The sequence below is a fragment of the Pantherophis guttatus genome, chromosome 7 (assembly GCF_059756535.1).
Source record: "Pantherophis guttatus breed Tessera chromosome 7, ASM5975653v1, whole genome shotgun sequence".
In the NCBI taxonomy this organism is placed as follows: domain Eukaryota; kingdom Metazoa; phylum Chordata; class Lepidosauria; order Squamata; family Colubridae; genus Pantherophis; species Pantherophis guttatus.
Window position 1 is genome coordinate 40,957,143 of NC_142069.1, and position 72,089 is coordinate 41,029,231.

Here is a 72,089-nt window from a genome sequence, read left to right on the forward strand (position 1 = left end):
TGGCCAAACACTCCGGCGTGTCTGCTACTAGGTGGGTCTAAGGGGAGCGAGGAAAAGAAAGGAGCGTGGGTCGCCCTTAGGCCAAAGGGAGAGCCCCTTACGCTGTCTCTTCCTTTGGGGGGCGGGGGGGGGGGGTTGCCGCCTGCGCTGCAGGCTGCCTGCGTCAAAGGAGGTGCGGCTCTCCTTGCCCTGCCTTCCCCCCTCTTACCTCCCCCCTCTCCCCCGACTTTAAACGCCCATCCTCGGAAGCGCCGCGCACATGTCTCCTTTCGCCTCGCACATTAACGCGCGCGCACGCACACACACACACACCAGCGCGCCTGCCGGTGCAGCCACACTCGGATTCCTCGTTGCGCCGACCTGCGCCACATTGCAGGAGGTGCTGGAGGACGCGAGGGAGAGCCGCCCGAGGCACGCTGGGTGCCCCTCACTTCCGAGAGCAGGTAAGCCCCGGGAGGGGGGGATCTCAAAAAACAAAAACAAAACCCAAACAAAAAACGTTCCGACATGGGTGCGGCGTGAAAGGGAAAGTGAGCAAGGCGACGAGAAGCTGCCATCCACGCTCGCCCAATTAGGGACTAGAGATCTAGCCGAGGAAGCCTTCAGGGTTAATTCCAAGCCCTACAAATGGATGGGCATGTAGGTAAATCTCAGATTTCCTCAGCTTTCGAAGGAGCGTTCTCGACAACCTTCTGCGTAATTTGGGAAGGGAACCGTCGGGAGATCGGGGGATGGCAACCCAAACCAAGAGTGCCCGCAGGAGGGGAAGAAAGCGGAATGAATCGATAATTATAGGACGTTCCCATCAATGCTGAGCGTTGTCTACACCCACCCCCTCCTCCCCCACCCCCACCCCCACCTTCCCATCTTTGGAAGAGGATCATCGGGGTAAACTTTCTCGCGGTTGAAATCGAAATGTGTTAAAATGACATTGCAGAAAGAAAAGGAAGAGAATCAACGATCCCGGCTGCTTACGGAAAGCAAGCAGATGCCACCAAAATCCCCAGCAGGAAACACCCTATTGGTCAGACAGAAGAGGAATTCGGGACGGTCTGGAGAGGCTAACGGGGGGAACCGATACGGGAGGAGAAAGGCAATTGGGGGGTGGGGTGGGGGAGAAGGGAAAATCGGGAATTCTTAGGCGAGTACCCATTTAAGGCCGAAGTGGCCCATTCTGCACACAACCTTATCCTTAGCGCGAGAGAGCTGTCCCGGGAATCGGTGCTCCTTCAGCTTCCCGCTCTCTTTAAGAGGCTTCTCTACCTTGGAGGAAATCTTCAGGTTCGGGCGGTTTGATTCGCGGCCGATCAGAATATTGGGAAGAAAAGGCGGCATTTCATGCAGTTATGCATAGTGGATGTTGCATCAGGAGAGAGCATGGCTTTTCGATTCCGGCGTGCTGGTTTAACTGCCTCCCCCCCCCCGCCCCCGCATTCGCAACGTTTATTGTGTCTGTTGTGTCCCCTCGCTTTGTCACCGGGTGCTTCTCCCCATTATCAGAGGTGCGACCTGAGAATCCGCCGCAGGGTCGTTTGTGCAGCGTATTAGTCCGAAACTGATACTTTAAAAAGGATCCTGATCGATCAGGAGAACGCGAGAAACACCGCCTAGGATGCTTTTCAGTGAACTCGGAGCGGGAAACTGTGTGTGTGTGGAGGGGGGGGGGACGGGGACACGAGTCTGGCTCGCACAGTGTCCACAAAAGGTACCGAGGAAAAAAACAACAACCCACTTCAGGATGGTGGTTGACAACGGAGGGAAGGTAGGATGTTGATGCTGTGCTGCTCATCATATGGAGCTGTCCAATGACAATTCGCAATAGGGGGTGGATCCAAGGTTCAGCTTCCCTGTGCATCCCTAATTCCACCCTGCCTGGAATAGGAATGGAGACGCTGGTGCGATCCTGGTACATAGTGACATCAGCATGTTTGGGTAGGTATGTTAATGAGCAGTTCTCATTGTCTGCTGCACTTGCTCCCTTCCCAGTTACCAAATGAGAGGCCATTCGTTAGACATCATTGTGACATTGTGACATGTCTTCTAGGCTTATCTAACTTATTTGCAAATATTATTTCCTTAAGGAAGATCTGAGGTTAATTGATCACTTGTTGTGTATTGTAGAGGCAGCAACAGTCAAATATATGAATTACATAAAATAATGGTATATTTACATATTCTACATGTATCATACTGCATTTGATGCACTTCCGTATCTGTTCTTATCTGTATATACATTTAACACAACTCACTGAAATCAAACTCTACTGTTCCCATCTTCTTGCGCTGATTATCCACACCACAAATTTTGACTGACTTGTAGAACAATAAATCTTGGTGAACACAATTCTTCTTACTTTGAAATATATACTGGAGTTACACATTTAACTGACTAATAAACTGAGGACATGGAAAAGAATTTGGGTTCTTTATTAGCAGTTTTTAGACAACTCATGACCTGTTAAATGTTCTTTTAGATATATTTCCTTTCCTAAATGGAGAAACAGAATGACTATGGGCAAATTACAATTGTTTTGGTTTTAAAATTACAGAAGAGCATTTTATTAAAGAAGATGCATAGCAAGAAAAATATAGATGTCCTTTGTTTGACAAAGGACATTTTTGATGACAACATTTGTGGCTGATCTGTCATTCTTTAAGAATACTCTAATATTTTCAACTATTTTTCCTTGGCTTAAAATAACATACCAGAGACCATGCTGGAATACTGTTTTTTTCCAGATAAGTCAGCACATTTATCATTGTTTGCTCTTGTGCTTTATGTATAGTGAGAGCAAAACATGATTATATTGCGAACTGTGCCCACTGAAGCAGGATAGTTTCACCTTCTAATAAATTGAGTGCAATTCTTGGAATCACGACAATGTCACTTTTGAGCGCTCTAATGTATATCTTTACTACAGTGTCATTCTTGTGGAGTTCTTCCATGATCATCTGCATTCTATTTTAAAGCTTTAGAAAACCCATCATTAAAGTAATGGGAGCTTCTATCTTCAATTCTAATTTACCTGGTGCCAATCCAGAGAATTCAACTGTAACAAGGAGTTCTGTTGAAAAATGAGTGACATAAATTCCTTCATTGACAGCATTGAAGGAAAAATATTCTTTTATCATTCCTGAGAAGAACGTAATGTATGTCGATTTGATTTTTATAGAATATAATAGGAATAGAATAGAATAGAATTTTTTATTGGCCAAGTGTGATTGGACACACAAGGAATTTGTCTTGGTGAATATGCTCTCAGTGTACATAAAAGAAAAGATATGTTCATCAAGAATCATAAGGTACAACACTTAATGATAGTCATAGGGTACAAATAAGCAATCAGGAAACTATCAATATCAATAAATTGTAAGGATAGAAGCAACAAAATTACAGTCATCCAGTCATAAGTGGAAGGAGATGGGTGATGGGAACGATGAGAAGATTAATAGTAGTGCAGACTTAGTAAATAGTTTGACAGTGTTGAGGGAATTATTTTATTTAGCAGAGTGATGGCGTTCGGGAAAAAACTTCTTGTGTCTAGTTGTTCTGGTGTGCAGTGTTCTACAGCATTGTTTTGAGGAAGGCGTTGAAACAGTTTATGTCCAGGATATAAGGGGTATGTAATCATCATTTTATTGAGGCGAACCAAAATAGAATTCTTTAAGAACAGTTCTGCAGGATTGCTAAACATTGGGTAGATGAAACCTATGCATTCTGCAATAGTTTTTGCTGGAAGAACCTTATCTTCAGGTACTTCTATTTCAGCATTTTAATTTTGTCTTCTTCAGCATCCAGGAAGAACTCAGAATATCTTACTTCACCCTCACTCAGTCACATATTTTTCTTCAATTAAAATTTGACAAAGCTTCTTCATAAGTATCCCTTTTTGGTGCATAAATTCTCCACATCAGTATCATTTCCTCTTTTCACAACTGGTAGAAGCTGATGGAAATCGCCACAACAATTTCCCCAAAGGCCTCATTCTTACCACACTCCTCATCAGAGAGCTCTTATTCCAGACAATAAGCCTTGCATGCCGAAGTAAATTTCCACTATTGGAGGATATTTTTAAAGTTACAGAGAACATTTTCATTTACTTTGAGCAGTATCTTGAATCATGAATGTGCTGACCTACCACCAGGCATCAGTGCTGCTGCAATACTGGGTGATGTTATAGCAACAGCAAGTTCTCCATCTCCCTTAACTTTAAAAAGTAAAAGTTTCCCTGTCAGTCATGTCTGACTCTAGAGCACGTCATCAACACAATTTCCATGGTCATGTGACCAGAATCGCTATGTGTCAAAGGTGCATGGAACACTGTTACCTTTCCATGGAAGTAGTACCCATTAATCTACTTCTATTTGCATACTTTGAAACTGCTAGGTGGGCAGGAGCTGGGGCCAATAATGGAAACTTTACTTCCCCCATTGTGGGAAGCTCGGGTCTCAAATCCAGGCTGTCAGCACTCCAGCTGATAAGTTCAACATCTTTAATGGCTGATCCATCGTGCCCTTTACCCCCTAACTTTAGCAACTTCTTTGTCATCAAAGAATGTCATTTGGAAGTGGCAGTATTGTCTGATGTTCTTCCTGAACTTGTTTGCAATACATCATTGCTACAGTATATAAATCGAGTTCATTAAATAAAAATTGTAGATTGCCTATTCTGACCTTTCCCTTCCTACAATAGGAATTGGTGGTTTTTCCAGGGAATAGGAATATACAACAGTGAGGACAGACTTTAGCCATACTTCAGCAGAAATATTGCATCATGCAAGTTGTGCATTTTGCCTTGCTCTTTCTCTATTGAAGCCTTGTTGTTGAAGATGACTATTGTTGTGTTGAGGAACTCTTCCAGTGATTAGTGGTTGCCAAATATTCTCAAGTTGATCTTTTCTTCCCTTCTCCAGCTTTTCTTATCTCCTTATTCTGTACCTTTCCTTGTGATTCTGGACATGTACAGCCTTTCATCCTCAATTTCTTCAATCTTCTCCTCCTTGCTGCATTCCAATAATGTTTGGTGTCATATCTTGATCATGATACCCCACTTCTCTTTCCATGTGGCATAATTATGCAGACAATATTTTAATGTAATTATACTTCACTACAATATTGTACATTACCATTCTCACCTCAGGACAGTTTAGAATTCCTGCCATCTTCTCTGCTGAATTGTAGGAAGAGACATCCCAAAGGTGCTTTTTTTCAAAAGGCAACTGAACTTTGTTTTGCTTGAAAAAAGAAAGAAAGAAAGTCCAGGTACCTTTAAACAAAAGCAGCTTTGGGACAATCATGTCCTGGATGTCTGAGAATCTCCATAGACATATAGAAAGAGACAGTTTAAAAATAAGATCATATGATCTCCTGAGGGCTAGAGCAGGATTGTGATTTCTAGTGGCCAAAGAAGGGGATGATCTACACACAGTTTCAGAGTAGGAAGCAATTGAAAAATGAAACTGAATGAGCAATGAGTTAAGGCAGGGGTCCTCAAACTTTTTAAACAGGGGGCCAATTCATGGTCCCTCAGACTGTTCGGGGGCTGGACCAGCTGGGTGGGCGTGGCTAGGTGGTCATGTGACTGGGTGTGCATGGCCAATTTAGCAGTCCAAACAATACACACAAATTAAATTTTAATTTGTTATGCTCTTGTTAGTGAAGGGATGTGGCTGCGTTGGGATGTGTATGAGGGACGTGTGTGTGTGTGTGTGCGCCACTCTCTCTGGAGGCCGGGGAGTCAAAAAACTGGCCCATTTTTTGCCTCCAGAGGCCTCTGCATGTCCCGTTTTTGACTTCCCTGGCCTCCAGAAGGTGGGTGGGGGCCAGCAGGTAGGCAGAGTGATGTGGTGGGGCAGCCTTGTGGTCCTGCGGGCCAGATTAATGGCTTCGTCGGGCTGCATCCAGCCTGCGGGCCGTAGTTTGAGGACCCCTGATTTAAGGTATATAGTAACTAATGTATTTGACCAGAGAGATCCAGTTTCTACTTCATCTATAGTACAGCAGCTCACTTGGTGACTTTCAGCCCATTCTACTTCACAGAGTTGCTGTGAAGAAATATAGCAGGATGGAGGATTATTTATATGCCTTGAGTTCCTGAAGAGAGATAGGTTATAAAATATAAATATATGCACGTTTGTTTGCCAGCGAAGGGGTATATAAAGCAATAAAAATATCCCACTTTTCTTCAAGCACTTTACATTTGTTGCTTCTTTAAAGGTCACATGATGTGTCAATTCCTTTCTGCCGGGTGGGGGATAGAGTGAGGAATTGTGAATCTGGCTGGGAAATTGTCATGGGATATTTAAAATGAGGATCATGTGACCACAGCAGCTCCATAGCATAGGAGCAGCCGATAGCATTGAATCAGCCACAATTTCCCTAAATTTTGTTCCCTCGGGAGTCATAGATTCTGAATTTTGGATGCATTCTGTAGATTAATCCATTTGAGATACTTTGGTTCAAAAATGGTTGCCCTATGATACAAAGTTTGGCCCCAGTAAAGTTCACAACAATGAAAGTTTTAGTTGTAGATAGTTTTTGCTTTTTCATTTTTAAGGTGTTGAGTTTGCAGATAGGTAATGGTGAATTGGTAGTACTTTCAGACATGGTTTTGCATTGCTAAACCCTTAATTTTCCTGAGTGCATTGAGATTGGTGCATTGAGATTTTCCTGAGTGCATTTACATTGATATGTAAATAAAAACTGATGGGAAAAAAAGACAATTTAATTCATTCTCTGATGTATTTTATTTAGAACTTGAGTGATCAAACTGATGATAGAGCATTGAGATATTTCATCAGATTTTATGCTATGACTGTGCAGTAAGTTTTTAGCCTCCAGCCCTCATTACCTTTTAATACAAAACTTGAAACAGAAACTATCTTGAAAAAAAACTAACTAACTTGGAATGAAGGAAGTATGATGCAAAAATAATATTCAATTGCATCAGCAGATCATCAATTTACCTATTTACTGATACATGAAGAAATCTATTCACTGAAATAGATTATTATTTCCATTAAAAAGTAATAGATATAGTAATTATTGACAACTCAAAAAATACAGTAATTGATAGTGCTTTAAAATTTTTGAAATAATGTAATAACAAAAATTTTGTTACTATATGCCATATCCCTTTGTGCCTGAATAGTTGATTTTGAACAGTTCGAAGTATATTTTCAATTGATATTATCTTCATAGGCAAAACTTAGTGAGCAGAACTACAGAAGCACATACACATCACATACACACAATGTAATATATATGCATGTATATGTGTGTGTATACATAAACCTTTCTTGTTAGATTTTATTTTCAGATTTCCTACTCCAAGATTACTATTACTACTCCCTGATGAAAGAGTTTTGTGCATGTCAAAATAGCTTTTTTAATGGTGCTTAAAGGTAACATTCAGTGCACGATGTATACAATAGTAATTTTGTAAAATGGCAGTCACAGAGGGTATGGTCAATTGCAAAATACTCCTTTATTAGAAATTAAATTGCTGAATTTCTGATATCCTGCCATGCCTAGCCTCTCAAAATACTCCAACCAAACCTGCTAATCTTTTTTCTGGTAAGAGAGCCTGCAATTATAGAAACCCTCCTTTTATGTGTATTTTTAAAATTGTTAATGGTAGTAGAATATAGTCAAAAGCTCATCCAAAAAATGAATGCAGGTAAGAATGAAAACCTAGCAGGACCCAGGCCAGGCTTGTGTTTATGCCGTTGGCATCCTTACTAATTCTCAGATACCATTTTTTTTTTTGCATAAGAAATATTAGTTAATTCATTTTTTTCCTCACTTCTTCACTCCTATAAATTGAGGTTGCACAGAAACTATTATCACTTGTTATCAGCTTTCAAGAGCCTGTCTCAAAGGAATCTTTGTGGAATGCAGGCATCAAAGTAAACATACTTTATATTCAACGTAAGTTATAAGTGTGACAATTTTCTTTTCCTAGAGGCAGAATATTGTCATATTCTGTAAAGTGGTGTTTATTTTTTGGCTTCAAGAGACCCTAAATTGAATTCTTTTAGATATTTTGAATAACCACTTCTATCATTAGCTGTTAGCCATATTGGTAAAGAATGGTGGGAATCATAAATCAAAGGTGTATAGTTAGGTAAATACTGATATACACAATAGCTTACAGAACATTTCAAATGCGTACTTTTTAAAACTTGAAATTATCCATCTTGAGTCTGCAAGTTTTAAAATCAAAACAGCTATTTTGAATTTAAACCACTTAAAAAAAAAGATTGGAGAAAATCTCATTTTTCAGAAAATCTCTGTTTTGTATACCCTTAATTGTTTGTCAAAGGCATGATTTACTAAGTTTTTTTCTTCTAAAGTATATCACATTAATTTTTTTGTATAGTATGCAAGATTCAGAAAAATGCTTGGAACTATGGAGCTCACACTTAATTAGAGTTTCATCTTTGGCTAATATGACCCTCTGATTAAATACTAAAGTTTTAATCTTTTTCTGTTTCTGCTCAGTAATTACTGCAATACTTTCATATTTGTGAGACTGCCCATCTACTCTCCCAACAATTGCAGTAGCTACTCAGAAATCTCTCATGAAATAAACTTGATCGATCAATTAATTATGTGCCATCACATTGTTTTCATCTCCTATAACCACATAGATAGACTTTTTCCATGATCTGACCTGTACTTGATTTTCCATCTCTGACCTGTACTTTCAAATCTTCCAATGGGTGTGCTCATTGCCATTATTATCCACGTTGCTGCTGGCATAGAATATACTATTTCGGGTTTGTTTTATGTAGTAAGCTTTGTACTCACCTACTTCTTCTTATTGATTATCCTTTAAAGGAAAAGTATATTAAATTTTGAGTATTTTTTAAAAAAATTCCCCTCCACTTCATCTGCAACATTTTATTACCACTGAGCATCCACCATTAAATTGGCAGTGGAGATGACTTTTTCATTTTCTTTAAACATTTAAAATAAATCTCAGTGAGAAATAATGAGAACAAATTCAGTTCTGACTCTTATCTAAATAGATATTTTATTTTATTTTATTTTATTAGCCACTTGGCGTAACTAAATTGATATAGGATGAGGTGTGGGACCCTCTTCAGAATAGACAGAAATCTTTTCAGTTTCTTACAATAGGTATCTCAGCTTGTAGAGTAGGAAACAAACTCAATAGGTAATAACTTCAATGTTCCTTTCAATTAGTAGATCTCCTTGCTCATATTTCCTTAAAGTTTTGATTTAAAATAATTATTATTCATCTTCTTAGCCAATTTCTCTGTAGGCTCTAACATCCCACTTATTTCCCAAGATCAAGCAACAGATTTGTCTTTTTTTTGGCAGTCTGCTTGCCAGGTGCAAGTTAGCAAAAGCACCTTCATTGATGTTTTTATCTGTATCCAACAGGGATTACTGGCTGAAAGGAAGATGTTGATATTTATTAATTGCATGAATAACATTAACGTTACAAGACAGAAAAATATGCAGAGTGAACTTATACATTAAAGTTCAAGAAGCAAAATGACATACTGTAGAGTCTTTATATTTTAAATAACATCCTGAAATCCAAAATCAAAAGGACATAAGATCATGAAATGCATCTATGTACAATTTAAGCTCTGTTTCTCCATAGCATTTTTAAAGCAGTAATTTATTAGGCATGAAGGTATACCAACATAATCGGACCTTCCTGTTTGAATATGTATTGGTCTCAACAGTCTATTTCCATTTAACCCCATCCAAACGAATATCAGCAAGAATATAATCATTTGTTGTGATTGAGTGGAACATATTTGAGAAAAAGCAGCCAAATCAAAGACACTAAACAGGGGCCAATTGCCTTGCTGAGTTGGACATTCAAAACTGCCTATTGAAACAATCTAGCTTTGTTTCATGTGTTTTTGGATATCATGATTTAGTTCATGTTTAGATCACCAAAAAAAACGATATTTAAATGTTTTGAGATTGAAATGCTCTGTGCATTTAACAACTGATGTAATAAAACAGTATTTTACAAGCTCAGAATAATTGCAAAATCCCTAAATTGGGCATTCTGGAAATAATAACTTTTTGGAGCTGTTGTCAGGGGTCACCTACCAAGCTGAATTGGCAGTTACTAAAGAGGAACTGAAGAATACAGAAAAATAGATTTCCAGGTAGTCCTCACTTACCAATAGCAATTGGGACTGGGAACTCTGTCACTGCAGACTGAGCAATGCAGTTGTAAGATACAATGTCAAGTGACAGTGCCAACTTACAATGGCAGTTTGAATACTCCCAGTTGCCATTGTTAGTGAACCCACATGGTTGCAGCACCCCATTGTGACATGGTTGCCATCTTTGACCTCTTTCCAGCTTGTCCATTAACTGCTTGTTGGAAACCAGTAGTGAAGGTCACAAATGGTGATAATGTGACCGCATGACGCTGCGACATCATAATTGCAAGCTGGTTGCCGGGCACCTGAGTTGTGATCACATGACCATGGGAGTGCTTCAGCGGGTGCCTCTATTACAACCCATCATACCTTATTCAGTACTGTCATAACTTGCTGTATGAGTAGATGTTAAGTGAGGACTACCTGCATTGTAGAAAAGCTAAAGAATGCCTTTTGAAACAATTCCAGGTACTGCAGTGGAACAAATGCAGGATTGATTTATGATGAAATCAAGATTAAATTCTCATGCTTCTTTACCTACCCACACAATATCATGGGCTATAAGCCCATCTTGTTTGGGAGGGAGAACAATTCCCACTCATCTCTGGTTTGGTAATAGCCGCAGCACCTGCAGGATCTTATTGTTTTCATCACAGTGATGAAAGTCACATCAGACCACAAGCTTTTCCCCCTTGGGGCATGTTGATTGCATCACTTTGACTTCCCCCTTGCCCACACTATGGATGCCATTAATTAACAGACTGATCTAGTATCAGGCTGTTGCTTGGGGCGAACCTAAAAGTGGCTTATACAGGAATACCCAGAATTATACTCACATAACCTTTTTACTAGTATGCAAACACTTCTGTATTTTGAAAATGCAAACCATTTATAAAACAATTAAGTTACTGCAACATTTATTTGGCTAGAAAACTGGCAATTATTTAAATTCAATAGTGAAATGTTATATATGCATACTTATCTTTAAATTGTTCTTTTTAATACTCATGCATACAGGCTTTCATCTAGAAGTGTTTAGGATTATAGATTTACTGCAAATTGTACAGATCCTAAAGATTTAATTTTTACAACATTGCCTTTAATTGTTAGCAGATCCAAGAAGTGCTGTTTTTATCTAGATCAGTTGACATATTTAGTAAAGGTTCAATTCAAGCTGCATACAGCTTGGATCTTCATCTGTTAGTAGCAGGTTGAGGGACAATTTGTTTCTGGAATATAGGAGAATAAGATCTGTGTGTAACAGATTTTCATAACAGGTTTTAACTAATATTTAAAGTGGAACATCTATTACATTTAAAAAGTATGTAATTGTTGTTTTTACAGAAGAATCTACCTATGGAATCATAATCAAGAACTTTGCTAGAGCTGATACTTGCAGTTTCTAGAATAATTCAAAATATTTGAAAGACACTCATACCACCAAGTGTTAAAGCTTCAGGCTAGAAACTGGGAGATTGTGAGTTGTAGTCTTGCTTTAGGCATAAAGCCAGCTGGATGACGTTGGATCAGTCATTCTCTCTCAACCCTGGGAAATAGGCAATGGAAAAACATTTCTGAAAACCTCTTCCATGAAAATTGCAGGGACTTGTCCAGGCAAATGCCAGGAGTTAAAAAAACAAACAAACCCTGACTTGAAAGCACCAACAAATATAAACAAAGAGAGGAATAGCCTGATCTCAACCAGGAGACTGTTCAACAACATCAGCACAGCAGAACCTCCCCCCCAAATATGGGATCAATAATAGTTTATTCCTGTTTAACCTTTTGATTGGACCAATACTAATTGGAATAAATGATCAATGCAGATTGAGTATAGGTAATCCTCACTTAGCGACTATAATTGGGACCAGCAAATCCATGACTAAATGCCGCAGTCACTAAGCAGAAAATTGTGTGACCCTGATAGACTTATGTTGTCACTTCCCCATTTGGTCATTAAGTGAGAAATCATGTGGCCTCAACTTGCAATCTTATGTATGTGTGTGTGTGTGTGTATTCTTTTTAAAGAATGCTTATAAGTTGCAAACCAAAATATATATTTCCCTGAGCTTAACTCCAGCAAGTAAAGTTGGAAGACCAAGCCTCATTACACAGGTAAATCATAGAAGTCATTACACAGGTAAGTTCAGAGGGGAAGAGAACATTCACCAAAGAGGGCTCTTGCACTTTTTCATCCCATACTATGAGCAGTGTGTTGATGAATAAAAAATACATTGCCCCGAGTCTCCAATCCAAATGTGAAGAAACACTATTTTTTTGTGAGTGAACATTGATTGTATTTTCCAACAGCTCACCCCCTCAAACAGAGATACCAGGAAAACCTCCATGATGAGAAATTATACTGTTTTTGAATGGATAAATTTTCACTGAGTAGAACATGCTGAATAAAAGAATATTTATATACTAGCACCCTGACTTTAAGTTTTACTCTTTAACTATACAGTCTGAAATCTCCGAATTGCAGCTGCCACCTCATTCTATGTCTTATTTTTCCCCAGACAACCATACAAGAGTAGCACAATCTGATCGAGTATCAGTAGAAAGCCATTTATTCCTCTCTGGTCCTTCCATTTTAGACTGTACCTTTTTCCTAGAATACATGATTGCAGTTCAACATAGCTGTACAAAAAAATAAAATAAAATGATAAGGACAGTCATAACTTATACTCTTACCAAGCAAATGGCCATAGATTGCATTGACTTTCTGGAACCCCAAATTTGTGATTTTTTTGCAACATTAAAATAGAAATAAGAACAGGAGATGTTCACAGTCACTTAGTTTCCACCCTGAGTCTCCAACCCTATACCCCCTTCGCCAGTTTGTATTTTCTGTTATATAATAACAGTCTTTCTCTCTTTATCTCTCTTACATGCAGCTATTTATGCTAACAGCAAGCCATTACAAGCAGGAAGCAATTACAAACATTTTGATCCGGTTGCATAAAAGACTCACTGTGGACCGTTTCTTCAAGAAGTTTAGACTTTGCGAAATTCTATCCGGACTGAAGCTGGACAGCTTGTCTAAACCAAATCTCCTCTGGAATTTCCATTTCTTTATTGCAAATGCCTAAGAACAGCAAAGTAGTAAAAAGAGAGATAGATGATGATGTCATCGAATCAGTCAAGGATCTCTTATCCAATGAAGATTCTGTTGAGGATGCTTTTAAAAAAAGTGAATTGTCAGTTAATGATCCTGAGGACAAAGATGTAGATGTAGAAGAGGGATCTGATGTAGAAGATGAGCGACCAGCCTGGAACAGCAAACTTCAATATATTCTGGCCCAAGTTGGATTTTCTGTAGGCTTGGGAAATGTGTGGCGTTTTCCATACCTGTGTCAAAAAAACGGTGGAGGTAAGTCTGTCTGTTGTGCTCATGGACGTAGCTGATGTGCAATTCAATATTATTGGTCTCTGTTAGTTTCTCATCTCACTCCTGCACTGAGGTATTCAAACTGCTAATAAGCAATCCTTTTAAACATCTGAAAAGCAGCTGCTGATAGAGAATGAGATTGATAATTCTGAAGACAGAGCAAGCAAATTGTCTATGAAGATTCTCAGTCATCCTGGTCATGGTTGTCCCAAAGCTGCTTTTTCCAGGAGGCAACTGGACTTTCTTGTTTTTTCTTTGAAGTTTTTTCTTTTGCACTTCAGTTTGATATGCAGACAACACAGACTCATCCCCAACAGCTTGTCTCTGTCTTCAACAGGGAAGGGACACAGGGCAGAAAATATTCTGCAGCCAACAAGGCTCTAGACCCATTTGCACTACTCAGGTGACCCTGAGGACACAGACAAACCTCCAAGTGGCCTCAGCGACTCTCTAAAAGAATGCAAATGACCAGTTCTCTGCAAGGAATATAAATCCTTCCATTCCCCACCATTCAGTCAGAGCTGAAGAAGCTTCTTAGATGAGAAGCGAAACGTCTTCAAAGAAAAAAACCAGAAAGTCCAGTTGCCTCCTGAAAAAAAGCATCTTCGGGATGAGCAAGCAAATTGTCTTCCTCTGCTAAAGACCTAAGGAAAATCTCTCCTCTATAGTTGATACTATATGGTGAGAAAATGCCCCACTGGTGCCAATAGGAGTTTTCTTATCAATGCAAAGAATAATTTTAAAAGAGCAATTTTCAGCAGAAACTCAGCAGTGGAAAATGTTTATTTATTTATTTATTTAATTTGTATACCGCCCTTCTCCCAGAAGGGACTCAGGGCGGTGAACAGCCAAAATTAAAAAACATACAAATGCAAAAGTTAAGATAATTAAAAGAATTAAATCATTGGCTACCCAAATTTAAAACCCCAAATCCATAAAATTTAAAATCCCAATTAAAAAACCATTTAGGCTAGGCCGGCTTGATGAAATAAAAACGTCTTCAGGGCTTTACGGAAGGTCCGGAGGTCCGGGGTCAATCGTATTCCAGGAGGCAGCTCATTCCACAGGGCGGGTGCCCCCACAGAGAAGGCTCGCCCCCTGGGGGCTGCCAGCCGACATTGCCTGACCGACGGCACCCCGAGGAGGCCCTCTCTGTGAGAGCGTATTGGCCGGTGGGAGGTTATCGGTAGCAGCAGGCGGTCTCGCAAATACCCTGGCCCTAAGCCATGGAGCGCTTTAAAGATGAGAACCAACACCTTAAAGCGCACCCGGAAGACCACCGGGAGCCAATGCAGCTCGTGCAGGAGAGGTGTTACGTGGGAGCGCCACGTCGCTCCCATAATCACCTGCGCGGCCGCATTCTGCACCAGCTGGAGCCTCCGGGTGCTCCTCAGGGGGAGCCCCATGTAGAGAGCGTTACAGTAGTCCAGGCGTGATGTAACCAAGGCATGAGTGACTGTGCACAAGGAGTCCCGATCCAGAAAGGGGCGCAACTGGCGTATCAGGCGAACCTGATAAAAAGCCCACCTGGCCACGGCCGTCATATGCTTTTCTAAGGACAGCCGTGTGTCCAGGAGGACGCCCAAGTTGAGAGCCCCCTCTGTGGGGGTCAGTGACTCGCCCCCAATAGTGCGAGCTGGCTATACCGGGACGCCGGCATCCACAGCCACTCGGTCTTGGAAGGGTTGAGCCGAAGCCTGTTCCTCCCCATCCAGACCCGCACGGCCTCCAGACACTGGGACATCACTTCGAGGGCATCATTGGGGTGGTCTGGGGTTGAACTCTCTTATGTGCTCTCCAGCTGAACTACTGATAATAAGTGGTCCATCCAATATCAGTAGCTTGCATTTTTATTTTTAAAAGTTTGCATGTTAAATAGTTGTATGAAAAGCATTACCTGGTTTGATCCCTGAATGTTTATATTTTTCACAATTACATTTTTAAAAAATCACTAAAGTTGATTGTAATTCAGAGACTTTCATAGTTTATACTGTGAAAATAAAAGATTACATATTACATTTGTTGAAGGTCCCTCACATGAAAATTACAAGAGCCCATTACAAGAATTGTGTGTATGTGTGTGCATGTGCGTGCGTCTGTAGAGATGTTATATAGCCATCCTGTCCTTTAATATGTTTTAAGGGGGAGATAGAAGTCATATAAAACATTATAGATGGGGCCATGATGTAACATCCATCTTTTTAAAAAAATAATGATTCTGTTTACTCAAAAGTTAACTTCACTGTATTTATGTAGAATTGTAGTATTAATCCTTTTGATAGAAAAACTACTTGCTGACATAGATATATTCATAATTAACTTCATGAATTGTTTATACTAGTATGGATCAGTAGTGTGTTCCACTTACCTTCGCTATCGGTTCAGAACTGTGAGCACACGCACACGCTCGCTTCGCTCATGTGCAGCTCTTCTGCACATGTGCAGAACCTTCTGCGCAAGCGCAGAGCGTCTGTGATGGGTGGGCGGAGCCTGCTGCCGCTGCCACTACCTGGTTCACCCGAACCAGGGTGAACTGGTAGAAACCCACCACTTTATGGATTAAAAAAAAGAGCTATTTGTGATTACTCCAGTCCTATATCAGTCTCAAGAATAAGAGAAAAAGAGAAAATTGGAATTTATAAGATTTTTAAGAGTTCCAGTTATAAGGTTTTTTAAACATTTTAATTTAATTTTTTAAAAAAATACTATGTATTCTCCCCTCCCCCAAATCAATGTCTGAATCTTTTTAATTGGGATTTATTTCACCATTTTTTGAGAATAAACATCCACATTGCAAATTACAGGCAATTTTTCCTACAGTTGCAAAAGAGACGATCAATAGCTTCCTGCTGCTCTTCACAGTTACTAGATTTCATGTAATTAATGAATTGTTTGACACTGAAGCTAGCAGAGATATTTACTGATAGGTTGTTTGGTGTGCAATGTAATTATCTCGTAATCACTGCATGTAAACTATATAGGAAGAATTATGTACTAATTGTATATCTTATTCATGATATGTTTATTGGATAGTTGAACTTAAAAAGTTTTGGTCGTTCTCATTTATGGTTGCATCAATCAACCTAAAGCCAAGTTGGGGGCAACAACATTTTTTCCATACGCTACAAACCATTGGTGAAGGAATGGCATGTTATACCTATTACTGTCAAAAACTACATATTCATTTATATATCTATGTAAACATTTTTATCTCTAAAAAAATTCAAAGCAACAAATTACAGATGAATATTAAAGCAGTATATTCAAATAAAATAAGTCATACATTGGTTTCGTTTAAGACACAGTATTTGCAACTGATGGAATCGGGTAGCTTTCCTACTCTAAATACTGCAAAAGAAGGGAGAAAAATCTCTTCCCTTCCGGCTCATCTCTTGTACTTTTGAAGAAGAAAAATGTTACAAAAATGAATATCAGGTGGTTAAGCAGATGAGAGTTATTATTTTTGTTTAAGATCTTAAAGATAAGCACAACATAGCAAAATTAGGCTCTTTTTGGAAACAATTAAATATGTTCATCTGTGCTTTAATGTCATAATATCACTTGGACTTTGTTCTAAAGATTGTTCCGTATATGAATATTATTCATCCTCTGTTTGGCAGGTGCCTACCTTGTGCCCTATTTAATCTTGCTGCTGATCATAGGAATACCACTTTTTTTCCTGGAGCTTTCAGTGGGTCAAAGAATCCGCCGTGGGAGCATTGGAGTATGGAATTACATCAGTCCTAAGCTTGGTGGAATTGGATTTGCAAGTTGCATAGTAAGTGATTTCCGAATATGGGCTTCCCAACTCTTAATACGGAATGGAAGGTTCAGGTTTTTTTGCTGTTTTAAGATTTCAACTTGTAGCATCAGTTCTAACTTTGTTATTCAAAGAAATGATGAGATCCATTCTTTGGGTGCGTCCAAGCAGAAGTTAGATTATTGCTATCTGTATGGAACAGTTTAACTTGGATTCCTACACAGATCAGGGAGTTGGACTGAATAGCCTAATGTAGCCTAATGTAGCCTGAATAGCCTAATGTAGCTCCTTTACATGTCTATGATTTTATAAAAGTTAAGATAAAAATCAGGACATATTGAAATGTAAAACTTAACTTCTTTCTATCAAGTAAGAGAAAATCGTTATTCTTCCATATCTTCTCCAAAGCTTTAGCAGTGCAGAGATGGTGATGCCTTATGCAGAGTACTATCTTCTCCATATTGCTGAACAATCTGAAAGAACCAGCATGTCTACATTAAACAAACAAACAAACAGTCTACAATCCTTCTTTTCCTAATAAACAGGGTGGGAGTCATTCACTTTTAACTACATTTAAGTTGTTCTGCTGTCAAATGATGAGTCTTGTGTTCAAAAATCACAAGATGAACTAATCCTGAACTAGCCCTATAATTTATTATTTATTTATTAAATTTATATGCTGCCTATCTCACTGTCTCAAGTGATAAAGATGCTGTACAAGTTTTGTCACCTGGTGGCACATTTTAGCTGTTTCTCACTGGAGAAGAAACAGCAGTGTTTCCCGTTTGCTGTTTCTTATGTGAGTCCTCAAGAAGCCGCAGAAGTGACAGGTTAACAAAATGATATTCTCAGAATGCAAAGGATCAAAATTATCAGGGTCTGATAGGCTCTGAGATACATATACGTGTGTGCATTTTACATATATATAAATATATATTACATAACATGCACAAGCATATATACAAATGTGCACACTGCAGACAAAAGTTGCTTTAAAACAAATAATAGAAAATAAGTTCACAAAAAATTGTCATTTTATTGAAAGGTTTTGGTGAAGTGATCTGAGAAATTTCTGGAATCAAAAAATATACATACATGAGGCATGACTGCCAACCCTTGGGAGAAGAAATCTGTTTGTCCTTGATCTGTACTGGACCTGTTGCTTCATCAATTCAGGAGATAATTGAACCAGACTAAATGGGCCACAAAGCAGGGTGAAATTTTATGTTCTGAGTCACAGAACATAGCTGAAGAGATGAATCGATCTGGGAACAATACAATGAGATTTCAGTATTTGCAGCTCTGTCAGAACAGGATGTGCAGTACTGGAAGAAAAAAAACCTAATAGACTTTCGGGGAACTCAAAAATGATTCAGAGTTTGGGCTAGGCATAAACACTGCAATTCTTGACTATTCTTCAAATCAACTCATAATTTTTCAAGGCTTTTGTGCCCCTAATTGAAGCACTGCATTAACTTAAAAATAGATTCCCTAAAAACAACAGAAACCTGGAAAACAAATTGGGCTAGGTTGATGAATAACAGAAGGATTAAGGGTGCCATAGTTAGACTGCAAAAAAAATCCAGGTACTGTAAATGTTAGAAAGCAGCCAAGAGTTAGTTTTCAGTTGCTTTTTGAAAAAGCATCTTTGGGACAGCTATGACCTGGCTGGTTGAGAATCTCCACCTATTTCCAGAAGGCTTCCATGCAGGAGTCAGATCTAGGTTCTAGGAAAACTGATTTTGCGATGCCCTTAACCCCCACTCCCCTCACCTGAAAAAAAGGGCATCACTGGCAGTTCTTCCTATGAAGTTTATATTGGATAGAATATTCTAATTGGACCTGAAGGGCACTTAAATTAAAACAAAAGCAGCACTTTGAATTGACCCAGAAACCAGCTAGTGTTTGTCTGTGAGCTGCAATGCAGGTCATATGCTCATGGTGAGGAGTACCATCCATCCAACAGGCTGCTGCATTCTGAATCAAAGATAGTTCACATAAAGTGCATTGCAATAATCCAAGTGTTTGCTAGGTTTATATGCCCCTACATTCATGTCTGACTCAGAACAACTTATAGACCTTCAAAACACTCCTGTATTTCAATTAACATTAAAACCTAACCAGAGGGCTGAGAATTTTGAGGGTCGTGTGCAGAATCTTAGCTATTCCTAGTACTGCACTCTTCTAGAGAAAGCTCTGATGTCGTTCCTGGGATCTATTGGAGCCACTCTCCCAGCTTAATGAGTCTATTGATAAGGACATGGGTCACTGTTGTGACATCTTTCTGTTCCAGATAGGACTGTAACTACTGCACTATCCAGAGCCGAGGAAGTGCCCAACAGCCAGAGCTTCCACTTACTTATTAAGCAGTAACCCTGCATCCAAGAGAACTCCTAACCGTAGAATTGCTCTTTGAGAGATACTGCTTCTCTGTCAAGAGAAAACCCCAGGGACGACAGGGAACAAATATCAGTTCTGTTTTACATGGGTTGCCATTTAATCTGTTTCTTCCACTCCAAATCAACAGTCTTAAGGAATCTCCCTTTAATGGTATATCTGGAATCTCTGGGTTGGCAATGCACAGTTGAATTTCACCCACATATTGATGATACTTCATCCTCTAACTGACTGTAGCTTTCTCAGTGGCTTTGTAAAGATACTAAAAAACAGTGGAGACTGGACCAAAAGAGTGGCCACTGAATTGATCTCTTCTGCCTTGCCACTGACTGAAATTGCTCATTAAGGAACCATTGAAAAGCAATGACTCCAATCCCCAGTCAGTTCAGGCAGTCTAGAGAGATGCCATATGCAATGGTATCCAAGGCTGATAAATCTAAAACAGGAGTAGGAGGGGTGCCAATTAAGTCCCAAAAAGATAAACCAAACAGGGCTGTCCTTTTCCTTTGTCCAGTCCTAAACAATGACTGAAAGAGATCTAGATAATCTTCTTCTAAGACATGTGGCACATCACAATAAGAGGAGTTTGGAGACTTCGCAGTAATTGCCAAAACCAGCCAATCCAGAAAGGGTCTCTTCAGTAGGAGGAACAGCACAGATATGTTAGCTTTTTATAGGGCACTGCATGTCAGAACAACTAGACACAAGGACAGTTTTTTCCCCCATGCCATCACTGTGCTAAACAATTAATTCCCACAACACTGTCAAACTATCTAAACAGGCAGTATTACCATCATTATATGGTACCAGATAATGGACCCAGATTGTTGGGGGCTATATGCCGACTCTATAAACCACTTAGAGAGGGCTGTAAAGCACTATGAAGTGATATATAAGTCTAAGTGCTATTGCTATTGCTATTATTCTCACCTTCCCTATTACCTATCTCCTTATCTTCTTATGACTATAACTTTGTTGCTTATCACTATTGCTGTACGGACATTGAGAGCTTATGCACCTGAAACAAATTCCTTGTGTGTTTAATCATACTTGGCCAATAAATAATTCTATTCTATTAATAAAAGTGCTGTGCACCAGAGCCGAGGTGGCACAGTGGTTAGAGTGCAGTACTTCAGGCTACTTCAGTTGACTGCTAGCTGCAGTTCGGCAGTTCAAATCTCACCGACTCAAGGTTGACTCAGCCTTCCATCTTTCTGAGGTGGGTAAAATGAGGACCCAGATTGTTGGGGGAAATATGCTGACTCTGTAAACCGCTTAGAGAGGGCTGTAAAAGCACTATGAAATGGTATATAAGTCTAAGTGCTATTGCTTCTGAAACATTTCTGAAACATGCACAGAACTAATGTGCATTTATGAAAACTGTTTTTTAAATTTTTGCTTCTTTCACAGGTATGCTTTTTTGTGGCCCTGTATTACAATGTCATCATTGGATGGAGTTTATTTTACTTTTCTCAGTCCTTTCAGCATCCATTACCATGGGACCAGTGTCCCTTAGTGAAAAATTCTTCACATACCTGTAAGTATTAAATGTAGTAATGTGTTGTCTTTTTTCTCTCTTTTAAATAATGTACTTTTTACTGAAGCCTTGTAAGTGTTGTTTTTTTTAAATAAAGAACAAAATGAAAAATAAATAGGCCTAGGTAATTTGGTTCACAATATTTTGATCGGGTAGCATTGCTAAATAAATTTGATTTCTCCCATCACCATTATTAGTTTTATAATAAAACTATTCTTATTAAACCCTGTATCCCATCATTAAGTATCGGAAGAATGACTAAGAGCTGGAGAGGCCAGTTAGATGAGCCATGTCTCTTTGTAATGATCTGGCAGATTAGAGAAGGCACTGCAGCATGTTGTAGAACTTCAATAGCTTCGTCATCCATCACATATTGAAATATAGTATGTTGAATTAATGTGCTGAATAGGATCAGAGAGACCCAACTTGAAGTCAACTCCCATTTGGTGACTTTGGACCACTCTTTCCCGGTTAAAGGAGAAGTCCTTGCAGATTTTACTCTGCTAGTTTGTTGCTGACTATAAAGGACAGTGTTCATTCGCATTTCTAGGCCATTGACCCAGGAGCCTGTCTGAAAACATTTCCACTGTCATGTGACCCACATAATGTCACGGAATGCTGTTACCTTCCCATCAAAGTGATACCTATTTATCTACTTGCGTTTGCATGTTTTCGAACTGCTAGGTTGGTGGCAGCTGGGGAAAGGACGGGATTTCACCCTGTCATGTTGCCCTCAGGTCTCCAGCCTACAAGCTGAGCATCTTAACAAGATGAGCCACTGTGCTGCCCTTTCCTGGTTAGCATATTAGCAAATCATGGCATATTGAGTGGCTGCTATTCACCAAAATGGACAATGTTAATGGGGAAATCATCAGGTTCCATTTTGAATATTAATCAAAGGAGTGCTATTATGGATTTGGCATTTAGAATAAATTACTCTGAAAACAAGATTTTCTTCCCATTCTTTTTACAATAGTCTTTCCCAATCTGTTGCCCTTGAGTATATTGTCCTATCAGTGAATGCAATACACTGGAGGAAATCTAGTTGGTGAAGATTAATCTATTACCTCAAAATTTATCATACATTCCAATTTTTTTATTATGCACATAGTGCAAAAAAAGAGAAGGGAATCTTCTAAAGAGCTCCACCAAAATGTGTGATCAATTTTAAAGTTGAGATCGAAATCATTGCAAACCCCAAATATTCTGACTGGAAACAAATGAAGTAAGTAACTTTTAAATGTAAAATTAAATTTAAATGTGAAGTGTTCTCTGGTTCATTTAATGGAAGAGCGTTAGAATTAATTGGCTTTAACAAACATGTTCTCATGTTAATGTCACTTCCCTTGACAGTGGAAAATGCATGTTCTGAAACCATTTTTTGCTGCATGCCAAATATTTTCTATTGCTTATAGACACAGTTTGTAAATAACTTTCAGGCTGAATTTCACACTAAGAACTCTACATTCATTCTATTTCCATAAAGTTTAGACAGTAAAAAGCCCAAGAGAATAAAGGAAATGCCTGTAAACAATCAGACTATATTCTGTGCTGGATAAATCAGCAAAATTTAAGTAATCATTGATGGCCATAACCTTTTTGGAATATCCAGTAAAATACAGGCTATCTTTTAATTTTATTTATCACGTTGATCAAGTAATAGAAAGAAATCTTAATTGCCTGATAGAAACATATACATAATTTTGAAATGTTCCAGCAGTTTACCTTCTAAAGTAACTTTTTAAAATTGCTTCTTGGTATTTGAATCACACAAATACTCCTAAATATTATTCTAGAATGAATGACTTTCCTTAAACTCCATATTTGAGATAAAATATGGTTTAGGGGAAAAAAGATTCAACTATTTGGCTTATATTCAGTCTTTTTCTAAAAGGGAATTTCCTGCCAGAATTATTTTTTTAAAGGGAGAAAAAGAAAATGCAGAAAAAGACAAGTAGATCTCACAGAATTTAGAGACTTTTATTTACCACTAAGAATTTACAGTAAAGAATTCATGAAAAGTGTGGCATAAGTTGACTTATTTTAAAATAGTATACTTCCCCTCTTGTATATCCATTCACATTCCTTTGAAGCTGGATATTTCTGAAGGAAAAACAAAAGAGATTTAGTTTAATACATCTTATTCCATACTTCTAGTTTGTTATGTATCTGGCCAAATATAATGAGATCACCTTATCCTGTTGTACCTATCTTGATTTCATTGTTCCTATTCTAATCAGGGGACAAAAAATTAAGTCCCCTCAACTGCTTGAGGTTCCACACACAGCAGGGGTGGGTTCTACTTACCTTTACTACCGGTTTGCAACGGGATCGCATTGCTTCTGCACATGCATGTGCAGATCGCTAATGACGACATCCGGGGCAGTGGGCAGGGCCTTCCGCTAGTTTTACTACCGGTTCTTGCAAACCGGTCCGAACCTGGGGCAACCCACCACTGACACACAGATAATGAAATTATAGTACAAAGCCTGTCTTGAACTCATTTAAAAATAGGACTGTGTATAGATTAACCTTCAAAAGCCAAAGTACTGCATGGCTTGCAATACGATGGATAGCTTTTAAGGTATTAGAATATTTTAAAACAATATTTTTAAGCAGTGGGCTTTGTAACTGTCATGCAATTTAGGAAACACTCCACCACCACCGCAGTGTTTGATTTAAGGTATTTCCAACTCGTATTACATTTGCACTTAATGCTCTTTTAATCTTATTTTGCCCTTTGAATCTGGATTATTCCACAGCTGCTATTTAAAATAGCAGTATACTTCAAAATCCCTTTCACTATTCTCATTAAAGTGAAGGGAAAAACAATTGTTCTAAATGAGCTGTAGGGCTCTTGTAGTTATGAGATGTAGGGTTCTTGTCAATTACCTTAGTTAAAAGCAGTGGTGGGTTGCTACCGGTTCGCCCCGGATTGGGCAAACTGGTAGCACGATGGCAGGAGGCTCCGCCCAGCCGCCTGGATACTTCTGCACGTGCTCAGAAGTATTGTGTGCGCACCCACAAGCGAACCAGTAGCAACAGGTTTTGAAACCCACTACTGGTTAAAAGATGATCAAGAAGTGGGCATGGATACTGTTTCTTCTATTGTACACCCATCCCTCTAATGGTTTGTAACTTCCTTGGCTTCCAACCTCTCAATAAATCCAAGAGAAGACACCAAGAAGGGGCTTTCTTCTTCCTAGATGAGGAAGCAAAGACAGTCAGAGTTAGAAGTTGAAAATATCATCAACAGAAATTAGAAACAAAATAAAAAAATACGAAACTAGTGGAGGAAAATTAGCACCTTTTGCATAGGAGATGAAACCATCTGGTAAATTGGAAGAAAGAGTTTGACTTCTTCATTTAAAAAGTCTTGAACTGGTTTTCAAGACAATATGGGACTAACTTTAATTATTGGCATTGTAGAGGTTTAGAACAACATGCCAACAAAATATTTACAGTTTGGCTCATTTTTCTGAGTTCTCAAATGTAAATATCTAAATATGGTCCAAAGGCAGAACAGCAGATTGCAGCAATTGCCTTAAGGCTTTTGGACTACTGCAAATAATTTTGTATTATTTTCTAATTGCATTCTGATCCTCTCCTCTCCTCTCCTCTCCTCTCCTCTCCTCTCCTCTCCTCTCCTCTCCTCTCCTCTCCTCTCCTCTCCTCTCCTCCCCACCCCTCTCCTCTCCTCTCCTCAGTTGTGGAGCCCGAATGTGAAAAAAGCTCAGCTACAACGTATTACTGGTACAGAGAAGCACTCAATATTTCTAATTCTATATCTGAGAGTGGAGGTCTAAATTGGAAAATGACCATCTGTTTGTTGGCTGCATGGGTAATGGTGTGCCTGGCAATGATTAAAGGCATTCAATCTTCAGGCAAAGTAAGTATTGCCACCTACGTTCTTATTCACCACACCTTTTTGCCTATTTTGCCAAAGTTTGCTGGAAGATATGACTCATTGAGTGTGCTTGTGTATGTTTCTTTATGCTTTCAAGTAGAAAAATGTTGGTATAATAATTTTTAAATTATAGTCTGCTAAAAACAAAAACCATCTTTAAATAAAAGAAAGGATTATTGTGGCATGAGAACCTTGATCTGTTTTCATTTGCTATGAATAATACTTATAATTACATCTCAGCATTTACTAAAAAAAGAAAAGAAAAGAAAACCTATCGGAGTGGGGTTACTAGCTCTATTTTTGAGCACAGTTTGCTTTATTAATTTGATTTGGACTAAGTCTGAGAAATAGGGAAACAGTCAGTTCAAGTATCAAACATTTATGATATAATCATATGGAAGACTCTAACAGCAAGAAAAAGACCACTCAAACAGATGTGCAATCTTTTAAGGAAATTGTGAGAGGTGAGACAGAGCTGAACAGTTCTCCATCACTGAAAGAAGATTGGAGCTAATGTAAAACAAGACCACAGAGCAGTTGGGGCTCAGAATAGGAACCCCGACTAGTACAAAAGATAATATGGCTTTATTTGAAGAAGATAGAGTGGAAAAGAGAGCTAAATAGGATTATTAAAATTAATCATGTAATTAACCATGTTGGGGAAGCAAATAATCAAGATGAGCAAAAATGATGGTGCCATCAAATTGGTATTGAATCCTCAATATAGACCTTCTCCTGGATGAACATGGCAGTAGCACATCCAGAAAGTATAATTGGTTGACTTCAGAGTTTCACCCAATTTTATGCAGCCATAATTTATGAATAATCAAGCTAAACATGATAAATTTCATCTGAAGATAAATTTCATACTAAGTGATCCTCCTGACACTAAGCACTTAATCACCCTTGTATCCTTCTTTGTAAACCTCTCAGATCCATTAAGTGTCTACTTTTGGCTCATAATGCTAGACGAGACCAGCCCCTAACCCAGCAGGGCTCTATTCTTTTCTTTTGAGCCATTCACAACTGATTTGGACTGTTCAATAATATGTCTAAAATTCAGATTGCATATTTTTTATTTCTACTACAGTGAGGAAGAAAACATTATTTGTAGTATATGGAGATAGTTAATTAAGCCTTTTATTTGACATCCTTTCGATTGCACAAACATTTTCATATATGTTTCATATCTTGTTTTATTTTTCTGCAATTATATGCATATGGGAATTCTTCTCATGAATGTCTTTCCTGTGAGCAAAAAAACTTGATTGCAGTGAAATGTGGTCTGGCAATACCGCTTATTAAGAAAATTATACTTTAGATCAGGAGTGGGGAACTATTTCCCTTTTATGACCTGTGGATTTCAACTCCCAGAATTCCTGAGCTAGCATGGCTGATTCAGGAATTCTGGGAGTTGAAGTCCACAAGTCATAGTTCCCCACCTCTGCTTTAGATGCTTTGTTTCAAAGGTGGGTTGTCATTCAGTGCAATCACTCCTAAATTAGCTTATTCATAATGGCTTTCATTTATTTTTTTCTCAGCTATAACAGTAGTAGCTGTCAAAAAAACTTTGGCTGACATCAGAAACTTAAGTGGATTTGGACTTGAAGTGGAGACCATTGGATTGTAGACTAGACTGGGAGGTTAAGAAAACATTTCAAAAAAAGGCAATGGCCAACCACCTCTATATTATTCCAGGAAAATTCTATAGATGAGATCATAAAATCACCAAGAACTGAGCTTTATCTTTTATATTAATAATTTATTACCCACTGTTCAGAGCATAGTTGCCATTCCCAGACCTATGTTTAAAAATTCATAGAATATTTTCCTGAAACATAATAACTTGGCCATCAAATTAAAACTATATTGTTCATCAGTTGAAATGGAGTGGTACCATTAAAATCATAACAATTGTTAAACCAGAAAAAGAGAGGGGGGGGGAGAGAGGGGTAGAGGAAGGAAGGAAGGAAGGAAGGAAGGAAGGAAGGAAGGAAGGAAGGAAGAAAGAAAGAAAGAAAGAAAGAAAGAAAGAAAGAAAGAAAGAAGAAAGAAAGAAAGATGGTTTCCTTGGAAGAAAGTGGTCTGGCAAAATCTAAAAAGACTTCCAGAGAGCATTCTGAGACAAATATGCTTTCAGTTTTCCTCCTCTCCAGTGGGTTGCCTTTTTCTAATGGAAAACATCATTTCTGAGCAAATTATTAGATTTAAACCAGAGGCTTCTGTTTGTCAGTCTATAAATGTAGAACTTCTTTCTTTCTCAGAAACAAATCTCTTTATCTGTCTTATGTTATCTCTGGTAATATCATATTCCAATTATCTAATATCCAGAAACCCACAAGAAAGGTAAAGAGGGAAAGGTCGTCCCAGAAACCTCCAGAAGGTGTTACTAAATAGCTTTTATATGATTTTAGAATGGCAGGAGATTCACCTGTGCATGAATTTGACTAAATATTGATTGAATGGTAACTATATTTAATTACTTTTAAACATAAAAATAAAATCAAAATTAGTTTTGGCCTACCTTTGCAGTCTCTGTCATCGAGCAAGATGATAGTTCATTTAGCCCATGTTGGCGCTGATACAGTAGAGAGATGGGCAAGAAACATACTCCTGATAACAATTTAAATTATGGTTTACAGGTACACTGATGTCCTAAATGAATACGGAGTGGGGGACCTTTCTTTTTTTAATCAGTGAGTCAGCGGTACTTGGGCTTCAGAAAGTACCAAACATAACAATGAATCCTATATATCCACTAGTCTTCTCTATAGAGCAGGGGTGTCAAACTCATATCTTCATGGCTGTGTCACGTGACGTATCGGGACTTTTTTCCCCTTCGCTAAACCGGGCGTGGGCATAGCTAGTGTGTGACGCATCCAGCCTGCGGCCCAGGAGTTTGACAGACCTGCTATAGAGACATGATATGATCATTATGGTCTCTCTTGGTGATGATGCATGTTTTTCTGCTCTGTTCTCATTTATTTTAGAATAAAATAATTTCTGATTTCAATGAAACATTTATTTCAATAAAGGAGCAATAACCTTTGTTGGTTATTTTACAGACCTCTTAAGCAGGCCTTTTCCAACCTGGTGCCTTCTAATAGAGTTTGACTTTTACTGCCAGCCATCTCCAATAAAGGCTCTACTGGTTGGGGATTAGGGCAGTTGAAGTCCAACGCATTTGGAGCATGCCTGTTTGGAGAATTCATTATCTTAAGACAATGCAGAATTGACTGTTGAGAATGTTCACTAAAAACCTACATTTCTGACTAGTTCCATTGCTATTGTCAGTCAGGGCAGGATGATTGAGAAATTTTGTTTTGTTTTTAAAATGATTTGCTTTTAATATCTTTCAGATAATGTACTTTAGCTCTCTTTTCCCTTATGTGGTACTTCTGTGCTTTCTAATCAGAGGGCTGCTTTTAAATGGTTCACTGGATGGGATTCGTCATATGTTTACTCCAAAGGTAATGCTTGATTGCTTCTGATCCCACTTACTATTTGCCTTTCAACAGCTTCAATAAACTCCTAATGAGGTAGAAGTCTACTGATTTGAGATACATGTGCTGTGGAAGATAGTTCTAGCTCAAATATAAAAGGTCATTATTTTTGTATTTTTAAACTACATCATCACTTTCAGAGGATTAGGAATTTTCCATCTAATTGGTATTGTCCTTGATTCTTGATTCATACTCACTTTCAGTGGTTTGAGTTTACAGCAGTAAGAAAGAGACCCAAAACATTGTATTGGCGTGCTTGATGAAAGAAAAGAAGATAACTTAGTCTGCAACAGGAGGATAACAAATTTATGTTACTCTTATAATGTAAGTTTCAAAATTAGATAAAGAAATCCTTAACATACGTACACCCTCCTCTGATTCCCTTTTCAGTTGTATTCTAATGCATGGATTGATCCAAATGTGGGGAAGGGGATAGTCCTCACCAGTATGCCCCTGCTCCCCTTCATGGGATTAAGGAGTGAAATTTTAGAGATATTTAATAAAGCTGTGAGGAGTGGCTCAACTCCACTTCGGGGAATTTCTTTAAGGCTACAGCAATCTGATTCAAAGTGATGCCGCCACTTGAACAATTAACTAACTCTGCCCAAACCAGGAATCAACTTGTATTGTAAAGCTCCAAATAGCATAGCCACAATAACCCAACATTTAAAAGAAAATGCTTTTTCATTCTGTTGTGCCACTTCAAATGGGCACTTCAATCAAATTTTGATCAAAGCAAAATGCCCCTTTGAAGACCTTCACAGCTGCAGCTATTATGCAATCTAAATTATCTTAGTACACAGTTGAAAAGTGATTAACGTGTTGCAAAGTATACATCAGATTTGTACAAGACAATTCCAAATCTATCTTGAGCATTAACACGTAGCAAAATCCTGGAAGCATTATTCAAAATTTAATGATGATAAAGTAAACCAGAGAATGATAAAAAGATTTAGGAAAAGTCACCTGGGAAGTCTGAAACAGCAATTGGAAAGAACTAAAATTTATGTAATCCCTTTAATATATGACCCCCAATGATTGTACACCCTCTGCAGTTGGGAATTAATTCTACATGCTGTCCATTTTAGATGAGCAACTTGTTTGGGCATGTAATAATCCTTTTGAGAACAGTCAGATACAAATATCCCTTGTATTAAATATTTTTGCAACAATCTTCTTCATCTTCTGCCGCCAACAGTTATTTATTCCCCTCCTTTATTACAAATGTCACCTATTCCAGCACTCCAGAAAATGAACAGTGATGGCTTTATTGTACACCTCTGATTTAGTGAAACAAATTGTGTTCTGTCCTAAAAGTGTTTTTTCAAGAGGCAACTGGACTTTCTGGTTTTTCTTTGAAGACCTTTCGCTTCTCATCCAAGAAGCTTCTTCAGAAGCTTGAAAAATCATCTTTGGGACAGGACATAATTTCTTTTACTAAATCCGAGGTGTACAATAAAGCCATCACTGCTTGTTTTCTGGAGTGCTGGAATAGGTGACATTTGTAATATAGGAGGGGCCAGTGTGGTAATTTTTTGTTTCAATTACAATAAATTGAATATTTTGAATCATTATGGCTATCTCCATGTATTTATAAGTTCAGCTTAAATAAGATGCTTCATTTAACAGAGCTATATCAAGTCTAAGAAAATTGTTCTGTTATAAACTCACAGTTCATTGTCATGTCTAATAATTTATAATGGTTGCAATGAACTGAGCCATCATCCCAGTATTTTCAGTATATAAAATGCTTCTATAAAAGTAAATTCTGAGCCAGTCTTAGCTCGAGTTAAATCAAATCTTTATTCTGGTCAAAGATCAGCATAATTCTATCTACAATTCTGTGGCAAAATTTATGCTTTTTCACTGATACACCTGTTAATCCTCCATCTTATTTGAAGTAATTGTCATAGTTTGCAATGTTTTTAACTTCTAAGGAAGTGAACATATAGTTGCATCCTTAAGTCCATAAATTCATTTTTCATCAAATAATGAGATGTAGCAATATTTGAACTAAAAAACTCAGAGAAATGTGATTACTGACATGTTGAAGGGGAAAATAAAACCACCAAGAACTTTCTTAGGGTAAGATTATGTGACTGAAAACAGCATCAAAAGCAATGGAAAGTGAGAATAAAAATTGTGTGTATAGTGCCATCTAGTGATCCAACTATGGTATGTCAACTTGGGAAGATTTGTTCATACGTGATAAATCTCAATAGAAGTATTTAGATAGAAACATTTCCTATTATTGAAATGCACACTTTTAGAAAACAATCACTCTATCAGCTTGGAAAAATATTTGGATTTGCTTTCATTATAAGAGTGCATTATGTTCAAAAAGAATATTGAAATAATTGGCTACTTTAAAATTTCTGTTTGCTAGATAATACTACTGACATTTGGCATGCATCAAATTGTGATCTTAAATCCTCTTTCAGTGAAATAAACACCATTGAACTTATAACATGTTCATCAGATTAGACAGGCACAGATACGTGGCCATAAGTACGTCTTTAGCTTTAGCTAATGACTTGTTCTGTTTTCACAAAGTAAAATTTCCATTTCCATTCAAGATCTGTTCAAGCTATGTACTTTCTATAATTGATATAAAAATGAAAAATAATTTTAAACATTCCTAAAATCTTGGTCTTTCAAGAAATGTTACACATATTGTTGAATAAATCTTTCAAATATTAAAAGCACATTTTTTTCAAAATCCTGAAAAAGATTTTTTTCTTTATATAGGAATCATAACTGTACTGTGATTTTGATTTGGAGATTAAGCAGCTATTAATAATATAGAATTCAAATCAGCCTCTTAGTTTAGTTCTTCTGGATGGTTGTTCTTTGTTATTTATGACATGCCAAAATTTCTCTGGGCAAATTCCAGTTATCCGTAAGAACAATATTGACAGTATTATTGGAATTTTTTCATATGTAAATGGAAAACAGCCAAAAAATTAATGTTAGTTTTATGTAACATTTGGAATATGTTTTAGCTATTTTTCAAAACAAATAGAGGACAAAATATACTCTTGATTATCTAGTGCAGTGTTTGTTTGTCAAACTTAACATCTTTAAGATGTGTGGACTTCAACTCCCAGAATACCTCTTACTGGCTGAGGAATTCTGGGAGTTGAAGTTCACTTGTCTTTAAAACTGCTGAGGTTGACAAATACTGATCTAGTGACCATTATTAAATTGGGCTGAGCTGGGTATGTTACCCCTGGAAAGTGATATTTAGAATGTTTCCTGATTATTTGTTGCCTCTCTGCTTAATAGAAATGCTGCATTTTGTAGTTGACTTATATTGTATCTGATTTCAAACAGCTTGAAATAATGCTGGAGCCTAAGGTGTGGAGAGAAGCTGCTACTCAGGTGTTCTTTGCCTTAGGACTTGGATTTGGTGGAGTCATTGCCTTTTCAAGCTACAACAAGAGAGACAACAACTGCCATTTCGATGCTGTTCTGGTGTCCTTCATCAATTTTTTCACTTCTGTGCTGGCAACTTTAGTGGTGTTTGCTGTTCTGGGCTTCAAAGCAAACATCATAAATGAGAAATGCATTGTGCAGTATGAATATTTATTTATCAATTTTTATAGAATATTTCACTTGGGAATTTCCATCCTTATTCTTTTGGGTGATTGTGTGCCTTTACATTTTTGTGTTTGTTTTGTAGAAATTCTCAACAAATTATCAGCCTTCTGAATAGTGGAAATCTCAGCAAGGCTATCATACCTCATCATATTAATTTATCAAGTATTACAGCAGAGGATTATAATCTGGTTTATGATATCATTCAGAAAGTTAAAGAAGAAGAATTTCCTCTGGGTTTGAAACCATGTCAAATTGAAGATGAACTTAATAAGGTTAGAGTGATAATTCAATCCATGACACAAAGTTTACAAATGACCAGTTGTTTTAAAAAACCTCTAGCCCTTTGAAAATAGCTTTACTTTTCACTTCCAAGGTAAAGGTAAAGGTTTCCCTCGCACATATGTGCTAGTCGTTCCTGACTCTAGGGTGCAGTGCTCATCTCTGTTTCAAAGCCGAAGAGCCAAGGCTGTCCGAAGACATCTCCGTGGTCATAAGCCCTGCATGACTAAATGCCAAAGGCGCACAGAACGCTGTTACCTTCCCACCAAAGGTGGTCCCTATTTTTCTACTTGCATTTTTTACGTGCTTTCGAACTGCTAGGTTTGCAGAAGCTGGGACAAGTAACGGGAGCTCACCCCGTTATGCGGCACTAGGGATTCGAACCACTGAACTGCCAACCTTTCGATCGACAAGCTCAGCGTCTTAAGCCACTGAGCCACCGTGTCCCGTTCACTTCCAAGGAATGTACTAAATCAGAACTTTGCTTCAAGTTTCCTTGTCTATGTTTTATCCATTCCCATCCCTATCAGTTTCATAATTGGAACAGTTTATTGCTGATGTCAAGGAATGCATAGTGGTATATTAATTTTTCAATGCAGTAAGCCACTAGCAGCTTATATTTGTTTGTTTGTTAGTTTGTTTATTTTTTACTAAAACTTATTGGCACCCATCTTATCACAGGGTAACTCTGGGCAGCTTACAGTCATAAATACATATCTTTTCATATACATTAAAACATAAAATCAAACATTAAACTAAGGAATGTGGGGAGGCTGGGGGTAGAATGGGGTGGTGGTGGGATCTGTGGTGACTTGATCAACCATCTCCACTGTGCTGTTCCCCATTGGAGTGCCAAGCCAATTGGCAGAATCACGTCTTTAGGTCCTTATGAAAGGAGGGTTGGGACCAACCTCACATTGGTTCCAGAAAGCCAGAGCAACAGCAGAGAAGGTCCTCCTCCTGGATCCCACCAGCCAAAATAATTGGGTAAACAGGACCCGCAGCATGCTTCCTCTGCCAGCGCGAGTGGGAAATATCAGGTTTATGGCATTAATGAACAAAGAAAACTCTTGGAATAAAACAATGATCAGACAATCATCTGACTCAGTTTAGCTGTCATAACTGCTCTAAGCAATAGCATCCATCCCTGGTTCTCTTTACTAAGTGTGTTTGCTCACCATACAGTGTCTGTACTTTCTTTTCAAACTTCCTCTTGACCAATTTTAATCACTGAGATTTCTTCTTGACAGGCTGTTCAGGGAACTGGTTTAGCTTTCATTGCCTTCACAGAAGCCATGACACACTTCCCTGCTTCTCCTTTCTGGTCAGTGATGTTTTTCCTGATGCTGGTAAATCTAGGGCTTGGCAGCATGTTTGGAACAATTGAAGGGATCACTACACCTATAGTTGATACCTTCAAAGTGAGAAAAGAAATTCTGACTGGTGAGTTGGCATACATTTCTTTCTTTATATTTGATGTTATCTACAAGAAAATGGCCTCTACAAAACAGCCTCCTAATCTGTTTTTATACAAATGGAATGCTTTTTACCGGTAGAAAAATGTGCTTTTATTCTTCTTTGAAATCCCTCCTATCGCAGGACTGTTCAGAGCAGATTAGGAGCATGTGCCAGTTACTGCAGGGCAGAGATAGAGTTGCCTCCCTTTGATAATAGATGTGATTCTGTCAACAGAAGACCACATGGATTTTATTAGAGGTGTGCAAAGCATTTCAAGTTCAACATTTTCAATAGGCGCTGTTCTGGTTTCAAAGGAAGTGCTTGTACACTTTTCTGACCCTACTAGCAAGGTTGGAACAGTACACTTCTTATGAGGATGGAATAGTTCATCTCATATATGGAACAGCTGTTTGAAGACAAAAGGGAAAATTTAGAGAGCCAAATTATTCAAATGGGATTATTTAACATACTTTTTAGGTTCTATTAATCTTTGTTCTGAATATTTAGACTTGCTTGATTGTTACCAGGGCTGGCCATGAAGAGATGCTCTGGAACTAGTGTAAAATCAATGTTTCTTTGTGTGTGCCTATGAGCACGCTTTTGAGTAAGGGCTCACTCCTGGTGACTGCCTAGAAAAGTCCATAAAGTTTCCTCTACAATGTTTTTCAGAAGGTGTTTGCCGTTGTCTTCTTCTTAGGGCTGAGAGAGAATGACTCAAGTCACCCAACTGACTTTGTGAGCTGAACTGAAACTTTTAAAGTGACACAGACTCTTTTCGGGATAAAGGAGTTTCCTATAGGATACTATGAACCCAATTTTTGAAGATAGCTTATCACACAATCCTATGATCTTTTCTTTAAACCAGAACTTTGTCTTTTTTTGCTTCACACATCTTATGCAAATTTCTCTTTTTTTAACATTGGTACTCTTCCATTGAAATTTTAAATATTAGAACCAGTTTTTCCAAGTATTTAGGACAAATTTAGGTATCCTTTTTGGTGGATAGGTACATTTGTGATATTGAGTGCTTGTTATAAGTACTCTTAAAAAACTGGTGCTCTAGGAAATTTCTTAATTAAAATATAACTCTCATCACTGATAGCAACAGAAAAAAATCCCTTTTTCTGAGCAAGTAAACATAGCCCCTACGATGACTCATAGTTATATATTCTAAGAATACTTATGGAGATCATAAGTATTATTTTCAATAAAGATAATTCTAGATATTATCATGCCAAAGGTGTTTTTAGGCATAATAGTTCTTAAATTATATTATTGTTATTTTATTGTTTTCTCTCTGTGTTTCTACTGAGATAAAACACTCAAAACAGATAACAAAGTTTAAAAATAAATACAGGTAATCCTCAATTTATGACCACAATTGAGCTCCAAGTTTCTGCTTCTAACCAAGACAGTTATTAAGTGATTTTTGCCCCCTTTTACCACCTTTCTTGCCACAGTGGTTAAATGAATCATTGCAGTTGTTAAGTTATAATACGGTTGTTAAGTGAATCTGGCTTCTCCATTGACTTTGCTTGTCAGAAGGTTGCAAAAGTGACCACATGACCCTGGGACAGTACAACCATCATAAATATGAGTCAGTTGCCAAGTGTCTGAATTTTGATCACTTGAACATGGGGATGCTGCAATAGTTGTATGGGCCAAATGGTCATAAATAATTTTTTTCAGTGCTATTGTAACTTCGAACAGTCACTAAATGAATTGTTGTAAGTTGAGAACTGCCTATATTAAAAGCTCAACATAGATTAACCAATTAACAATAAAATGATTCCAAAAATCACTTGATAGTTAAAATCTGCAAAAAGAAGTGCATATTTACAGTCTTTCTAAATATCAAGGTAGAGGCTAATAACAATTTCTAATGGGTTTTTTTACATAACTTGGGAATGTTTTCAAAAGACCGTCTCCTGAATGTTGGAAACTGCAGAGCTGTTCCCATTGGAATGGTATGAAAGTGTAAATTAGAGTCAGGAAAGATACCACAAAGAGAGACAGTCTATTCTGTGCCGTTCAGCTTCTCGTGTTTGCCAGATTTAATTTTTTCATCTTTCCATATCCCTTTGCATATTTCTTTTACATTCGGATTAAATTTGTTTCATATTTGGTGTATACTTCTGTAAATTATATGGAGGTCTTTTTGCTTAATACATGTTCTATGACAGGCTGCTTCCCTAACACAATACAGTAATGAAAACAATTTCCACTAATGTAGGAATTGGAGAATTACATCACAACATTTGAAGAAGTATGATTTAAAAAAAGATTGATTCATATTTCAGTTTAAACCAATATAATTATATCGGTTGAAATTTGGTTTAAACCAAACATATGTATTCCTTTTCCAATATATCATATTCATAGGAATGTAAGAAACTATCTTATACTAAATCAAATCACTGGTCTGCCTAGCCCTGTATTGCTGATTCTGACTTGCAGCAATTGCCCAGGGTTTGAACATAATTTTTTTCTGGCCCTACCTGCCCATGCCAAGGATTAAATCTTCTATCTGGAAAGTATGAAGTCACTCTCCAAATATTCTATATAATAATAGAATCTTCTCAGTCATTTTTAATTTCTAACACTGGAAGTTTGTAACTAACTAGGTAGGAAAAGAGTCATTCCTAGTTTTACCACATATTTCAAGATGAAGAGTAGAGGATAAACGAAAGAAAAGGAAAAAAGAAAAGTAGCCAAGATGTAGTTTCATCTCAGAAACAATGCCAATAACACCAAAGGGATTATTGCAGAGGTGGTATTCAGCAGGTTCTGACCAGTTCCGGAGAACCAGTAGCAGAAATTTTGAGTAGTTTGGAGAACTGGTGAATACCACCTTTGACTGGCCCTGTCCCCATCTATTCTCTGCCTTCTGAGTCCCAGCTGATCGGGAGGAAATGGGGATTTTGCAGTAACCTTTCCCTGGAGTGGGGTGGGAATGGAGATTTTACAGTATCCTTCCCCTGCCATGCCCATCAAGCCATGCCATGCCATGCCACACCCACCATACCACACGCACAGAACCGGTAGTAAAAAATTTGAATCCCACCACTGGATTAATGGATATACAACCTCTACTCTTCTTTCTTTCTTTCTGTTTTCTTTTAGTCACTTGCTGTCTTCTAGCATTCTGCATTGGTCTCATATTTGTGCAGCGGTCCGGTAATTACTTTGTAACAATGTTTGATGACTATTCTGCTACACTGCCTCTACTTATTGTGGTCAGTTTGGAGAATATTGCAATGAGTTACGTTTATGGAATAGACAAGTAAGTGCACATACTGCATTCTTTAATATGCAACTCTGCTAATAATTCTGAAGGTTGCAATTTTGTTGTTCTAAAAGGTTGTCCTGCTGTATAGGAAGGTGGCAGGGAAAATGAGAGAATAAAGAACACATTTTCTTCCCTCTAAGGATCATTGTCTCTGGTAGGCACAAATACCATAGGAGTCAACTGTTTGGAATACGAAAATACATAGATTTATTGAAACAAAAGTTGTATACAGTTGTCCCTCTAATATATTACTTAGTTCTAGCACAACTTATATTGGAGATACACATCACTAATTGACATGAATTTCTCAAGTATAATAAAGAGAGTCCTTATTAAATTAGTAATACTTACCATAAGTTGTTTTGTAGCTGTTTAGTCCGGAAACATTTTGAATGTAGAAAAGATAATGGGAGAAATAGCATGCAAAAAGCAGAAAACAAACTGTCAACCTAAGGAATGGAGACCGTCTTACCACACCCACACCCTTGCCTACTTCACACAGAACTCTTTTATGTTTCTTATTTTGAAAGCTAAAAATATTAGACTCTGACCAACTGGTTTTCATTAATCTTTCATGGAATTGTGTTACAATTCAGAATACAATTTGGAGAAAGGTTGAGCTGGTCGTGGGTAGTTCTTGATAATGGAAGTTCATTTTTATCTTCTCCTGGTCTTTGGTACATTATTCTTTAAGATAATGTTATAGAGACTGTACTAGATACGGTATATACTGCATTTGTTGACCTTGTTATCCTTCATGATTGTCAGAAAGGGTTATTTATTGAACAAGTTTGCATAGAGGTTACATTCCATTCAAATATGGTTAGTGCTTGGTTTCTGGATATTTAAAGCTTCTTTCAGGGAAGTACTATAATAGCTGACAAACATTTGTGCTGAAGTTGATAGATATATAATTATGAGATACAGTGACATACTTTCCTATGTCTCATGCTAGGCATCATAAAGAACACTTAGATATTTATGAAGGTAACACTGTATTTTTGAAATTATTATCCATAATATTTATAATTCATACATACACTGTATATTTCATGGGAAAGGTGTATCTCATTGTTAATATTTTTAATTTTTAAATTAACTAGAATGTTTTGCTTTAATTCATATGTTTAGTCCTTCATATATGTTGGGATGACAACCATATGGCTATTCATTGGGAACTAGAATTTTGGGAAAGACTATGATAGCTTTTGAATTAATAACATTTCTCCTGTTTTCCAGATTTATGGAAGATTTAAAAGATATGCTTGGCTTTTCACCAAATCAATTCTATTATTATACATGGAAATATATTTCCCCTATTGTTTTATTATCTTTGCTGGTAGCAAGTATTATCCAGATGGTATTAAGCCCCCCTAGTTACAGTGCATGGATTGAAGAGAAGGTGAGTGATGCCTATAAGAGAGAGAGGAGGGGGGAGGGAGAGAGAAGAGAGGGGGGAGAGAGAGAGAGGAGGGGGGAGAGAGGAGAGGGAGAGAGAGAACATGGAGCATTAATAATGTATATTATAGATATATATGAGTATATGTTATAAGCATATAGATAAGAAGCAATTTAAAGTTATAATGTATGTCTCAAAAGAGCATATTGAACAACTTATAATACCCATCAGACTTTAAGAGCGCATGTTTCCTCACTGAGAATTAGCACTGTGACCTAAAAGTCCTTAGGATTGTCCTCTGGGCAGGAGGGGAGGGTATGAGTTGTAGATGATGATGATGATGTTGATGATGATGATGACAATGATGATAATTCTCTTAATAAATCTCTTAGCAAAATAAATTGGATGGGGCAGAGATGCTGTAGTGCAGGGGTCCCCAGTCCATGGCCTATTAGGAACCAGACTGCATAGTGAAACCTACTGTAAATTATGCGTGTGAGGGGTCTAGGTGGCAGTGTTAAGTGTTGGCTTATCATGGAAACATGTGCTAATGATACTTCTCTTGGACCATGCAGGCAAGCAAGGAGTTACAGAACTACCCAACATGGGGCATGATTGTTTGCATCTCTCTAATTGCTCTGGCAATGCTCCCGGTCCCTGTTGTCTACTTGATTCGCCGCTGCAACCTTATTGATGACACTTCAGGTAGTTTGGCAGCTGTTTCCTATAAAAGAGGGCACATTATCAAGGAACCAGTGAATCTCGAGGGAGATGATACCAGCCTGATCCATGGAAAGAGTCCAAGTGAGGGGCCTTTTCCAACCTTTGGCAAAAACATTTACCGAAAACAGTCTGGGTCTCCAGCAGTGGACACCGCCCCCAACGGTCGTTATGGTATTGGCTACATAATGGCAAACATGTCAGATATGCCAGAGTCTGATTTGTAGCTGCTAAGCAGTATTGATGTCTCTGCTTCTATTAAGCTACTGAACATTTGTTCTCTTAAGAGAAGTGATCTGCTTCCCTTACTAGAGTGCAATCTCAGGTGCCCCATGACTGCATCCTTCAAAATATCGTGACATGTGGTACAGAAAGCTTGAAAAAATTCCCTTTGGCTTGATTTTCTGGTTTCCATTTGTACTGAAGGGAATGCACATAACTATAAATTAGTGATGGCCTAGCTTTGTCAAAAAATGCCAATTTTTAAAACAAAATTATTTTTGCATTTAATTTGAAATTTTTCTATCTTTAAAGTACAGGTGTTACCTCAGTTTGTAGCAATTTTTTAAGTGAATTCATATTTCTCTACTGCTGTAATTGGAAAGTCCTCCTTTGTTCCCGCAATTTAAGTCCCCTTCTGTGTATTGGAAAAAATTAGTTCCAAAGAATTCACCAAGCCTGTATTTACTGCACTTATTTGTACATATGTTTTGTAGATACCCTATACTTTTTTTAAGCTATCACAGTTGCTTAGGCTACTTGCAGAGTTTTAAGAAAAGGAAACAACATTTACCCTGCAGATTATTTTCTTACACGTAATAGCTGTATAGAGTAGTAGTATTAGACTACCAAGTATGATTATGCTGGAAACACAGAATTCCTCAGCCTGTGGGGAACTGCATATGATGTGGCTGTATTTTACATACTGTATTTGGTTTTTCAGTGTGAAAATGATATAAGCATGAGTCGCTCTGAGACTCTTACAAAACTGTGCAGATTCTGCATTTTTCTAAGCTGTGTGCCTAAAACAAACAAACAAAAAACCCCTCTTCCTAATATTTATTGTGGTTACAAGATTACATACATTATATTTATATACAATATACTTGTAATGTACATATGTATAGTAATAATGTATGTAACTGCTTCAAACCTTGAAGCAAGATGGCTTTTTAAAAAATATGTTTTGCTTCTGTTTTCATGCAAAGAGGAAATCTCCTCAACCCAGTCAATAATCATCAAGAACTGTATGCCATTACATTTAAACTAAGAATAAAAGAGTGGAAAATGACTGCTTTGTATTTTCTGTAATGTGGCTACATGTGTGTTTCTCAAAAAAAATCATAGAAGTAGTTAAATACCTTGAAGAAACTTGGCCCTGTGTTTCAAAGCCATGCGTTCTCACATTGTCCCCATAAGAATTCCTCCTATATTCTTCAGCTAGCATCACTAACTGGAGATAATGTGTAATTGTAATCTATCAGATCTTGAAGTTGCCAGGTTGGGTAAAGTTGATATAACCAGTTTCTGTAGAGTAATAAAAATGACATTCTTCTTACTCATTGTTTCTGCTGCTCTCCTAAGAAAGATTCTGGGCATACCTCTTTAGAACATGTAAACATGCATAGAACATGTTTGTTATTTATTTATTGTCATTGTAATGTAAATAATATTTTTCTCAGAAAAGAACAGGATGGCTTAATATAGGATGACATAAAATATGTTTTTACAGTAGCCCATTGTAACTTCTGTGCTTGAGATGACAGAAGTTGGGAAGCAGCTGATAGGATGGATGAAGGATGTCTTTATTTCTCCTGTTGCATGGTTTATACACATATCATACATTCTTAATGTGAATGTTTCTGTGTAAGTAAGGATGTAATATTAATTTATTCCTTTTAGAATGATCACCCTAAAGCTCTGCAGAAATCTCAGGGGACAGCCCATTCTAACAGCTACGTTATGAAGTAATCCAGAAGAGCTACTCATGGTCCTTTTAGCCACAACAATTCCATGCCAAGACCTTCCTAATAATCCAAAATCCAATTGACCATGGAGATGAACTGAATGCCTCAGACTTTCATATTGGGCTGCAGAAATGGAAGAACTCTCATAACCATTAAATATAACTATTAAATGGTTGCAAAGAAAAGCAGGAACTTTTTTTGACATTGCCATGTATTTGTAATCTAAATCAAAACAGATCACAAGGACAAAAGATGGCCAGCATTAGCATTCAAAGATAGGCTATGTATAGACTATACTATTTGTATAGTCTTGTCTACTTCTGAATACAGCTGGGAGCACATAGTTTGAGATTATATGTGCTGCTTTGCCTGCGTAAATGTGTGCACATATTTTACTAGGTGTTGGCTGCTCTTTGCAAGGTCTATATGCAGAGATAGCCATGACAAGCAATTTCAAGATGTTTGCCACAATATACTTCAAAAGATCTGCCCAGAAAGTCTTAGTCCATGGAATTTGAATTCTTAACAAGGTCATTTCCCTAATTGCTGTTGCCTAGATATTTAGGTAGTCTGATAAAAACTTGTTGCTGGGCTCATGCCTATCTTAAAACCCTTTATTTAGCCATTTGATATCAAAGAGTTCCACAGGCATTGTAAACATGGAAAACTAGCATTCAGGAATAGCAATAGCACTTAGACTTATATACTGCTTCACAGTGCTTTACAGCCCACTCTAAGAGGCTTACAGAGGCAGCATATTGCCCCCAACAAGCTGGGTCCTCATTTTACCAACCTTGAAAGGATGGAAGGGTGGGTTAACCTTGAGCCAGTGAGACTCAAACTGCTGGCAGTCTGCAGTCAACAGAATTAGCCTGCAATACTGCATTCTAACCACTGTGCCATCATGGCTGATGAAGAACAAAAATGGCTGATGTATTACCTTTTGACAATATATTCTGATTATGGAGATAATATATACCCTTTGTCAATACTATTCATTGATAGTTTTATCTACTTTGACTGTGTGTCTATTATGGTCACCACCATAGTTTGTTGGAATTCCTTTTATAATTCTGATCATTCTCTCTGTGAAGAGTTCTTCCATTTGTTTTTACTGAATTTGTATTATTTAGCATGATTCAGTGGCTGTGTCCAGATAGGGCTTCTCCTGGCAGGATAGGTCTTATTTGTCATGTTTTGGATGAGTCTAGATAATAACCTCCATTTATCATTTTCATCTTTTTTCTTATATGAATAAAAATCTGCTACGGAGAAAAACAGAATAGCTGTAGATGATCTTATAATTGGTGATCTTAGGAGCCAATCAGTTGAATGCAGCTGCAAGTTCTATTTTTTAATGAAACTAAGTAGAAACTTCCCTTCTATCCTCTTTCTTTACCCCTTATTTGAGAGACATATGCTAACAAAATGTTTGTGCAAGACAGAATGCATATGATAATTAAATGACTGCTGTGAGAGACAAAGTACTAAAATAAGTTAGAATGATTGATCAAGATAGATTCCAATGTAGTCATTTCTCAGACCAGCCAAGACCTTAACAGGTACTGACATTCAAGTCAGGGCTTTGTAGTGTCACAACCAAACTATTGAGCATAGGTTATCCCTTCATGTAGAATCTATATACCGAAACTGTATTTATGCCAAGCATGTATTAGTGAATTTGTTGATTCTGGGAATGGCAAAATGTTACAGAGGGACATTCTATTTGTATCATACTTCATGGAAGAGGTACGTCAACATACACTTGGAAGTTTGCACAACATCTGAAACTTGCAGATTATATGGAAGTCTCTTCATGTACAAATATTCTTTTAACACTCACCATCTTAGCCTTGCAGTAGTTCATGCTGAATGTACAAACGGGTGTGATTTAGATCCTGGAGAACAAGCTATGTATATCCTGATTTGGACTGGAAGACTGAAATTGAAATTTTGCTTGGCTTTAAAGCCTGGGTACTAGTGAAATTTCCTGAGGTAAAAATAACCACTTTCTTGCAGCTAAAATTGGGGGGGAGGGAGTAGGAGGAGCACATAACAACAGTAGTTGGAACAGACCCAAGAGAATAAAGATACGAATAACACCAAGAATCTCCTTCAAAGAAGTTACAAGCTAACTTTAAATAAATTTGCAGGTGAAATGCAGATTATTAAATTTTTATTGAACACAGGCAGCTGATTCTGGGACATTTGCCTTCGAGAAATCAATCAACACATACCTTAAGCTACTTTTACTTATAATTATTTCAATGTAAGTAATAGACTCCAACATATAATTAATGTAAGGAACTGAGCTTTTCCTTATCCATCACTACTTCACAAATTTAAATAATTTAAAAAATGCTGCAAGTTCTAAGGAATTTATGAAATATCTTCAAAAAAGAGGACAAAAAATATCCCATAGTCTTTCTTCACAGGGGAAGAAAACTTCCAGGAAAATGCAAGATTGATTTGAGAAAAAGCATTATTTATCAGATGTTATTGTTAAGTATGAAACTAAGTATTTTAATTAATTCTTTATTTTGGCAATTTTATTGTCTCATGGAGTTCTGATAATGATATTATTTTATCTTTAAAAGAAAATTTGCAGAATTTCTTAATGTTTTAAGAAATTTATCTTATATCATTTCCTACCAGTTCTCATTTATTTGATTATGGTTGCTTTTGAAATTTGAAATTTTTTCTGAGCAGAAAAGAATTTTGGTTAATCTTTTTAGGATTGAATGGTATCTTATGTGTTAGAAATAAGAAGATGGCTGAGTAGACTGGGTAAATGTCTTATTTTCATTGTATTGAGGCTGTTTTATCTGGGCTGCAGAAGTCAAAATAACTACTAGGTGGCAGAAAAAATAAATGCAATATTCTAGCACTTTGCTGCCATCAACTACTCATCTAATTTTTGCAATCTACATACAGAAGTCCTAAATACCGGTATGTTGTCATCAGCCTCTTTCTATGCTCATTGGGAAATCATGGATTGTACTGCCAGAAGATTGAACCCAGTAACTATAGATTAATCAACCTAGTGTCATTCCTGAACAAAACTGTGGAATACATAATGAAACAATTGGTTTTTAGAAAAGAATGCATGACTTGATAGAAGCCAGCATGAGTTTATCAAGAAAAAACTCATTGCAAATAACCTGATCTCCTTTTTTTGATAGAGTGTACAGTTTAGTGGGCATGGGAATGCAGTGGGTATATTATATTTCTATTTTTGCAGAAGACTTGATAAAGTCTTCTATGAGATTCTAGTAGAGAAGATAGTAGACTGGACTACATTAGAGGATAAAAATAATTTGAACATTTTTATCCATGAATCTACATCTATAGTTCCCTATTAAGTGGAAGGAGATGTCAAGTATATTTCATGAATTCATTCCAAGATTCAGTGTATTTATTACTGACTAAAAGCAAAAGTGTGGGATGGGAATAACCATATTGGCCATCAAGATCTGGATATTTTTTGTTATTTTGAGCAAAAGAAATGATGCTGCTATAAAGAATGAACAGTCCTTGGCTGTGTCAACAGAAGCAAAGCATTAAGATCAAAGGAAGTCATTATTTGTCTTGGCTATGTACTGGTCACACTACACTTAACATATTTCATTTAGTTGTGAGCTACATATTTTAAGAATTACTATGAGAAACTGGACCATGTTCAGAAGAAACAGTTCAAATGATAAAGGACCTAGAAGGAGAAATTTAATCAGTTGGAGTTGTTGGGTATGTTTGGCTTGGAGAAGAGAAGATTACAGATAGACATAATAACACTCTTCAAGTACTTGAAAGGCTATTAATTAGAATAATTTTTCATTGTTGTCCCAAAATATCAGAAAGACAAGAACTAGACTGAATTAGAAAGAACCAGATTTCAGACATTAGGAAAATTTTCCTAGTGGCAAAAACTGTTCAACATAGAACAGAATACCTTGAGATGTGTTGGACTTTTCATCTGTGGGAATATTTCAACAGACATTGGATAGGTCGCTCTATATGTTCAAACTAGGAGAATATATCGATTAAAAATTTGTGCATCGCTTTATATATAAAACCCTGTCCAAACATTCTTAGGGAAATTAGTTGAAATCCTAAAGATCAGAAAAATTTTATATTCTCTAGAGATTCATTTAGACCTGTAATATACTTTTTAAAATGTATAGTAAGAGGTTTGTCAGCCTTTTAGTGAAATGCAGTTCTACCTTCAATACACTGATTTTCTTTCATGGTTTACCATAATGAAGAGAAGGACTAGGGGAGACATATCTCAGGGGTTGTCACAAAGAAGAGGAAGTCAAACTATTCTTCAAAGCACCTGAGGATAGAACAAGAAGCAATGAGTGGAAACTAACCAAGGAGAGAAGCAACTTAGAACTAAGGAGAAATTTCCTGACAGAACAATTAATCAGTGGAACAACTTGCCTGCAGAAGTTGTGAATGCTCCAACACTGGAAGTTTTTAAGAAGATGTTGGATAACCATTTGTCTAAAGTGGTGTAGGGTTTCCTGCCTGGGAGGGGATTGGACTAGAAGACCTCCAAGGTCCCTTCCCACTCTGTTATTCTATTCTATTCTATAAGTGTTTTAATGGCTTTCCTTTGGTATTTTATGGTTGAATGTTTTATTTCTTTTGTTTTAATCTGCTCTCTATATCATTTTGTTGTAGATGCATGAATTGTTTTGCTGCATTTTATTTTTATTATTCCTGTTAAGACCATTCTCCCTCCCTAGGAAGAGGGAGGCAGAAAAATGGGACATAAACTGAACCAAACTATCAATCAACAAGAAAGTCAAGATACACTTTCCCTCCAGGCTATTGAATACCTTCATGAAAATAGCAAAAAACATGGCCACAATAGGGATTAAGGAAGAATGATGATAGAATTGAATACTGCCATAGATTCCCCTATAATCTATCCATAGTGAAAAAGATTGGGTAAATTTTGCAAAAGAGTTTACTCAAAAAGGCTGTAAAACTAGGACTTCATATTTGCATAAATCTGGAAGAAAATCTGCTGACATAGCCATGTTTTAAGGGATTTTGGGAAAGATGTCAAAGATGGAGTTGATCTCACCTCAGCGGATGTTGCTCTACAGAGCAGGTGACATGGCAGAAAAAGCCCAGATGAAACTCTTTCATAGATGGGAACTCCAGCATACTTCTTGTGATGGGTTGAACAAATGTAATCAAGTGGAAGCTATCTCTCAAATAACCTGGCCCCATGTTATGAAAGGCTTTAAAGTCAAAATCAGGACCTTGAATGGTCCTCAGAATCAACCAGCAACCAATGCAGCTTTCTCAGATAACAGGCCAAGACTGCTCTGGGCAATTCCCAAAAAAGCCAGCATCCAATTGAAAACAAATTTGGCTGATTTTGTCTGACAGATGCTGTGCAGATTCTTTTGCATGGCTCTGTAGGAGGATCTTCAAGCCATCTACCCATGTCACCTCAAACAAGCCTACAGGATAACTACCGTGTTTTCCCGAAAATAAGACCCTGTCTTATATTTTTTTTGAACCCTGAAATAAACACTTGGCCTTATTGCATTGCGCTCAAAAGCCCAATTGGGCTTATTATCAGGGGATGTCTTATTTTGGGGAAAACAGGGTATCTGCAGATGCAATAAGAGTAGAGATTATTGTTCTTTGCTGCCCTTACTGCCACAGGGTAGGCCTTAATAATGGGTCTAACATGTATGTGGTCAACTGTGTCCCTTGTCAAGCACTAGCAATGCTCTAGGCATCTCTTCTCTTGTTTCATTTCTCTTTAATTTAAACTCATTTCTTCAGTCTGATGCCAATGACCATCCTAGTTTGAAAATAATAACATCTAGCCATGTGGAGGGCCTAGAATTTCAATTGTTGTAAATACTTTACCCTCACTATTACATTCAGCATGTTTAACAAGTGAACGCTTCAGTTAAGTTCCATATCTTGCTGTACCAATGTTGTTCTCATGATATTGGCAACCTGCATATTCAGCGTGGTTGGATGCAAGGAAAGAGCATACATGCTATATTTGCAAAGCTTTCCACATCAGCCATGACTCAGCTGTTGATATAGGATTTCTCCTGTAGACCATTTTATTGAATATGTGATAGTTGCAGATAGTTATTACATCACAAGAATGGGTTAAGAAGAGAGAGCTGTAGGATTATCTGAGCACCTGAATAGTGTCTACCCATTTAAATTCAAGGAGTCTGAATTCAAAGTAAGTGTACAGAAACAGGCTGTTTAACCACTGTCTAGATAGTTTCATAATAGTATAGATGCTTTGAATTCAGAATGCATTAAGATGTTTGTTACAATGAGAACTGTAACAGGAGAATCTATTTCAAAACTAAATGCACTTTCTATTACTTTCAGCATTTAAAATTTCAACTCATTGTATTTTTACGGTGGAGATCCTAAGTATATAGATTTGTTGAAAATTGTTTTGTTTTGATAGGAAGTATCAATTGTTGTAAAAGGACTACTAGAAGCAATAGATTTTCCAGAAGGATAGTCATGTTACTATGTGATGGCAAACAATGTGCTTTGAAAGTAATGGGAATGATAAAACAGTTTTGTGCTATGAAGCTAGAAGTCAGAGGAAATAAAAACACTGTAGAGAATGCTCTGTAGGCTCTCCCAATTCTTGTTCACATTTGTGATGGTAGATGAATTGGCAAATTGTTCCAAAGGAAGTGGTTTTCTTTTCCTACAGAATTGTTTGTTGTTGACTTAAATTAAGTCAATCTTTTTATATAAGACAAAATATTGTCTTGAATTGCAGTGTAGCTATTAACTCATTTTCACTGTTCTGCAACATAGTGAACAATATTTTATTCCACAGCTGGTGGCAGTAGCAAACCATGAATTGAATGTAGACAGAACACTTTTAAATTTGGGTGCACAGTTTATTAGAATTCACTAAAATAATATGAGGCATCCTTTGCTTTATTAGTCCTTTTTGTAGTCATTTTCCTCCTCCTCTCTAGGTCCATCTGGGTATTCACCCCCATCCATTGTGCCAATTCAATTCTTTCTCTTGTCTATTTCGCCTAAGAGTCCTCATGCTATCATCTGCTTAACTGTTCTGATGCTGTCTGAACAAATGGAATCTCTGTCATTGTAAAATTACTGGCTAGGATATCAGAAGTGGCAATTTGGGAGTTGATAAGAGGTGTATAACTCTACAACATTCATTACTGTTCTCTAGCCTGAATCTATTGCTGTTTTTTGTTTTATTTTACGCATAGACTGGCTTGCTGAAGCTATGCTGCAGATAGTGCCAGCTCTTAACTAGAAGCAATTTGAAGCCCGTTCACCAGATTGTACTTGGCATCTCTGTGCATCTGTGTGTTTTTCTCTCTCTCTGTGTATATATTATATAATAAAAGAGAGAGAGAGGGAGGGAGAGAGAGAGAATGAGAGATACAGTTTTCTATCTTCCTTGTCACATTGCACTTAGTCAATCTTTCTCCCTTTTCATTCATGGTTGTGAAACTGCACTATCAGGATGGAATTAATGGCTGCTTGATAGCACTGTTTAGATATCCATGTATGTGGAAAACAGTCATTTTTCATAATCAGAACTAAACTTGCCAGTGTAGGGTCTTAAATTATTTGCTGACACTAGCTCAGTCTTGTGCTGAAAATGAATAGGCTCTTCCCACCTCTTTTTATATACAATAGGCAGATTTGCACATCTCTATAAGTGGTCCCTCCACATGCACAGTTACATTTCTAGCAGCACAATTCCCCTCTATTTGTATTGTGACATTTTTATTCTATCTCCTAACAGTGGAAGGTTAAAGCTTTTGTCTGTTTCCTTCTATAACGGAAGATTCCCCCCCCCCTTGGCACCTCAATGCATCTGAGTTTCAGAGTGTCAGATCAAACTGCATATTTTACCCGCCTCCTTCCAAATAACTGCAAATGCAGGTGAACAGAGGAGCAAACATGAAAAATAAAGCAGGAAAGTGATAAAGAATAAGCCATTCTATCTAGAGCAGGCATGTCCAGCCCATGGCCCAGAGGCTGTATGCGGTCCTGGATATTTATTAATGGGACCTCACTCAAGACAATTTCTCTTTATTCAATGTGGCAAGCCAAAACGTTGGACACTCATGGTTTAGAGCACTATGTTATAAATAAAGAGAATAAGGTGTAATTGAAGGCAACTGCTATTTTTCTACAAGGAAAAATGCTTGTTAGACTGTAAGTAGGTAAGGTGCCTCAGAAATCTGTATGGTTTATTTGGTATCCATGAGCAGTACACAAACAGTAAAACAGGCATGAAATGAATGTTTTCTTGTTAGTTGTTTCCTTTGGAGTCACATCCCTTTGATCAATCATGTTTTAACCATCATCCCTAGAATGCTATTCTTCTATGATTACTGACAAATTCAGGGTCATGCAGTTCTTCAAGACTATATCGTGAACAAGTTGAGAAAATGGAACTGCAGTTTAAAAGAAAATTCAATCATAGCTTCTAAATTTGTAAATAATCTTAAAGTGTAAGTGTGAAATACCAGTAGTGAAAAAATCAGTTCAAAATGTAGTGCCAGATTCTGGTCTATTTACAAATCAGATTTTAGATGAATTTAGGCAAGATGAAAACCGCTTCCTATATATAAAACTGCAAACAATGGGAAATTTAGGGCAAAAGAGGAGGTTCAAGATTTTAAAACACAAAGGAAAAAAGCTCTATTTAACTAGGGAATTGTAATAATTGAGATACTATTAATTGTATATTGTGTTGAAAGCAGAAATGGTTAAGTTGTGGTTTGGAGGAATATATGGGGGAAATTATTTGGTTTATTATTATTGGTAAATATAATTAATTAATTTGTAAGAAATTGGATTGCATGGAAATAATTGGAATATTCATGTTCATATTGATTAATATACAAAAAAGATAGTTATATAACTAATTGATTTATATTAAAATGTTGAATTTGTATTAAGCAACTGTATTACATAATTACATAATTAACCAATGTGAGGATGGATATAAAAATAGATGACAATGGGAAGGGGTATATTATAGAATAGAAGGGGAAAATTGAATTTGATTAAGATTAGAGATGAGGATGAAGGGTAATATTGGTTTTTTTAAAAAAATAGATGAGGAATAAATATGGCAAAAAGGAAAAATAGAAATTGTAAATTTAATTGAAATGACTAAACACTGTTTAAATTTGTGAACCGGCCAAATACTCTGTTCAAAGAAAATACATTGTATGTTTGTATGTGTGTTTCTAATTATTGCTATTTATTCATATTTGTTCTCTTTTATTCTTTAAAGTTTAACAATTCATTCTTTATCTTAATATCTTTATATTTGTTGGTTTTCTTCCCTTTCATCTTTTTTATTGTACAGCAATCTTTCTCCTCAAACCTACCACCTCTCTCTTTTCTTTCTTTCTTACTTTCTCTTCCCCCCTCTTCTTCTCCTCCCTACTTCCTCTTCCTTTCTCCTTCTCCTCCTCTCTTCCTCCCTCTCTTACCCTCCCTCCTACTCTAATTTCCCTTCCCTTCCTTCATCCCTCTCTATTGCTGTATCCTTTTATGCATATGGACTACTCAAGAGGGCTGAAAAAGTTATTTTTGACTGGTCCTCGCACTTTTGACCAGTCCTCGAACTTACGACTGTCCTCACATTTTACGTTTTTGCCCTATCTTGTCACCATGGTGAAGAGAAGCAGTTGTGAAATGAGTGACACGGTTGTTAAGAATGCTACAATGGGCATAAATGATGACCAGTCATAAGTGCGAAGACTGGTCAAAAGTGCGAGGACCTGTCAGAAATCACTTTTTTCAGCCCTCTGGGTAGTCCTTTTGTGCACATGGACTACTCAGAGGGCTGAAAAAGTTATTTTTGACTAGCGCCCCCCCGCCCCCCCCCCCCCCAGTCAATGGTGTCCCTCTTTAGCAATGTTAAAATCTGGTCACCTTACCCTAGGATGAAGTCTAAGCATCTGCAGATAGCATTGGGAAAGAAACCTGGTCTAAAATTTAGGAAAACATAGCAGGTAATGAAACATTACTGAATTATATGAAGATATAGGCTGGCTCGGTATAAACCAGCTTCCTGCATTCATTGACTTTTTCATGTCTCGCATAATGCTTTTGCCTATGAATTTTTATGCCTTAGTAATTCATCACTGTCTTTGAGAAATTTTCTTTTAAAAAAATGTTTTAGCTTTACAACGTTTGAATTGATTGACTGTCATCATCTGGCAAAGTAAGGTTGATTACTGAATTAACCTGTTGTGTGTGGCTTCACATAATAGATTGAACCATAAGTTAGCCAAATGGGTTTGATTAATACAGTATTCTAAACCAAGAGTTAAATGTGCAGATACAGTTGCAAGGTATTTGACTTAACCAAGCTTTAAAGAATACTTGGCTGTTCCAAACAATGGCATAAGATAACAAAGCGAATGGAGTAAAAAGCACTATGTAGGGGTAAGTCTAATAATCAGATCAAATAAAGATTATGTTTCTTACACGCGTCATTTTGTCCCATCAATGAGGTCCCTCTCTTAATATAAGGAAAGGTGTTATACCTCATTAAAACATTAGCTGCTATTACACAAAGACATATCATACATCAGAAGGGACAGGCTCCATTAACCCATTGGCGAAGGAATTGCTGCTGGTGGGCTTCATGAGAAGAGCCTTTTCCTGCTCTTTGAAACATTATGTCCCTTGATGTGAAATCCACTGCCACCCTCTTGGCCTTTGAAAAGAGCTTGTAAACCTGGCTCTGCCAGTTGGCTGGGGGCCCCCAATGGGAACTTCCAATTTTGGAGATGACTAGTAGATTAGGAGAAGATCCCACCTCCACTTGTCTATACATGGGTTCTTTTTAACCGCTTTGTTGCTAATTTTAATGTTTTAACTGTTAATGTCCAATATTTTACTCTTTTTAGCATTTTAGTTGCTTTATGCTGTTATTTATGAGATTGTAAGCCACACAGAGTTTCTTGAGAGTGAGATGGGCAACATATAAATCTATTAAATAATAAATACATCACCTGCAATTATAAGAAATATAATATTCCTCAAAGAGAGGAATAACTGATTTCACTTAGCCACCCCCAAAATTTGTAATGCACTATTATAGCTTCCTTCTTTAATTCTTAGCTTTCCAATCATTGACACTGGTGTGTGTATGTGTGTCTGTCCTATTAATGCCACTTCAAAAACTATGGAGAATTAAGATTCAACAAGACACTATATCATACATTGTACTAACATTGCTGGTATAATTCCCATTTGCACCATGTCTTTTGTTGAGGTGAAACGGCTTTTAAAAAATTGGGGGTATTTAATGTGATAGAAATATGAAGAAAAGAACAGTGACAGCGAAAACAACAACCTCTAAGGGAAAGGAAATGGAAATGTTTTGAACTTAGTCACTGCTACAGATTTGAGCTTCAAATAAATCTCATGTGCAAGTAAAACTGAACTAAGTGCCTGGAGGTCATTCATCCATCATAAAAAAAATACAATATTGACAGACAAAGGAACACATACTTTCATGCTAGCATCCAAATCAGACTGGAGAAGGAATAGTTTTTAATGATTCTCACACAATGAAATCCCCAACACACCAGCAGAACTGGGAAGAAGCAGAGAAAGCTGGAAATATTGATAACATACCCCTCCGGTAGTTTTCGGCAGTCTTTTTTTGTTTTGTTGTTAGCACATAAACACTATTTGATTGCTATTGTGTTACTGTAATTCAATATATTCTTAGAATTAATGAAATGTTTTTCCCATGCCTCCCTACCAAATTCCCTAATGATTAAACTGAAATGCAACCTTCTTGGTATTTTAAATCTTCTTAAGGTAACTATTTTAATATGGATTTTAATTTACTTCAGTTTCTTCAAAGTACATAATTGATATCTTTACTCTGTTGACAGAACTGAAGCAGACTTTTTAGAGAAGCACCAGATTTTGTCAATAGCTAAATTTTGAAATGGTCATTTACCTAAGAGGTACAGTTTTTTAAAAATGGAATTTGCAATGACCAAGTTCCTTCTGTATGTCCCTTCCTTCTGTATGTGAACATTTTTCACAGAAAATATTATTACCTCTACAGCTTAGTGACAGTAGCATTTGTTTCTCTGATTGCATTTTCTGGGAAAATGTCATGTTACAATAGTAGAAATGTGTGGTTGTTGCCATGACTTCAATAACCAGCCTTCTTTGCTAGGTGAAACTGCTATTCATACAAGTCATCACAGATTCCAGCACTTGTATACAACCTTGTATTATCTCAGAAAAGCTAAGCTGGGTTAAACCTGATTAGCTTTTGGATGGGAAACCACAAGGATCCCCAAATATGTAGGTTAGACTGAATATAAACATTAGCCACTTCTATTTTGTGGCTGAGAAAATATAATGGATGTAAAGTAACCAAGATAAACTTGGTTCAAAACAGACTTTGTTTATCCTTAAAAAGTCCCAAATAGCTTTACAGCTAAATAGAAATGAGGTAGGCAGGCATTAAAATAGATATCCATGGTTGTCTGATACTCTCTTCTAATTGGACTAAAACATAAGAAAGTCTTTTTTAGAAAAAATCTGGAGCTTTCATAGTAGCACACTCTATTTTTTAGGGAAGGTAGATGAGAAGGCGGACAGATTGCAGATTCACAGATCCCTGGAGGAAGTCGATTATTCAAATGAAGAGTCCCCAAACTCTGCAGCTCATTAAACCCTTCATGACATTTCAGTTTGGTAATAGACACCCAAACATTAATTATTTGCAAATAATGTAATCAGTACTATTTTAATAGTACTACAAAGAACAACAATGGATGGTCTCATTGATCCCTGGAGGTCGATAATGACTACTTCGGAGAAATCTGAGCTACACATTTCTGTATGGAGGCAGAATTGATTGTGCTTTGGCAGGATAAGTGTGATGCATCTACCGTATCTTTTCTCCTTGGTCTCTCAGCAGCTTTCAATACTGTTGATCAAACTGTCTTTCCAGAGTAGTTGCAGGAGTTGGGAATTGGAGTTACTGTTTAATTGTATTTGTCCTCTTGTTGCACCCAGTTCCCACAATACTGAGATAGCACTATTTAGGATTATTCATTGTGGAGTGCTGCAGGGTTCAACACTCTCCCTTCCAGTTTAAGATATCCATGAAACTGCTAGGTGAGATCATCTGCTAGTTTGGGATTTGGCTTCATCTATATTCTGCTGATAGCCAAATATCTTTCTACCTCAAATAGTAATAATAAAAAACAAAGTTTTGATGAACAAAACGGATGGTTAATGGGGAAAAATTAGGAGAAGCTGAAATGTGGAATTTTTCAAAGTGACTCATTCTCACCTTTACTCTTTATAATGCCAGAGGTCCCACTGACAACAATTTTGAACAAGATAGGAATTATAGATAGGAATTAGATAAGATCCACCAACAGGTATGCCTTCTAACTCAAATGTTATAATTTAGACTCTTATTGTTTTGAGTTGCATGATGAATAGACTGATGCACATAGATAACAGAGCCAAAACCAAAAGTACATGTGGATATCTAGTTTCTCTCGTGCTAAATCCCCTTTAGATTTAAATAAACAAAATATATTATTATATAAAAGGCCAGCAATAGTTCAGACTTGATGGTTGAATTCTTATTTGAAGAAGGTTTTTTCTTCTTCTTTCAAACATGAACCTTTCAAGTGATTCCAATTGATTCAATTTTAGATCACCAGGTCAGCAATTTTTTACAGCTCTTCCCAAGTTGTCGAGAACAGTTCCTTTCTGCCTGAGCTACAATGATTCCAAGCTTATCTTTGAATTCTAGTAGGTATAGGCATACTGAATTTTTTTCCTTGCTGGCAGAAGTATGATAGGTGGATGGATTATGGATGGTCCCAATCACGGGACTAAAACTCTCCCTCTATGCTAACCTAACAATCCTAACAGGTCATTAGCTGGCCTTAATTAAAACTTTAGATTCATGCTGCATTCATGGAGGGATAAGAGGAGAGGGGACCTTGCTGAAAGATTTCCTGTTTATCAAGCCCAATTTAGGTTCTCTGTTAAAATAGTACCAAAAATGTATGTTCAAGATTTGCATACAAACTCAGTCACTGAGTTCAGATAAGTCATACATTTCCAATAATTCCTAAGAGATGAATTTTTGCTGTATACATGGAATTTTTCTACCAATAATGGATTTTCTTTTTACACCACTTGGCGATAATGAATGAAGCAAAATTTTCATAATTACATCCTGGATTGAGTCAAGGGATTTAAATAACTTTAATACTATCCCAAGTTAAATTTGGATCAATTATATGAAAAGGGAAGGATCTTGTTACGATAGATAATGTAGTTTCAGTAGAATGAGAAATAAAATGAGAGCATTATTATGTATTTTCCCCAAGCAAAAATACATGTAAAAAGTTTAGAACATAGAAGCAAGGGATTTGAATTCTGTTTTGTTCCAAACCTTTTCTTTTCCTCTACCTGCCAAACAGAAAACATAATTTAGATAATTTCTATTTCCAAAATATTTCAACGTTTCAGAACTTTTCCCCAGGACTTGAAATTCTACGATGCAATGTCAAAGTTTCTTTTTTGATAGATAAGTTATCCATCCTGTCTGCTGGATGAACTAAAGGCAGGTTTACTTTAAAAAAAGGATTTTTAAAAATTGTCCTCTATTCTCCAGTTTAAAAGAATTATGCTTATATCTTATAAATTAAAACAAAATCATTTTAGTATAAATGCAAAAATGAAAACAAATTTAAAGAAATAAAATCTAGGCAGGGTGTTTTCTTATGTGTATCATTCATGTATTTTATTAGAATCTCAAAAAAGTAGTTTATATGATAGAAACTATTTCATTTTGTTTATGTTTTACATATAGGTAGGGCTCAACCTATGACCACAATTGAGCCCAAAATTTCTGTTGCTAAGTGAAACATTTGTTAAGTGAATTTTGCCCCATTTTATGACCTTTCTTGCCACTGTTGTTAAGTGAATTGCTGCAGTTGTTAAGTTAGTAACATGGTTGTTAGATGAATCTGGCTTTCCCACTGACTTTGCTTGTCATTAGGTCACAAACGTGATCACATGACCCTGGGACACTGCAACCACATAAATATGAGTCAGTTGCCAAACATATGAATTTTGATCACTTAACCATGGGGATGCTGCAATAATTGTAAGTGTGAAAAAAGGACATAAGTCACTTTTTTTAGTGCTGTTGTAACTTTGAACAGTCACTAAATGAACTATTGCAAGTTGAGGACTACCTGTAGAATATTTATTTATTGATCAAATTTATATGGCTGTCCATCTCGCAAGATGCTACATCACCTAGAATCATTTTTCATGAGATAGGCAGATATATATCTACAGATGCAGTACGCTCCCTCCCACATGCTGGGGTAGACCAGGTGTCTCGATAGAAAAACACTTAATCTTTCCCCTGGCTCAAGCTGATGAAGGGAGGAGAACTTGTGGCTCAGAGGTTAATACAACTGCCTAACATGCATGTTACTAAATATTGATCCATCAAATTAATTTATTTAAAACTAGCTGTACCCGGCCATGCATTGCTGTGGCCCAGTCTGGTGCTTCCGCTGGGCTAAAAGAGTGAGGCTGAAGTTCCAAACTCTCCACAAACATTTGGTGGGCGTGGCCAACTCGACATCACTCACTTTCATCAGTCACATGACAGCCCACAAGCCACGCCTACCCAGCTGGTGATTAGGGCAGAGAACTGGTTGCTAAAAAACAATGGGAACCACAAAATCCTCCATCTCTATCTCCCCCTCTCTCTTTGTATCTCTCTATGTCTTTCTCTCTCCCCCGTCTGTATCTCTCTATGTCTCTCTCTCCCTCTCTGTATCTGTATCTCTCTCTCTCCCCCTTCTGTATCTCTCTATGTCTCTCTCCCCCCTCTGTATCTCTCTATGTGTCTCTCTCTCCCCCCCTCTCCCCCCACTCTGTATCTCTCTATGTTTCTCTCTCCCCCCCTCTGTATCTCTCTATGTCTCTGTCTCTCCCCCCTCTGTATCTCTCTATGTGTGTCTCTCTCTCCCCCTCTCTCTGTATCTCTATGTCTCTCTCTCTCCCTCCCTCTCTGTATCTCTCTCTGTCTCTCTCTCGAATCACGCTGGGCCAGGCGTGATTCGGGCCAGGCGAGGGATGGAGGGTTTCCACTCGGCAGACCCAGGCAGCCTCGTTGCCAGGTGTTCTTTGGAGGGAGCCCCGAGAGCGGCTGGCGAGGGGGATGGGCAGGAGCGGTGGGCAAGGCTAGTTTGCGGGGTGGCCGGGGGAAGGAGAGGTCAGAGCCAGGCTCGGGTGGGCCCTGCCCAGCCCTAGAAGTGTCGGATGCGAGGGCTTCCCAGCAAGGAGACGGCTGCCTATCTGCCAAGCCGGGTGGCAGGATATGGCCCTCGGGCATCTCTGCCTTCCAAATGCGCAATTTCTTGAAAGCAATATGGAGAATCTAAATATAAGGAGCAGAAATCTGTTGAGCGTAATCAGGGCTGGGAGGCTGCCATGTTGGTTTTACGTCCAGCAGATGGTCCTGTTTTTCAATGTTTTTCAAGTCAATGTCTTCCAATGTTTTTCATGTTTTTATCTGTCACAGGTGTGACATTTATATACTATAGGTATATAAAAACACGCCCATAGTCGAAGGCAATGTTGTGTCAAAATTTGAAAGCAATCGGTGAAGAACTTTTGGAGATATGCTGTTATGTACAAACGGACATTTAGATTTTTATTTATATAGATGGTTAGTTACAGATTAAACTTCTAAAAAAAGTTTCACAAAACATACTTTGGAATTCAGAAATAATTTACACACACAATTATATTCCCAGTATTTAATAAGAAATTATGAACACAGAGCAAGGCTTTGTGTTAGAAAATCACACTGCAAATGTGTCTTCGTTCCTATGATCTGGCAAAACCTGATAATATTCATTGAAGATTTAATATATTCCTATTTGTAAGAGGGATTGCATTGTTGAAGATAAATAAAGAATTTGTTTAATTGTTTGTATATGAGCCATTTAAACCACTCTCGGCAGAGAGAACTGGATAGAATTGTATATGAATGCAGTGCATTGGGAGAAAAGATAAACTGTACTGTAATTGCAATGTTTCTCAACATTGCAGTTTAAGGTGGGTGGACTTCAATGTCCAGAATTCTCCATCCAACCTTGCTGGGAGTTGCAGTCCGCTCATCTTAAAGTTGCCAGGTTTGTGAAACATTTGTTCAACCCATTTGTAAAAATGCTATTTTCTGTTTCTAAATAGTTAAAATTGTCTTCAAAACAACAATTTATTAAAAGTAATCATGTTTCATTTGAAAAGAAAAATCAAATTATGGGAGGGTTTGTTTGTTTGTTTTTGAATACAAAAGGATTAGCAAAAAAAAACCTTGCTCAACATGACCTATGTTGAATTTATTGGCCAAATACATCATGCAGACACACTACGTGTACAATTCTTCTTTACTTTGGAAAAATTATTTTTCAATCCAGCCCTTTCTGCCTTTATATGCAAAACATATTTCTGCTTATATTGCTTAACTATGCCCATTACAGCATTTGCCATTATGATATGATCAAAGGTGCAGTTATTTTTATGGGGAAAGCATGGATACCTCCTATACTAAACAGAGAAAAATATGTGTAATAGCTGGATAATGCCCAGAAGAATTTCTGTTTCTTCTGTAGATCAATCAATCAATACATACATACATACATACATACATACATACATACGTACATAAGTATGTACATACATACATAAATTCTATTTATATTTTTTCTTTTCTTAAAGAAATATTACAAGACAGAACAAATTATTATAAACTTGAACAAATTATGATTGAACATGATTATTTTTATGTCATAGATTTATGTCAAATCCTCGTACAAGAAGGTGGTGGCTTTTTTTTAGTTTATAGCAGAGTATTAGACTGTGGGAGAAAGCAGTGATGAGCAAAAATGTTTAGAAAAAAGTATAAAAATAATATTTTTCTATATTAGTATAATATATATAAAAAGAATGTTTTCTGATAAAAAATAGTATATCCTCAATAATTTTTCAAAAGAAATTTATTTTTTCTATATCAATCCATTATTTTAATTACTTTACTCACTGTTCTACAGAACTGTTTTTGTTGTCTTCTATTGTTGTCTCTACTGACTCAAAAAGTTTTTGAACATAATTCAGGTAACTAATATAAAATTCAATCATATTATATGCACATACATTATTGTACATTGATTTGTTCTTCCAAATTTACAAAATGGTTTTCAATTGTTTATTTTCCATGCTCAACTTCCACCTTTGTTTTCATTGACAATAATTTACTATAAACAATTTTGTTCAAAAATGTATATACAGTATTTCTGCATATCTGTCTCAGTAATTTTCACAATGTAATACCTTTGGGTTCTTACAGCCATGCTAATGTGAATTCCTTTAATATTTAATATTGCAAAAAAAAGAAAAAAAAAAGTAGATTGGTGCTGATTCATCCATCCCTAAAGCTGAGTCTTATTCTGCCTCAATAACTTGTTTAATAGCTACCAATATCTTAAATACCCAGTAAGATTAATCAACATGTTGAAGATTTAATGAGTTTCATATTAAAAGATAGTTTTGCTTTGTTCTTTTTAGCCCACTCGAGACACTCAAACATTCAGCCTACTAAAATGCTGTGCTGAAGTCTTTCAATTATAGCTATTCATGAGACACACAAGAGAGACTACGATTCCAGTGATCAGAATAATCTGAGTTATAGTTAATTCAGCGTTTTGTTAAATATTTATGCTGTGAACATTCCTAGGGAAAAAAAAATCACTTGCTTACATAATCTCTATGGACTTGAAGAAAAGATGGGCCAGTGCTATCATTGATCAAAGCTGACATTTTTAACAATTAATTCAAATTTGTCTAGTGGGATTTTCAGTCTCACTCAGGCTTTAATGATGATTTGTCCGTGTTTTAATGTACTTCTTACATCATTTATTTAAAGGTAGAAATAATATGGACTTAAGCCACAAACGACTTCAGCTCCTCATCTGTATTTTTGTTGTGAGATAATTGGAACAAACCCATAATATCATTTGCCTTTATCTTTGGAGGTATTTCATGATACATGGTCTTCAGTGTCTAGAAAAGATGCTCAACAATTTAACTTTAATTCATTTCTTAAAGTGATCATGTTTATTTCCCAGACTCACACTGAAGCCTGAATAATTATAGACTGCTTTAATAAGAGAGGTACTGAACTTGATTAAGCATCAAAGCATTTACCCCTAATTATGTTTGAAACATCTACAGTTCTAGGAGCAGCAAAATTCAGATAATTGAAATGATTGAAACTCCTAAAATTCACTAAGACAGGGGTGTCAAACTGGATTTCTTTGAGGGCTGGATCAGCATTGTAGTTCTCCATGGGCTGGCAGGGGGGAGCGGGGGGGGGGAGAAGGAATGGACATCTCCTGCAGTACTTTGCTGGCCAAAACGGAGCATGGAGGGCACACACAGCCCCCCCGTGCCTCATTTTCAGACTCCATGGCCCCCTGCAATACTCTGCCAGCCAAAAACAGGCCATACGGGGGCCTCGTGAGACCCTCATGAGGCCCCCGTGCAGCCCATTTTTGGCCGGCAGAGTGCGGCTGGGGAGGCTAAAAATGGGCTGTGCAGGGGCCTCGCGGGGCCTCCGCATAGCCTGTTTTTGCTGGCAGAGTGCTGGAGGAGGCTGTGGAAGCTGAAAATGGGCTGTATGCGCCCCCCCCACAGCCCATTTTGGCCAGCAGAGGCACTATGGACCGGTCCTTTGAGATTTCCAGGCTGGCACTTTGGGCCAGATTTAAGCACCCTGCGGGCTGGATCCAGCCTGCGGGCCTTGAGTTTGACACCTCTCATCTGGTCAATATATTTCTTAGGATACTAAAGTGCCATTTTCTTTTTTATCTATAAAAATAGGCAGCAATAACTTTTCAAATTCTATTATTTTTCATGCTTCTTGAACATGTGTTGTAAAAAGATGAGTATCAGATTAGAAATCTCCCAAAAGAATATGACTCACATGTACAAATGAAGGCACTTTAGTTAGGAAAATTGCAGCTTTTAAATGACAGTAAATATCATCTTATTTGTTCAAAAACTACACATTTCCAACAGAGCAAAGAACTATTTATAAGGTTTTAATGAAAATTCTAGCACAGAATGCTAGAGTGATATTGTGAGCAATGGCCATTTTCACAGTTTATTGGAATTTTAGTCATGTCTATAGTCTCATAATCATAGGAAATATTAATTAATCAGCATGCTTTTAGGCACCATAGCATTAATATTCTTGCTGTTTTAATGCCTTTTTAAAAAGAGGGATCATTTATGAGTCTTATGATTCCCATTTGGCCTCTGATGGTAAATCAGTAAATTCTTCAGAATATAAAAACACAGTTCAACTACAATTCACATTCGGATTCCACTGATTTCAATGTTAATAAAAACAAATATACATTATTGTTTTATAAATAATGAAGATGATTTGGAGTTGATTCTTAGCAACAAATAGACCCGTGATGGTGAACCTATGACACGAGTGCCAGAGGTGGCACGTGAGCCATCACCCCAGTTCAGCTCCGCTATGCATGCATGTGTGCCTCCCGCTGGCCAGCTGGTCTTCGAGTCTCTGCCACACATCCGCAGGGGCAGGGTGCATGTGAGGGGGCCACGAGCGCATGCATGGGGATGCTTGGTGCATGTGGGGGGGTCATGCATGCATGCACAGGAGCAGGCGCATGCACGGGGTGTGCATGCATGTGTGGGGGTGGGGCGCATGCACAGGGGCTGCATTTTGGGGGTTCGGGTGCGTGCTTTGGGCACTCGGTCCAGAAAATGTCATCACTGAAATAGACTCACTGACAGCTCGTATAGTCAGGGAATTCTTCCTGATATCTACCATAGCTTGAACCTGTTTCTTTATATTATTAAATCATTCGTTCTTATCCTACCCTCTGGAACAAATGATAATAATTTCATTCCCTCACAAACATAAATAGATATATTTATAGATCACATATATGTGATCTAAGATTTAGAAAATAAGTGCTATGGCAAAATAGAATAGATAAAATTTTGTTAACGATTTTGTTAAAAATTGATCAAAGTGATGACCGAATCAAAGCTCTGTTTTGAAAGGATGTAATTTGTATGTTTGGAAAAAAATAAAAAAACTTATAATAATAATAATAATTCCATTCCCTCTTTTGTGTGCTCAATCTTTTACGTAGGTTAAACATCTTAAAATTCTTTTCATATTAATTATGGTATTTGATTTCTAGACAGTTCATTGTCTTGGTAGCCCTCCTCTGAACTTATTCCAATTGGTTATGCTTTTTTTAAAAAAGTTTGTTGCCCAGAACAGGACCTAATACTCCAAATATTATCTGACAGAACAGAACACCATTGAAGGATGACTAAATTCTATGTTCCTGTTAATGTATGCAAAAATAGAAGTGTCTTTTTAGCAACTGCATTGCACTGTTGGCTCTTGGTTAATTTAGGATTAACAAAGTAGCTAGATGCCTTTCATATGTAGTATCAAGCCATGTCTGTCCCATCCCATACTTTTACATCTTGCCTATTCAGTTACAGAACTCTACATTTCTCTCTTATTTTCCATCTTATTTTTTTCAGCCAACCATTCAAATTTCTGTAGATTATTCAGTCAAGTTTATAGAATTGGCCAACGCAACTGATTCCGGGCAGATTACAATAAAATACACAATTAAAAATAAAACACAATAACTGGTCTCTTCATCCATTGTGACCGATCAGGTTGCTGTGAATTTTTAGCGACCATATGGGCAGATTTTCTCCTTGGCAATCTGTCCTTAAACTGGTCTTTCAAGTCTTACAAAGATGCAATCAGCACTGCTGTAATTACAGCTATACACCTTGCTGCTGATTGTCATCTGCTCCTTTTCTTTCATTCCACTTTCCCCTAGCATTATAGATCTCTCCAGCTAGCAAGGTCTTACCAGAACATCCCAAAGTATGATAATTCCTTTCTTGCAGCCAACGAAGTTTTTAACTCATAAACTTCCACCGTCATCATCTAAACCTCCATACCCAAATCATCAATTTCTTTCTACATTCTCACAAGCTACTCCAGGTTTTCCCTCCTGATCTTCCTCCTTTTCTAGGGCTGGAATTTTTGGACTTGGCAGGCTGGATTGTTCCTCCAGTTCATATATTAATTATAGGCATGAGGTGGCTCAGTGGCTAAGATGCTGAGCTTGTTGATCGAAAGGTCAGCAGTTCAGCAGTTTGAATTCCTAGTGCTGCATAACGGGGTGAGTTCCCATTACTTGTCCCAGCTTCTGCCAACCTAGGAGTTCGAAAGCATGTAAAAAATGCAAGTAGAAAAATAGGGATCACCTTTGGTGGGAAGGTAACAGCATTCCATGCACAACTGGTGTTTAGTCATGCCGGCCACATGACACAGAGACATATTCAGACAGCGCTGGCTCTTCGGCTTTGAAACGGAAATGAGCACCACCCCCTAGAGTCGGAAATGACTAGCATGCATGTGCGAGAGGAACCTTTACCTTTACACACACACACACACACACACACACACACACACACACACACATCTATGATGTAGCCCAGAACCAACAACTTTTCTCCAGTCAGTCACTTTAGTCTGCCATATGTTATTCCAAGTGCTAGTCTGTGACATATTTCATGACTTGTTGGTTGCTAGTTTTTTTTACTGTTGATGGTACAAATATATCATACATCTGAATATAACAGATGAAATACAAATTATTTTTTGTATTCCTTGGTTTCCTCAATTATCCAGTGTACATTAGCAGTAATGTCTCTTATTCCTTAGCTTTCTTTAAAGTCAATTTCAACATCTGGCATATCTTTTTGGGTATAGGTTTTATCTTTTTTGATAATTTCCTTAATTCCTAATACAGCAGCCCAAGTTAAGATGTAATCCAATTATGGAGTATAATCCAAAACAATAACATTGCTACTCATTATGTGCCACATTGAATTACAAATGAGTCAAGCTAGTTTGGTCTAGAGGTTGAGGCACTAGCATTGAAAGTGGGAGACCATGAGTTCTAGTCTTGCCTTAGCCATGGAAGCCATCTGGATAACCTTGGGCCACTCATTCTCTCTCAACCCAACTCACCTCACAAGGTTATTGTTGGGGGGGGGAATAGGAGGTAGAAGAATGTGTTGGATAGCTTTGCCACCTTGAGTTATTAGTAAAAATAAAAAATGTGGGGTGCAAACAAACAAACAAACAAACAAACAAACACCTCATCCCCAAATCATTTACATCAGTCATACCACAATGGAAGTTTGTTTAGGGAACCTACAATTTGGTTAAAATTGGAAATAATTATGTACCGTATTTTCTGGCGTATAAGACGACTTTTTAACACATGAAAATCTTCTCAAAAGTCGGGGGTCGTTCTCCTGTAACCAGGCAGACCAGCCCGAAAGGCTCTGGCGATCCCAGCTCTGGCGATCCCAGCTCTGACGATCCCAGCTGAGTTCCCTGCAACTCAGCTGGGATCACCAGAACCATGGCTCTGATGGTCCCAGCTCTGACGGTCGATCCCAGCTCTGACGATCCCAGCTGAGTTCCCTGCAACTCAGCTGGGATCGCCAGAAACCATGTAAAAGGAAAAAAGTTTTTTCCCTTTTACTCTGACGATCCCAGCTCTGACGATCCCAGCTGAATTCCCTGCAACTCAGCTGGGATCGCCAGAACCATGACTCTGACGGTCCCAGCTCTGACGGTCGATCCCATCCCAGCTGAGTTCCCTGCAACTCAGCTGGGATGGCCAGAGCCATGTAAAAGATAAAAAGTTTTCCCCCTCCAGCTTGCTTACCTCAGCTGCTAGTCCCAACGCTTGCCTTGCTTCGCTTGCCTGAATCTATTCCATCAGCAATCAGCAATCAAGCAAGCAGGGAGTTGTGGACTTCAACTCCCAGAATTCCTCAGCCAGCAAAGCAAAGCTGGCTGAGGAATTCTGGGAGTTGAAGTCTACAAGTCTTAAAGTTGCCAAGGTTAGAGACCCCTGTTCTATTGGGTAAGTTTTTTTCCCCTTTGGGAGCTTTAAAAAACATAGTCAATTGGGTTTTTTTTAGTTGTTCTTTTTTAGACCTAGCCATTTAAAGTTTAGGAAGTTTTAAATTTAGCTTTCATATAAAAATAAAATAAAATAAAATAAAATAATATTTGTGCAGCTTTCTGAGATTTAGTGTGTTTCTGTAGTGTTTCACTCTAACTACACAAACACACAAAATCTCACAAAGCTGTATGTGGAATTTTGTGTGTGTAAAGTGTGAAAGTTGGTTTTTTGGACTTTTTGTGGCTGTGTGAGGTTCCTGCTTGTTGCAGGGGCCATTTTGGGTCTAGCACAGCTGCTTTTACATTGTGGGTGAGCCAGTTGTGTTGTGTGTGTGTAGAGTGTGAAAGTTTTTGGGGGGGCTTTTTGTGGCTGTGTGAGGTTCCTGCTTGTTGCAGGGGCCATTTTGGGACTAGCACAGCTGCTTTTACATTGTGGGTGAGCCAGTTGTGTTGTGTTGTGTGTGTTTAGAGTGTGAAAGTTTTTTGGGGGGGCTTTTTGTGGCTGTGTGAGGTTCCTGCTTGTTGCAGGGGCCATTTTGGGTCTAGCACAGCTGCTTTTACATTGTAGGTGAGCCAGTTGATGTTTTTTAATTTTTATTTGGTGTGCATTGGAAGAGGGGTAGTCTTATATGGCGAGTATAGCCCAAACCCTATATTTTAACAGGAAAAGTTGGGGGTCGTCTTATACGCCCAGTCGTCTTATACGCCGGAAAATACAGTAGATTTTACCCAAATAGGGATTACAGTGTTTTAAAAAGGGAGATTTTTTTAAACTGACATCCTCCTCTTATCACCATGATTCAAGCACTGCCTAAAAATGAAAGGCATTTCACTAACACGAAGTAAATAATTATAACGGCAGAAAGGGAAAGTATGTTTTAAGTAGACTTTGATACCTAGTGACTCTATGGACACATCCAAGTGGTTTTCTTGGAAATAGTGTAAATGTTTGTCATTGCATTATTCCAGGTAATATAAAAGTAGACAATGTCATAATATTTTTTAAGAATCCAAAATCCATAGTAGGGTAATATATTAGACAAAGTAGGTGTTAAAAAGACGGAAGGGTGTCTCAAAATTAGGTCTAATATTTCAGCAATAAGAACTGCAATTCAAAAACCATTGTAAGGGAAGAGTGTAGACTGATGAATAATAAGCTTTATAACATATATCTAGCTCTTCAAACATGAAAGTTGTCCCCAATATGTCTCCTGCTATATGCTTTGGATTTGTGACTCCGTCAAATATTTGTTGTAACTTTATAAGCAGGTGTGGGGCATTGAGTCATAAAATGACTTCCTAAAAATATTTCTTTGAAGCAAAAATATATTTGCTGCTTTGCTCAACCATACCCTGTAATAGCAAAACTAGAAAATAATTTTGGTTGGTACACCAGGTAAAAAGTAAATTAAGCTAAATTAAATATTATATAAAAACTAACAGTCTCTCTTATGGGAACATTCTGAAATCTCACAATGGAGGAATGTTCACTGAAATTATAAAATTTGCAGAAATGGCAAAATTGATTTGTTTGATCAGGGAGAAAACAATGAATATATTTATTAGTGACTAAAAATTTGTTATGGACTGTTTGATGAAAACAGAACAAAAATGAACTGATGATTTATGGATTTGATATTATAAAGGGAAAATATGGGAAGAAAAGAACTATGACAACTTTAAAGAGGAAGAATAAACAATAAATTTATTTGTAAATACTTTTCTTTAAATTTTTATAGTTAAATAAACAAATATAAAGTCCCCCTTCATATTGTAAAAGATGGAATCTTCTCTGGAAGGCTAAATTTTGCATATTATAAGAAACAAATTGTATGCAAGAAACAAATTGTAGCCATGCTTGTTCATGAAAATCCATAATTGCACCATGAATGAATGTATTTTTTCTGAAAATATTTATAGCTGTTGTTTTATGAATATATTTAACAGCCTTCTTTTGAGCAGGATCATGGTCTTGGCCACACAGTTCTATTGTGACCAGCTGTGAGTTTCACAATATACTAAATAAAGAACTCTTGGAACTACTTGAGAACTTTATTTCCTGTGCATTCTGAATACATATTACTTTGTTCAGTCATTAACATATCAACGAATCAAAGAAATATATCAAAGGGCATTATGGAAGATTTTTGATGAAACTTTATGCCATTATACACAGTACTTTATATATTCATTAACATAAGTATAATTGTCTTCCAGGTGCTACAGGACTGCCCATTGGATTTGTTAGCATTGTAAGCAAACTATGGAATGGTTAAAAAGAGCAGTCTAAATATATTAAACATACCTTATTTTTCGGAGTATAAGACGCACCTACCTTTTTTGGTTGTTGTTGTTTTTTAAAGTTTTTTTTTTTTTTAGACAAACACACATACAAACATACAATGTATTTTCTTTGAACAGAGTGTTTGGCTGGTTCACGAATTTAAACAGTGTTTAGTCATTTCAATTAAATTTACAATTTCTATATTTCCTTTTTGCCATATTTATTCCTCATCTATTTTTTTAAAAAAAACCAATATTACCCTTCATTTTCATCTCTAATCTTAATCAAATTCAATTTTTCCCTTTTATTCTATATTATACCCCTTCCCATTGTCATCTATTTTTATATCCATCCTCACATTGGTTAATTATTTAATATTACAATTGTTAATTCAAATTCAACATTTTAATATAAATCAATTAGTTATATAACTATCTTTTTTGTATATTAATCAATATGAACATGAATATTCAAATTATTTCCATGCAATCCAATTTCTTACAAATCAATTAATAATATTTACCAATAATAATAAACCAAATAATTTTCCCCATATATTCCTCCAAACCGCAACTTAACCATTTCTGCTTTCAACACAATATACAATTAATAGTATCTCAATTATTACAATTCCCTAGTTAAATAGAGCTTTTTTTCTTTTGTGTTTTAAAATCTTGAACTCTCCTCTTTTGCTCTAAATTTCCCATTGTTTGCACCTACCTTTTTTGGTGAGAAAAAAGAAAAAGAAATCTCTCTCTGCCTCATTTTGTCACATTGCAGTAAAGAGCCTGCTTTACTTTCAGTTTCATTTTTTCAGCATAGCTAGGGAAAAAAAATCTGCTCCAGCACTTTTTGCAGCAAGCAGGAGAGCCCTGCGGAAAACAGCTGAGAGCAAATCAGCTGAGAGTTGGGAGGCCGATCTAATCAACTTGTGCTAATTAACCTATGCTGAAACTGAAAGGGGCTGTTTTTTCTTGCTGTTTGCTTGCAAGAAGGTAACTGCTGCGAGGCACAGACCAAAGGGTGGGGGCCAGTGGGTGGGCAGGGCTACATTCAGTGTATAAGACGCACCTCAATTTTCACCCCCTTTTGGGGGGTAAAAAGGTGCATCTTATACTCCGAAAAATACTGAAAAGATATATTGAAAAGATATCATCAGGAGCCCAAATTGGATTGTCCATTCATATACTATTAAAATTTTAATTTCTGTAACCTTTAACTGGGTGAAACAGTCCACCATAGGGCAAAACTCTTTAACCAAAGTACCTCAAATGGGGTACCTCACAGAATGCATCCAAAATCTGGGACCTCTAAGACCCATGGAGGTGAAATTTGGTAAACATTTTATGGCATAAAATTATCATGAAATAGTTTATGATATAATACAAAATGTCATAAAACATTTCCTCTATTTATGTTTGTGCTATACGATCCAACTTTGCCTATTTTCAAGGCAGATACATAACTGAATGTATCCCAACTTTTCCTATGAAAGCAGTATATTAAAAGTTCTACCATTGTTGAAGGTACTGAGGAATCTGGTAATAAAATATGTCCGAAAGGATGACCAAAGCAATCATGAATTGTCTAGTGATGATTAAAAGGAAGAGCTCATTTTTAATTCATTGGAAATTGAAGAGCTAGATGAATATTGTTTTACCAAAAGAATTTTTATTTATTAGAAATATTAATATTGGTTTTTAAAGGGAAAAAAAACCATGGCTTCCTTTTGTATAATCTGCTTTATTTTCTGAGCTTCTATTCAGAGGTAATTAGAGTTGAAGACTATGGAATGAGAGGTAGACCAAATTGTAAATTTGCAAAGCCAGCCCAATTTATATTACCATAGAAACAAATTATTTTTTCTGCACAAATTTCAATGGTTAAGAATAATCTACTAGGTGATTCACTTGATTCCATTAATTGTAGGCTAATGATGGAGTAAGCAACAGCATATCAGCAGCAGTTGTTTTGGAGAAAACAAATGGTCTATCTAAACATGGCTAAACTTGCACATAAACATTAAAATATGACCAAAAGGTAGCTAATCCCAAGGCCAAGGGTTTGAGAAATTGTTTGTCACCTACGCAAATTCGCCAATTTTGACAGAGATGTATCTGTTCACGTTCCAACAGCAGGTTCAGGCAAAGAATAGTGGAGAGATTTTTTTTTTCATGCAGTGAATCTTCTTTGATTGCATTTGTTACTGATGATTTATTGTTTTTCATCTGAGATTACAATCTATGCCTTTTCAGCCTGAAAATGTCAGATTCTCTCATTTCAAAGAAAGACACTTGCTTAATCACAGTAAGTGCACAGCTGCTTCTAAGAATGGTATTTTAGCCCAGCTAATTACAGAAAATGACTGTTGCAACGTATTTGATTAGACAGTAAAACAGAGAGGGTAACACTTCCTTTAAACAAATTGTCAGGGCAGGCTAAGAATCAAACATCAAATACTTCGTAAGATGATCAATTACAGAATCTTCCACTCTAGCTAAAGTTACTTCAGATATGACAAATAAGATCAATGTAACATTCTACAAGTGTGCAATTCTATAACTAGTCGATGGAGTAACAATGTTGGGGAACAAACGGACAAATTTATAAGGCACCTGCTTACATGTGGAGTCCCTGGTGCTCTTTGAGCCTGATTGTTTGCTTTCAGACATTTTATTACCCAACTAGGTAACACCATCAGTGCTACCTTCACTTTCTCTCTAATGCGCAGAATGGTCAAAAGAATACAAAGTTTGCTTCAGCAAAATTAATTTCAATTTAAGTGAGAACTAAACTTTGAAGTGTGTGAAAGATCAAATGTTCCGTTATTCATTCCTTTGAATTCTAATTTGAATTATAATAGAGGTTTCCTTTAAAATAATTTAGAAATTGATACGTAGTGTTTTCAACTAGAACTGTATCTTTTCAATGAACTGCAGAGCTTATTTTATAGATACTCTATGCATGTTGCTGGAAAATGTCATATTCGGTTTCAGAAGCTGCCAACAGGTGCTTTATGCATTCTTCTGATCATACCAAGGATTTGGTTTCATTAAATTTTGAAGTAGAACACAATTCTATCAGCGTTTTCAGTCTGAATCAAGGTAAGTGAACTACAAAAACATTGTTATTTATTTGAAAGTTCCAGATTCAATTTGATGCTTCAAATCAATTCCACAAATCCCTTCAAAGTTTTGATTCTGAGGGGTAATTCCATCATATTACCTTCAAATCTTCCAATGTATTTCTCACAGAGATGTATTAGATACACTTCCTTTTTCTTTATATGATAGAAAATTACTTATTAGTAGGAAGGGAAAGAAGCAAAAGATATTGTATTTCCATGTGATCATTCAAGCTTCCAAGTAGTAAATAATTTTGCCAGATCTTCCCTTCCCTTCCCTTCCCTTCCCTTCCCTTCCCTTCCCCTCCCCTCCCTCCCCTCAAAGCTCATTTGAAAAAAAAGCAGAAGGAAGTCAAGAGAAAAAGGATTCTGTTTTTTCATTGTTTTTTTTATGACTGTGTGTCTGACAGCTGAGATAACAGCAACACACAGCTTTCAATGCCCATTGAACATGTCAGTACTGCTGCCTATTCAATAGGCAACTGCAATTAACACCAACTCACCTTAAGCCTTTCAGATATTTGTTTGAGTGCATGAAGAGCTAGAATTCCACTCTGGCCTCTCCTACATTCAGTCAGGAAATCTGAGTGGCAGATGCATTGATTTAAATTGTAGTCTAGCTCTCTCTGTGAACTAGGATATTGTGGTGCTTATGCTTAATCAAGCTCCCTGCTGAAAGAATAGTGGCTGGAGAAGATGTACAATTCCCTCCATATTTTGAACATTCTGTGAATTTAAACACACACACACACACACACACACACACACACACACACACACACGTAAAGATATATAAAAGAAACATGAAATATGACAGAATATCAAATAAGGAAAAAAGAAAGTAGAAAGAAATAGAAATAGAAAAGAAGAGGAAAAAGATATCTTTTTGAGAGTGGTTTTGAAGTGGATATATGTTTTACTCTCTCCTTCTAAGGTTACATCATAATTTATTTATTTCCAAAAGCTATGATTTCTAACATTCAATCCCATAAATCACAAGTTCATTTTTCTCTTTTTTCAGCAAGTCCATAAGCAGTTTCCAGTCAATGATAAGTGTAGTTGTTCATCTTTCTCTAATTGGACAAGTTAATTTTTCCATCTCTGTTAGGTCTGTCAATATATATATT

General features: G+C 37.1%; 1 protein-coding gene across 1 annotated transcript; it reads left to right on the plus strand.

Moving 5' to 3' along the window:
- The first annotated feature begins 13,104 nt into the window (after positions 1-13,104).
- On the plus strand, positions 13,105-40,691 carry SLC6A15 (solute carrier family 6 member 15). The gene is made up of 11 exons (XM_087874060.1): positions 13,105-13,533; positions 17,172-17,329; positions 21,119-21,245; positions 24,953-25,134; positions 28,512-28,622; positions 31,989-32,230; positions 32,338-32,527; positions 33,785-33,977; positions 37,116-37,275; positions 38,521-38,683; positions 39,256-40,691. The coding sequence occupies exons 1-11, from the start codon at positions 13,245-13,247 to the stop codon at positions 39,625-39,627; spliced, it is 2,187 nt and encodes a 728-aa protein (XP_087730186.1). The 5' UTR covers positions 13,105-13,244; the 3' UTR covers positions 39,628-40,691.
- Positions 40,692-72,089: the final 31,398 nt, after the last annotated feature.

Coding starts and splice junctions, on each gene's coding strand:
- SLC6A15 (XM_087874060.1), top strand. CDS start 13,245: ATGCCTAAGAACAGCAAAGTAGTAAAAAGAGAGATAGATGATGATGTC. Junction 13,534..17,171: donor GTGTCAAAAAAACGGTGGAG/GTAAGTCTGTCT, acceptor TCTGTTTGGCAG/GTGCCTACCTTGTGCCCTAT. Junction 25,135..28,511: donor GCATTCAATCTTCAGGCAAA/GTAAGTATTGCC, acceptor AATATCTTTCAG/ATAATGTACTTTAGCTCTCT.